Source organism: Danio rerio, chromosome 20 (assembly GCF_052040795.2).
Source record: "Danio rerio strain M-AB ecotype USA chromosome 20, GRCz13ab, whole genome shotgun sequence".
NCBI lineage: Eukaryota > Metazoa > Chordata > Actinopteri > Cypriniformes > Danionidae > Danio > Danio rerio.
In genome coordinates, this window is record NC_141040.1 from 22,282,334 (window position 1) to 22,354,422 (window position 72,089).

Sequence of the window (72,089 nt, forward strand, 5' to 3'; positions counted from 1 at the left end):
CTACTGGGAAGGTTAACTGAACAACAACAGTTTTTTTTAAACTGATGTCAAATGTTTATTTAACCTATTATTTGGATATATGAAATCATACTTTAATTTTGAACAATTTTATTTCACATCAGACAGAATCAACAACTTCAAAGCACTGTGCAACAAGTAAAGAATAATTTATGGCGCCCATTGAAATATTAGAAAATAATGAATAGGACTAAGTTTTTGTTCTCAAACTACTGCTGTGTAAATTGTATTGTATTGTTCTTATCTTATCCTAAACCCTTTGTTTAGTTTTGTTGTGATTTTTGTCTGTTGTAACGGGCTTTGTGTCATTTTGAAAAAAACTGAAATAAAGACCTGTCTAAAACTACGTCATGCATTGAAAATACCTGCCCAATTTAAAATGTTCATCAAAATAATCGAGCTTTCAACAGCTTCATAAACAGTGCAAAAGCAACAACACATTACTTACCATAAAAAGTAACTAATGCAACTAGTTACTTTTTTGAGTAGTAACTTATTATTGTAAAGCATTACTTTCAAAAGTAGCTTTCCCCAACATGATTCACTAGAATCATGAGTTAAACAATTGTCCGTTTTGTATCTTCACTTGAATTGAACACATGCTAAGAGGAATACATGACTTCCGGGGGAATCAGAAAAGCAAGAGCAAAATGCCATGGGTAGCTGGAAAACATAATAAGCAAAGTTAGTTGCCCTGCTGATACACTTTCATAACAAACAATCATTTCAATGTTCTGATATAAAGCACTTCTGTTTCATTTTCCAGCAGGCTTTGCTTTAATAACCAGTGTTGGGGAAAGTTACTTTCAAAAGTATTGCATTAGAATATTGAGGCTTGATGTCTCTCTGAACTTGCAGGTTCTTTTTCCACTTTTTTTTTTTTTTTACAAAGCTCTGCATTTAACAACCACCTATAACATACACCTTAATTTTCCTTTAAAAAAAATAGGATAAAATTATATTTTGAGAACTTTCTGAGCCCAGAGCTGCTATACAGATTAATGAAAGCATGTAATGTATTTGTTTTGTACGTTTTGTGTTATGTACATTCTCTGTCATTGAGATAAAGAGTACAATAAAGCCTTAGAGTACTGGCATGAAATAATTTATATTAAGGCACAACAGATTTTAAACCTTTAAAAAGTTTAATAACAAACTGTATTATATGATTACTGAGAACCGCATGATTAAATGAAGCAAATCCCACAGATACACATATACAGATATTTCTGTTTCGCTTAAAAAAAAAAAAGCTTTTTAAACCTACTGCCTTGATAATTGATAGCCTTTATTGACAATGTCCTTCCTCAGATAGTATAGCTAAATAAAAAAGTTTTAAAAGTTAATCAGAGTGAAACTAGACTGCATTCTTTCCCACAGTCAGAATAATATATCATACAGCTAAAATAACACAAACATTTTCACTTCATTTAGTTCTCCCACTGCTGGTTATTGAATGTTTATAGGTCAGTTCTGTCAAAAAAGTTTGTATCAGACTGCAGCACACAATCATACAACACATTTATGGAAAAATGCTTTGTAAAAAATAAAAGAGAAAGACAAAACAACAACTACTACCTTTTTTATTTATTTTAATCAATGCTTCCAAGTTAAAATGCTAAGAAGAAATCTGGAAAATACCATTAGCTTACAGATTCATGACTATATGGGGCATTTACACAAAAATGTTTATTATTATTATTAATCATAATTGTTATTATTAGCTGAAACAATTAAACCCTAACAGGAAGCAGGCAATCAAGCTGAAATGCGATATTCATCAAACAGCGAACATTAGTAGTCAAAACATGCATATGCTATCTTTCTGTGGGTCTCTCCACTGATCACATGGAAAAGCCGGCTATAAAAAGACAGTGTTGGAACAGGGGGCACAGTCTGACTGAAGGACAAACTCAAGCGAATGCTGAGTCCGCACGGTCCAGACACACTCGGACTACGCTCTGCATTTTAGTATAATGGCCCTTAGAAGAGTAATGGAAGGTAAGCGATCTATAGTATGACATACACTAAATTATTTAGCAAATAATGTGTTTTGATTTTGAATGTAATGGACGTGGATTCAAGCTTTTGTTTGGAGCTATGACTTGGCTATTCTTGAAGTCAGTTGGTAGCTTATTTATACTGATTACAGCCTTATGTAGACTTTTCTGCTATATTTGCATTTCGTGACTTATGCTAAGTCATCGCAAGAGAGAACGCTGCCTGCGGGTTTCCACAAGCTAACGTTGACTAATTAACGGACATTACGATTGTCTGAAATCTTTGTCAGTGCAGTAACGTTAGTCTGTCTAAGGTGAAACTGCGAGGCAGCAATCAAGTTTTGACGATAGTTTTCATGTCATGTGTATTTCGAATATATAATTTTTGTAGTTTGACCAAGTTTAATTTAACGTTACCGCCCTTTTATTCCGTTTTAGAAAACAGCCTATTCTTTCTATACTCAAATCAGCGTTAAAGTTACGTCATGGCATTACGTCTTCGTCGTAATTATCATCTCCTAGCATAACATAACACGACATAAAACAATGATGCGCTTAACAGGGATGTGCTGTAATGGCGCTAATCGACATAAGAACGTTCGGGGTTCGGAACCGCTTGAGCCCGTTATGAGACATTTTGCCTGATAATGGTAAAGTATTGAGGCCGAATATTATAACGTTACTGAACTCGCGTGGCAGAAAATATTCGAAATATTCGTTTTCTCCATCTGGCACGCTGGATACACGTCCAGAGTGTGCGTGGACTGTGCAGGCACCTCCTCTGATATGGGCGGCGTGCGCGGACTCATCTTTCCTTTCAGACTCCTTTCAAAACAAAAACACCATTCGATTGCTTTGAGGTGATTCTGGTGTACCGAAGTCTGACTCCTTTCCCATGAAAAACGACGAGGCTACAATCAAATAATTTAGTAAAATTACTTTACGGAGAACGATTTGACATCAGCGAGGTTTATGTGTGACCTTTTAAACCTGTATTTGCAGGGGAGTACATTTAAATCAGCTGGCACCATTTATAAGACTTGTGTACTTTTGTTGTATAAGAAGTTTAAAAACAAGAAGCTTTTTTGAATGTTCAACACTAAAGGTTCTTATTTTAAACTACAATTTAAAACCTTTAAGAGAATATTTAGTTTACAGATAGAGCTTTATTTTGCTTGTGCTACTAATGTATGTTCCCCATTTCTTTGTCTGTCTTTCTTTCTTTAAATGGCCTTTAAGTTAACTTAACAAATATTTATATTAATTAATTTATAATATTAATATAGAACTAAATACATATTTTTCTTTGGAAATTGAATTTAATTTACATTTAACCTAATAAATGACTAGGTTAAAAAAAGCGGGGGACAATCAAATTCCTCGAAGCAACAAAAGAAGACAAGTCAGTTAAGCAGTACACTATTTTCATATGTAAGAGAGAGAGAGAAGCCCCTTTCACACATACAGACCTTTCCGGAAAATTACCGGCAATTTTCCGGAAAGGTTGTATGTGTGAACAGGCCCTTTTTGAAAATACCGTTAATTTCGTTCTGGCTATTTTCCGGAAAGAGAAGTTGTAACATTACCGGTAATTTGTCGGAATGCTGCGCTGTGTGAATGCAGAAGGAAGATTGCCGGAAAAAGCGCGTGCACGTCTAGAACGTGCTGACGTGAGACACCTGCTTTAGCCAATCAGAACAGTCAGACGCATTCACGTGCGCGCGGTTTATGAAAATAAAAGCCTTTGAATATTTTTCCAGACACCTTTAGCAATTAGATGTTAGTCAGATAACGTTTCTATGTTCCTTCTTAATGCTAACTGTGTAAATAATTATCGATAAAATGTTTATGATAATCCGTTGTTTGTTTACCTTCAAGCTTTGCGTGTGCCCGTGAGCGCCCATAGCACCAGCACACACACATATCATGGAGTATTGGAGTTGTACTCAATACTGATCCATCCAAAGAGTTTGTAATGTAGTCAAATGTTTACAAACACAAGCGCAGCCGTTTAGAGGTCATTTCTGGTTAATGATGTCAGAATTTACCGGCATTTTGCGATGGATGTGTGAATGCTCTTTTCCGGAAAAATTCCGTAACGTCCTTGCCTGTGTGAACAGTGCTTTTTTAAATAAACCGGTAAAGTCGTTCTGTAAATTTTCCGGATATTTACCGGTATCACTGTGTGAAAGGGGCTAGAGAGTGTGTGTTTGTGTGTGTGTGTTGTTGCTCATTCAAATGACCATCAATCACAACCAAGGTTGATGCACCTAATGCTGAGTTTATACTGCATGATTTTCAAAGTAGTCGTGTCACGGATGTTTTCACACTGCATGACTATCTGGGTTAGCATTCTGTAGCTACTGTGTTTACACTGAAGGATGGATCGGCGACAGGGGGATTTACACTGCATGACTTTATATTAGGCAGAATTGCTGCCAACTTTGTCCAAAATACATCTCACAACCAAACAAATGCGAGAAGTGACATGGAAACAACGCAAGGTCATGTAATATCTTTTGCTATTGACTACATAATAAAAAAAAAAAGCTTTAGCTTTAGAAATTGTACTTATTTTGCTCAGCTGGAGAAGAGAATTAGCATTTTCTATTACATTTTTTTTTAACTTTTCGACTCTTTTGTGATATTACTCAGATGATGCGTCAAACAGACACTGTGCTTCTGCCAAATTTACACTAGTTTTTCCTTCATTTCTTGGGTCCAAATAAACGGTAAATGAGTGCTTTTGACTTTTCCTCTAACTAGGGTTGTGTCAATAGACTATGCCATCGTCAATCGCCTATGGCCGATAGACATCACGATGCTGAGCCAGCATCGCAATTTCCCGCCCCCTTTCACAAATATGCTCGCGAAAAATACACACTTAAGGGGGTCACACACCAGAAGCACCGCTCGGCGACGTGCAGCGTCGCGGCATGCATTTCAGAATCCTAATCATAGGTTTCGCCCAGCCACGACTCAGGACACTATTCTTATTTCTGCCGCGCCACAGAACACCATCTGAATAGTTTCATTTTAAATAGCATGTGAAAGTGCGTGTCTAGTGTGCAATACTTTTAACTGTCATGCCCTTTAGGCCTGTTTTCACGAATACGTCTTAGTTTTAAAATGGCATTTTAGAACAAAAATCATCCACATCCACACTGGCGTTTCATCTAGCATTTCTGAACAGTCCTCCGTCCACACTATACGAGTACCACTTGCTGAAAATGCACATCACTTGACCACACAAAGAGACACACACACACACACACTGTCATGCACTAGTCTGAGCTCCAGCTCAGCAAATGCTCTGAGCAGTGCACATCGGAGAGTTTATCAAGAATGTCCCGCTAGATCACGTATCACTTTAGTTGTTGAGCGTGATATTTAATTACTGTTGTCTCCATCTAACGACTCTTTGGTCTTCTGAATCTATCAGCTAACGTGTCACAGCGTCAGTACACTGCTTCAACTTTCGCTTTCACGCTTGTGCTGAGTAATTTTAGTGAAAACCTTAGATACTGTTGGTTGGTTGCTGTTGGTTTTGCACTTTTTTTTCCCAACCAAGTTTGTTGACGCCATTATAACGACACATTTCACTCTGCCTATGTATGCCAGAGTCCTGCGCAAAAGTGATTCACAGTTAGTAATTTGTGTGTAATTTATCATTGTTTATTTATAATTCGGTTAAGCGGTTGTATATGGTTCGTACATATGGTTATGTATGATGCCAAATTGGCCGACATCGCCCAACCCCCCGCTGGCCTGCAGGTACTCATACTAGTGGATGCTGCTCTCTCATTGGCTGTAGGTGATCGCAGATGTTATTTTCAATCAGAACACATTTCACAAGTCATGATTTGTATCGCTGACATGTCCAGATATTTAGCACACCAAATATCTCACGGGTGTCGGCGACTCATCTGCAATTTCTCTCAGATAGTGTCTTTAATAATTTACACTGTGTGATTGTTACTCACATGAACGAGCACAGATTTGCCGGTGATTTCAAGATTTTGTAGCCGATTTCACAAAATCTGTTACGAGTCAAAATCGGGGCTAAAATCATGCAGTCTGAACTCGGCATAACTGAGTTGTTAGTAGAAGTTCAAATAGCATAGTTAAGTTGAAATTGTGTTGAGATGCAATCAGCTATCAAATCAAATCAGGCATTTATTTTACACATACACTTTTGTATAGTGAAATTGAACTATAGTCAGATCATAACATGGTTGCAGTTCAGATCAAGTGATATGGAACACTGATGGCAAAAAGAGGATCCTCATATACTTTACTTCATCTGTTTTAATCTAGTGCTAAATGAATTAATTTAGGAAGAACATGCATTTGGCAAGTTTTGTATGCACATTTGATATGTTAGCCAAATTGCAACTTGGTGGCTTGTATGCTAGCTAACTGACACAAAAATTACTACAACAATAAATAAAAAAAATCCTACCCTAGGCTATATTGTGACATCTGTTTGTTGCTTAAGTAATTAAGATGGTTGACTGGGGCTGGGCGATATGGCAAAAAAAAAAATCTAGGTTTTTCATAAAGTTTGACCGATTTACGATTTCGATTTTTTGTTTTTTATTGTGTAACTACTCAACTTAAAACATTACAACAACATGACTGAATTAACATTCTCTTTATAAGTAACTTGAAAAGCCATCTGGTTAAATAACATTGTATTTTTAATATCCATGCCGTACATAAATTGGTCAACAAGGTGTAAATAAATGTAAAACAAATTCACGGGTTAAATATTGTTGCAGAAGATTTAAAGGGCACCTAGGTTACCCCTTTTTTCAGATTTAATATAAGTGTTTTGCCTCTCCAGAATGTGTATGTAAAGTTTCAGCTCAAAACATCCATCAGATTTTTCATTATACCTTTTACTAGACCCTGTTTTATACATCTGTCCACCAGGTGGTTGTTTTGTCGTACTGTGCCTTTAAGGCGAGTCCTCCCTGCCTACCTTTTCTATGTGTCTTTCTCCATGCCTTAATCTCCTCCCTGCTTCAGACAACAGACAGACTTAAAGGAAGAAGATCTCACATAGTGTTTGTGAGAAATACTCCAGTAAGAACTTTAAAGGGCACCTATGGTAAAAAATCTACTTTTCAAGCTGTTTGGACAGATCTGTGTGTTGGTATAGTGTATAGACCATCATACTGGGGTGATATGAACACACCCAGTCCTTTTTTTTCAATTTAACTACAAAAAAAAGGGTCGGCCAATTGGAGCTGTTTTCAAATCGATCGCACCATTACGTAGGTGTGCGATCCCCCCGCCCACCGAATTGATTGACAGCTGCGCGCATTAACATGTTCCGGTAGTCGCGTGTATATGTCAACAAGACCAGACAGACATACGCAAAGCAACCGGGAATAAAAGGTCTGTTCTGTTCGCTAGGATCAGCAATCATCATCAAATGTGATTAAGAGTAAGTTTCACATGTTTAAAGTGTTTTAAAACAGAGTATGTGTGTAATTAATTACAGCGTTTTACTTCAGCTTTACTTCATCAGCACAGCCGCGTGTCAGAACAATTATAAAAGAAGACGCTTCAATCCCGGTTTGTGGAAGTTAAATCAGGTTTATTTTGTACATTAGCATAACAGATATCCACACAGTACTTGAGGTTAGCCTTAACTAAGCTAAGCGCGCTCTGTCTGTCTGCCTGCCTGTGTGTGTGTCATCTGCGGTGTGTGTGTGTGTGTGTGTGTGTGTGTGTGTGCGCGTGCACGCGCGTTTACTTTGTAACGATATTGTGTGTGACTCATCAATGCAACTTCACAATACTGATTAGTAAAGGTTAGTTCTTACTGTAGTATCTCACAAACGCTACGTGAGACCTCCTTCCTTTAAGTCTGTCTGTTGTCTGAAGCAGCTGAGGGAGGAGGCATGTAGAAGCAGTAAGCGGGAAAAACTCGTCTTAAAGGCGCAGTACAACAAAACCACCCCCTGCTGGAAATCAGTATAAAACAGCATCTTGTAAAAGGTATAATGAAAAATCTGATGGGTATTTAGATCTGAAACTTTATATACACATTCTAGAGATGCAAAAGACTTATATTAAATCTGAAAAAAGGGGTAACCTTGGTGCCCTTTAACACATCTTTATGCACGTCAGATCTTGATGACATGATTATACACGTGACTACCGAGACATGTTAATGTAACAGCTGTCAATCAATTCGGTGGGCGGGGGGACCGCACTCCTCCGTCAAGTTGCGGTCGGTCTGAAAATCACTACAATTGGTCCACCGTTTTTATGTTGTGAAATTGAAAAAAAAAGGACTTTTTGCGTTTATTTCACCCCAATATGAAGGTCTATACACTATATATACACACACATGTCTGTCCAAACAGCTTGAAATTTGGATTTTTCACCATATTTAATAAAATATTAAAGTAAATATTGTGCAATTTGAATCAAACAATAAATACTTCTGTTCTGAATATAGTGAGAAAATACCCATTTTAACTAATGTAAATATTACATCAGTCAACTCAAAAAGTTAAGCAAATTTACAACAGTAAAAATAAATTAATTAATTAATAAACAACACTTTGTTTGCATCAAGCAAACATAAAGCATGTTGTTAATAAGTCACATGTAGCTGTTCTTTACAGGTTTTTGAGAGGAAGACCAGTCTGTCTACTGTTTCAGACTTTAAAGATGGTCTGTGATAGGTTATAATGTTCCCACCTGCACTGAACATCCTCTGAGAAGGGGCACTGGTTGCAGGAATACAGAGCTGGTGCAAATACAACAAATACAAGCATTTAAGTGTCTTCAGTTGTGTATTTTTCTTTTATTAATACCTTTGCATCAAACGCGCTTTGCTCCACTCTCCAGCGCTGACGAGGGTATTTACATTCAGACTAATGCAACAAGTTAAATCCTACATGACTTTATGCTTTACTAAGTCACGTCTGTGTGGATTGTCAAGACATATTCCCTTATCAAGTCGATAAACTCAACATGTATGAAGGACATAAAAACCTGCCATAGAAACACCACGCTGATCTTAGTTTGGTTTGAACATGAGCAGGGGTGAGCAGCTGTAGCAGTGAAAAGTGAAAGTACTCGGCCCCATGACCTCATTAGTAGACCTAGTTGAAACCCAGACAGGCAGTCAGGCAGCATAATACAGAGAGTGGTGCAAAGCGCATCAAATGATCGGTATTTAAAAGGGGGAAATACAAAAATAGAATAATTAAATTATTTTATATTAGACACATATGGTGCTTGTATTTGCTCCTGCTATATGTCCACAACTTCACGCATTGGGTTAAATTAGGCTTTACAGTTTCTGTGTTCAATCCTTTACTTCCACTGTATCTTTTTGAGAAAATAGCAGCAGCATTACAACCTGTCATTCAATCAGAAGAAGACAAAGTCAAAGCCGAGCTGACAGCCAATTTTTCCCAGGCTCAGCAAAACTTGCAAAAAAAACCTCTGCTATGCTCGTCCACAACTTCATGCACTGGGTTAAATTAGGCTGTCCAGTCTTTGTGTTCAGTCCGTCACTACAATGATTGAAACCCAGGCAGTCAGGCAGAGTAACACAGAGACACGGAGCAAAAGCGCATTGGTACAATTATAATGTATCTAATATTTTTATAAAAAAATTGCGATACCTCGATTTAATAAAAATGTTATCGTCTTAAAACGTAAATTTGAAAGAATTGAAAAAATCGCCCAGCCCTATGGTTGACTAAACATGCTAACCTATATTTGGGGTGGTGTTATAGGATAGAAATGATTAACTGGAACTATTTCATCCCAAAGTCCTCATATTGATAGTTGTTTTTACATATTTTCATATTAACATTGCTCTCCGAAGTGTGGACGAGGTCTGGAAGTTTGTTATCCACATATCGCTACAAAGGTATTTCGAAGATCTTTTTACTTTTAATCCAAGAAATAAAAAGAGCTTTACAAAGAGTATATCGGTGTATCATATGACAAAATCACATACTGTCAGGGTTGTCACATCTGTACACAGCTCTGACACTCCTTGTGGTCTTCTCTCGCGTTTTGTGTGAGCAATTGGCTTTGCTATGTTTGTCTGTTGTTTGACACTGCAAATTCTGTTACTGCTTGCACTGCTTGTACTATATCACAAACTCAATTGCTGGAGGGCCGCACAATTTTGTTCCAACCCTAATCAAACACAGCTGATCCAAATTATTGATGTGTTCATGAATCTTTTTAACACCACAATTATTTTGATCAGCTGTGTTTGATTAGGGTCGGAGCAAAACAGTGCAGAGCTGCGGTCTTTCAGGAATTGAGTTTGTGACCTATGCTCGACATTTTATTCTATGGGTGTTTTCAGTTCATTGCCAGATCATGATTGTATTTCCCTTGTGTTTACTGCTTGCAGTCCTGTTGTTCAGTCTTGTCCATGTGCTGTTGTTTTTTCTCAACAGGGAACATTTTGTAAATTTTATTTATCAATAAAAAGTAGTCATCACTGCACTTGTAACCTTGACCTATCCATACAACAAAATCTGACAGAACAAAATGGCAAACGAGAACTAAAATCAGCTAAAATTCCGCATCTTCCTCTTCACATCTCCCAAACCATATGGCTTTGTGAGAAATCAGATGATTTGAAAAGTCTGGCAACGGTTTCTAAATCAGACAAAGGCTGACGTTAGGGATTTGGTCTGTGACTTTCACATGCTGGGTGGATGATCTGAATTATTAGTCACCATGGATCTCAAAAAAGGTTTTACTTGCTGGACATCAGTGTCTGTGACATGGGAAAGCAGGGGAATTTGCCATTCTGGGAACATAACATAGACCTCCTGCAATGACTGCCCTCCAATCAAACTGCAGTCAGTGTCCTCAGAAGGCCCATACATATTGGAAGATGAAGAATAGGTCCACTTCATCTGGCACCCTTAAACAAGTACTTCCTTACATTTATATTGCGTTTTCGAGACACTCAAGGCACTTTACACTTTGGGAGAATCTTCTTATCCACCACCAGTGTACTGCATTCACCTGAATGACACCTGGAGGGACATCCTGGGATTTTTAATGACCATAGAGACTGCAGGTTGAGAGCCCCCTGCTGGTCTCACTAACACCATTTCCGGCAGCAACCTAGCTTTCTCGTGTGGTCTCCTATCTAGGTGCTGACCAGTCGCAGACCTGCTTAGTTTTAGGGGGCGACAATGTGAGAGTTGCAGAGAGCTAGCTGCCAGCCAAATGGCTGCAACCTTTCTGGTAACTCCTGTTATCTCATGATGGGTCTGCTACAGGGAATTTATCTCCACAGTTGCAACCCTCTGAGCACAGCCTAGTGTAAATTCAAACCTCTGAGTGCAACACAGTAATAGATATAGTGCAGTATAGTACCTATTACATTCTCTAAATGCATTCAGCTCCAACTCCACCCATGCACTCTTCTCAGTCAGATTTGCCCAAGTTCCTTCCTCTTGCAGTCATATTTTTCCTGAACCAAGCAGATTCCAACAAAACAGGAACAATCAAGGCATAGCCAGCTGGAGCTTTTTTAATAACTGTGATGGTTTTTAAACATTTTTCTAATGTTTCGATATAAATAAAATACTGGCCACATTAGAAAGGCTGCTTGTGTGATGATATTCTACATTAAAGATTCAAAACTAGTCAGCGCTCAGCAGTATAGTTGCTTATAGCTTTGAAAGTTTTCACTTTTGAAAGTAAAATGTTTCAACTGATCTGTCAGTTGATTGATAATTTCTGCATGGTTCAGTGCCCAATAAAGCACTCAGTGAAGAGCATGAAACAGTGATCATTGTAGACAATTCCAGACATTTCTAATTGGCCAGAAATGGCTGTAAAAATCAGCCCTATTCCTAACATTAGCTGTGTAAAAAGAGAAAAATTCTTTCATCTTATTTCTACCATGCCATACATATACTGTATCCATCCAACCATCCATCTATATTTAGTTGTAGTTGCTCACATTATTCTGGCTGGAGCAGTCTGTTTGTTATTGTTGTTGTTGTCTGCAAGAATGTTCAGCCTATATTATATAGACTAAGATTTCAGCTATATAGTTATAGAGATTTTGTTTATTTGATGATTTTATTTGTGTTTATTTATTTTTTTTAAATTGACTATATCAAAAAATATCGATTGCAATTTAGAAATATATTATGATATCAATTTTGGCCATATCGCCCAGCCCTAAATTAGAGTCAAATTCCAGCAACGACTAACAACTGTTAAACTTAACCTTACCCTAAACAATAACCTCAACCTTATCTCTGATTCCTTTCAGAAAAAGACCTTGGAAAAGGTGAAGAAATCCAAGGTGATGAACACGGAGCTGAAGAAAATCCTGAAGCACAATATGAAAAACAGAACCATAAATTCAAAATCCCAAAAAATATTAAAATGAAAAACCTTATCACAAGCAAAAGGAATTCGAAATCTGAAGCTGTCTTCAGACCGGAAGTTGTAGGTAAATGTATTAGTGGTGTTTTTTATTTTATTATTAATCATATCATGATTTTCCTTTAGCACCCTTATATATGTGACTGTTCTTTTACTCTGTATTTGACATGATTAAATTAGTTGTTTGTTTCATTCGATTTCTGAATTACATTTCAGATGTGGACTTTGAGGCCATTGAATGCATAGCAGACTCCCCTGAAGATCCTGAAGAGAAAAGTCAGAAAAGCAAAATTAAAATAGCCAATAAAATAAAATTGCCCGACTTCATGAAACGCCAGAAGAATTCAAAATACCCCGAAGCTCCCTCAGGTATAGTACACACTTGAGAATTACCAGAAGCTGAAGATTCATTTGGCAGATTAATATAACAGAATAACTTTCTCACATCCAACAGTGAGCCTAGACTTCAATGGCAACCTTGAACAAAACCGTTTGGCTGATGCACAGCAGCTGCTGGTAAAAGCTGAAGAACGTCTCTTCGGTTCAAATAATTTAGGCAGGACAGAAGATGAAGAGGACAAGCTCCTGAGAGACTCAGAGATATTCAGGGAGCGACTAAAGTTTGCCATTCTTGACTCTTTCAATGAGGAAAATCAGGAGACACTTAAGAGTGCGTTGATTTCAATACTTCAAGAGGAGGCACAGGACAGACGTTGGGCAGAAGTTTCTGAAAACCAGCGTCCAATATGGAGGCCCACAGAGTGCAGACAAAAAATCCATGATCCACTGCTTAAGACTTTAGTGGAGACACGATTGAAAAATGCAGATGGACAGGAGAATAAAGCAGACAAGCTGTCCACTTCCTTAAAGAGAGAGGTGTGCCGAACAGGCAAACAAGTACAAAAAGACCTGCTGATTGTGGTCCGAAATCTAAAGGAGTGTTATCCAGCAGACTTTGACATCTGCAGAACATATGCTCAACTTTACCATCAGACCTTCTCCGCCAGACTGCAAGAGCTTACCAGGTCCAGTATTGAGTTTGAGGATTGCGCCTATATACTGAGCTGGATAAAGATCTACTACCCAAAGTAAGATTGATGTCTTAAAAGCACATTCATTTACATGTCAGCTATCTATTTGAGCTGTGGGGATAAATTGTTTGAGAAATCAATTCTGCTTCATAAATTCTGAGATGCTCAAAATGCATCGCTACTCTCTCTCTTTAATTGATGCTTTATCAAAGAGGGTTTTTGATTATGGGTTTTTGAAAATGACCATAAATGCATTGTATATCACAGCTCTAAGTCAGGGGTGCATGGCCTACCCTGTTCCTGGAGAGCCACCTTTCTGCAGATTTCAGTTGCTACCCATATCAAACACACCTGAACCAATTAATTAGGACCTGAACACCAAGTGGTAATTACAGGCAGGTGTGTTTGATATGGGTTGCAACTGAAATCTGCAGAAAGGTGGCTCTCCAGGAACACGGTTGGCCACCCTTGCTCTAAGTAAAGGAAAACATTCAGCTGAGGTTTAAATATGAAAGTGCACAGTGTTTAAAACGATTGACTCTAAACAAAAAATAGACTTGGAGTCGATTATATGATTTTGGTCTTGAGTTTAAGGGCCCTATCATACACCTGGCGCAATACGGTGCAAGATGTGTATGGCGCGATGTGTTGCTATTTTCAGACCAGTGCAACCCTAATTTTCACATTTAATAAAAAATTTTAAATAAAGCTTTTATAAAATTATAAGGAAAAATATTTATATTTAAATATGTAATAACTAAAATACAGATATGAAATCACATGCATGCATCACTCAAAGGCAACTCAAAGAGTAAAAATAAGTCTTTGAAGTTAATTTTAAAGGCATCCAATCATGGAAAAATTCTAATATTCAGAAGGATACTATTCCAGAGCCTTGAGGCCATAACACAGAAAAAGCTTGATCACCTTTTGACTTGCAGCAAGACCGAGGGACAGACAAAATAATCATGGGACCTTAACAGGCCTATAAGCTGTATGTGGCCTAATAAGTTCACAGATATAGACCGGGCAGAATTGTGCAATGCTTTATATGTGAAAGAAGGATATTAAAATCAACTCTGAGTTTTATAGGAAACCAGTGCAATGAGGCAAGGACAGGGGAGATTTGATCTCTAAATTTAATTTCTGTTATTAATCAGGCGGCTGCATTCTGAACCAACTGTAACTGAGACAGCGTTGACTGAAGTAGACCAATCTACAAAAAGTAGCAGTAGTCTAACCAAAAAGAAATTGAAGCATGAGTTACAATTTCTAAATATTTTTTTTTTAGAAAGAAACAGTTTAACTGTTGCCATCACTCTAAGTTGGAAAAAGCTGATCTTCAAAAATGCATTTACATGCTTGTCAACTGCAGAATTGGATCAAAAATAACTCCCAAGAGTATTGGCGTGATTGTGCAGATTGTCGTTTAGGAATCCTAGCTGAGTTGGTCGCAGCAGGACCTATTAAGAGCACTTTAGTTTTATTTTCATTTAGTTGCAGAGAGTTATTGGTCATCCAGGTATTAATGTCAGTTTGGCATAAGAAAAGGTGTTCTAAAGATAAATCTTTTCCTAGTTGGATAAGAAAATGTAGTTGAAGGTCATCGGCATAGCTGTAATAGTTTATGTTATGTTTGAGCTTAAAGGAAGCATATAAAGAGAAAATAAAAGAGGGCCAAGAATAGATCCTTGTGGAACACCACTATGAATGAGTTTAGGTGGTGAAGTGAAGGATCCAATATTTACAGAAATCTCCCCTTTAGATATGAGGAGAACCACTGTAAGGCACGGCCCTGAACCCCAGCAACACACTCAAGTTGTTTCAATTAAATGTCGTGATCTACGGTATCAAAAGAAAGACTTGGGTCTAAAAGTATAATAATTGCAGACCCAGAATCCATGGAGAGTAAACTGTGATTCTGCAACTCAGTAGTGCAGACTCAGTATTGTGTTTTGCTCTAAAACCAGATAAAAATGGGTCTAAAATATAAAAAATATCCAGATATGAAGTCAACTGTGAAACTGCAATTTTTTCTAAAACCTTTGAGATAAATGAGTTGATAAATAGGCCTGTAGAAGTCAGGCACAGCAGGATCAACATGAGGCCTCCTTAATAGGGGCTGTACAACAGCATGTCTAAACACTTCTGAAAAAAACCCTGTTTATTAAAGAGCTGTTTATTACAGCTAAGAGCTGATTGTATATAAAACCTCTCTAAATAGACAGAAAGGCAGTGCATCTAAAGAACAAAAGGTCAGTTTCATCTGGGTAATTATTCTGAGTAGCTGAGAAGAAGATACAGGCTGAAAACTTGTTAAAATGCTGGATGGAGGGACCAAATTAGAGTTATCCATGTCAGCAGGATAGAGGTTTGATGTAATATCTTGTTTTTTTCTGGGCAAAAAAATGTATGGACGTCTCCAGATTGACAACAGGAACTGAGCAAACAATTGGGTTAAGAACTGAATTTATGGTTTTAAAAAGACTTTTGTCTTGATATGCATTTAAGCAATCTTTTAAAATCTGGTAGGAAACCTGAAGTCCTTCCTTTTTCTGTGCTCAGCCCTTCTGCACTCTTGCCTGAGAGTACAGGTAGATGAATTTAACCAGGGCTGAGGATTGGAACTGACCCTTGACCTCTTATATTTAAGAGGAGCAACTTTATTTAAAGCAAAATGACAAGTTAAACATTTCAGCAAGTTTTTAGTAGCCATACAAGATGGCAAAGAAGCATTAGCATTTGAAAGAAATTTGGAATAAGAATTAGAAAACTCAAGAGCATAATTTGCATGGCAACTGTGAGAAAGATTGATTATATGGAATAACAGGTAAAAAAAAAAAAAAAAGGAAAATAATCAGAAATAAGCATCCAAAAATGTCCTGGATATGCACAGAAAAACCATAAGTCAAAACAAGATCTAGAGTATAGCCTTGATTATGATTGGGGCTGGAAACAGTCTGCACTAAATTTTATGAATCTAAAAGGCTCATGAAGTTTTTAACCAATCACCTAAAACCAACATTCTGTCACAACGATACACCAAATCAGACAGGAACTCAGAAAATTCATTAATGAAGGGTGTACTACTTTAGGAGGTCTATAGACCAGTACACAGACAAAGCGCCATTTAGATCAGTCTGTAGTATATGTGCTTCAAAACGAAACAGGCCATCAACATGCTGAAATCTACATTTCAAAGTGCTTTTAAAAACTGTGCCACCACCAAGTCAATTATGCTTTGGAGTACTGAAAAATGAACAGTCAGAAGGAGATAACTTGACAAGAGATGACATTTCTGCGTGTTTCAACCAAGTCTCTGTCAAAAATAAACCTTAAAGTTCATTTTCACAACAGTACCACTTTAACGATTTAAATGCATTTCGGAGTTCACGATTCCCCGGTGTTTGTTGTTGATATGGCCACCATCAACTATTCCTACACAGACGGGAGGTGGTAAATTTTTAAATAATTTAACTTTGCCACTGTGTTGATTAATACTGAAAGTGTGTCGTTGTTATTTCTTATTACTTTAGCAATATACTGGGGTTTAACTGCATTGTTTTAATGCACTCCTGCATTGGGCTCACACATATACTCTGTACTCTAGCTACTTCAACAATGTTTATAAGCTGCGGTGGGCATTTCTTTTTGTCTCATGCGAACACAGTTGACCAATCACAGCAGACTTGGTCATTAGACTAATCATCGCAGATTGACATCATGCAAAGTAGGGGTTTGGAAAAATAAATAGCTGAACAAATAATATACGAGTCAGGATAGTTAATTAAGAATAAATGCATGTTATAAGACAATGAAAGTTTTATTTTTTTTTTTGTCTTGGCTGTTGTTGGAAACCCCCAAAACCAAAATATGACCTTTTATAATGCATAATAGTAGCTTTTTAATGATTATTTTAGGCATGAGGGGTATTTGTAAGGAATTGGATGCAAGCAGAGTACTGCTGTTTCATAAAGCATAAAGCACCATCTGCTGTTAAAAAACTAAACTCAGAATCCATTCAAAAGAGAATAGCAATGCATTTTGATAGAATTGATGTAAATTTCTTAAATGATTTTTTTTCTTAGCTCTATATTATCTTTATTATAAACATTCAGTATTTTCTGACACTGTTTATGAATATTAATGTTCTTTTTTCATCTTAGAGATGTACTGAAGCACAAAGAACTGGAGCAGCACATCAACAGTTCATTACTTGGACCTCTGTTACCTGAGGAACATCTTAAAAGATTAGAGGATCAGTACTTCTCATGCAAGGAGGTAATTTTATCAAAGTCATTACCAAATAGTTTTATCAATAGTCAACCTCATATGCATTTGACACCATAGTGCTCACTTGTGTTGGCATTGTGAGATGATCTTATTATTAGATCTTATCTTCTACAGTGACATGTTGTGGTTTAATGATTATTTGTTCTAATTAGAATGAAGTCAGAAATTGGTTATCCAATGCTTTTGATAAAGAAGTGGATAAATGGAGTGATGGCTTTGAACCTGAGCTCATTGAAGGATGCTACTTTGGTAACCTTGCTGTCGATGTTTTGCCGGTAAGCTATGGGCTCTGTTGACATGCTATGCAGTATGTATTAAAAATATACAGCAGCATTTCATAAAATGTAAATGTTTTTGCTTCCAAGCTTATTGAAGGAACTGTGAAAGAGGTCAATGCACTTTTGGAATGTGAAAGTAAATCCTGGAGTCTTCTATGTCTACTGGATAGCTCTCTACTGAGGTAGGTAATATTTATATTACTAATTTTACAAATTCTTCTTATTTAATTACATTAAAATAGTAAGGCTGATGGTATTTTCCCCATTTTCTCCAATGGCAGCTATGGGACAAGTCTGAAAGAACTTGTCAAAAGAAAACAAGAAAACATTCCTAAAATTCTCAGGGATAGCTTGGTGAATATTTACGTTTTTAAGTGAGTTTCACTGACTTTCTATACTGCAAAAAATATGTTCCTATATATCATATTCATATTATCATCTTATTCACATTATTATTTACTTTAAAACAAGTATAAATGACATGCAGTGCATTGTTGACAATACATTGCTGATTTTTGGATTATGTATAATTGAAATAAATGTTTTGATGTAAACTAGCAATCCTCTATCAGTATTTGGGTAATACTAAATTGTGTCTACAATTATTTTTCTATTTTCTCAGGAATTATGTACAAAAAGTTGAACATTTTTTTTTAGAGGACACTATAACGACTCGGATGTCTATATTAATGGATCTCAGAAACATCTGTCACACATATTTCCTCAGCCGAATTCACAAGGAACTGAAGGTTAGTGAAGAATGCAAATCATTGAAAGCAACTTATTTACCTGCAGATAGTATTTACTACCTCAATTGTATGCTACTTTAAATATCAATGAATGTGTTTAGTTTATCCAGTTATGTAGAGGTCATTATTTGACACTACAGCAAGGTAATAAACTTATTTAAACTATTTAAAGTATTTTCTATATCAACATTCTTTAATCAGTGGTTAGAAAGTTAAACATTTGTTTGAAATGTGTTGACTTGTTTTAGCTTTGCAAGCTCAGATCAACGTGCAACAATAAAATTTGACTCTTCCCATCCTTAACTTAAAAGGTATTAATAATAATAATGATAATACCTTTTATTTTTAGGCGCCTTTCAAAGCACTCAAGGACACCTTACAGCAGATCGCAAGCACATCATAAAAATGCAAGCAGCAAAAATAACAATCAGCATAATATCAAACCAGCGAATCAATAAAAGCTATCCTAAACAAAAACGTTGTAATCTGAGATTTAAAATTGGAAATAGAGTCCATCTGGCGAATGCACAAGGCAAGTAATTCCATAACTTTGGTGCTGTAAAACTAAAAGCCCTGCCACTAAATGACTTCATCTTAAAGTTAGGGACAGATAACAGTTCAGCAGAAGATGATCTCAGTGAGTACAACTGAAGAAGATCAGAAAGATAGTGAGGGGCCAGGTTATGAAGAGATTTGTATGTTAAGAGGAGGATTTTGTATTGTGTACGATAGTGAACAGGGAGCCAGTGCAGGTGAAAGAGAATTGGAGTTATGGGATCAGAAGTATGTGAGCGGGTAACTATCCTAGCCGCTGAATTCTGAATTAACTGTAGTCTATGAAGTTGTTTATCACGAATGCCACGTAGAAGCGAGTTACAGTAATCAATCCGTGATGTAAACAAAATAAAATGTATAAAAATGTTAAGGAGCCGTATGTAAATATATTAATTTGAACAATTCATGTTTACAGTACATTAAGTTACAGAACTAAACTTCACACAGATGAAGAATGTAATCAGTATCCCAGTAAACCACTAAATTGAAACATTTTGTCAATAAACTGTTGAAATATTAAACACCGTAACTAAAACACTATTTCTTTTGGATAGTGCACAACATAGGCCTGTTTTGCTTACAGGCGTTCCTCATAGATGGTTCCCTCGAGGTGAGGAGGGGTATCTTAACTATATCTGACCTCTATGTTAATAGTTGTTTAAAGGATTGTTCAGCCAAAATGACAATTGTCATTATTTACTCACCCTCCCTTTGTCTGGTGAATGCACGGGGAGATATACTGAAGATTTACTTGTCTTCCATAATTTTTTTTGTTCTTACTATGGATGTCAATGGCAAACATTTCTTTTAGAATATCTTGTTTTGTGTCATACAGAAAGAAGGAATTCAGAAGAACATTTAGAACCACTTAAGTCTGAGTAAATTAAAATTTTGGGGGAACTATCACTTTAAGGATCTAATTGACTTTCTAAAATTATGTTCAAAAATGAAAGATAAAAGCAATGGCACGACATAGACTGAATATTTTTCATATTACAAGGAGTTTTTGTTCCAACCGACATCTCGAAATTATATATTAGAAACGGCTACTTGCAGCTGAACAACAGGATAAACTGACAATGTTTACCTCAGGTACACCTCATGTGCTTTATTCAGTGTCAAATGCTAACAATGTGAATTTGAATGTCATTTTAAATGACATTTATTACTACTGAAAGCAGCAGCAGATAGTTCACCACAGATCTCATGGTTTCCGCTACATTTATTCTTCCATGGCGGGGCGCCACGCCAAAATAGATCCCGCCACGGCACATTACAGCTTTTCATTCAAAACATTCAGACATTCAGTCAGGTTTTTTTTTTTTAATAGCAGGTGATAATCGCACCAAAACATATTAAAAGGTAAGCGAATTATAACAGAGCAAACTTTTCTGTAACCGTTGTAGAGCTGTGCATCATTTGTTTAACCCTTTAAGGTTACGTGCTGACTGACTGACTGGCTGACTGACAGGACGGACGTATAGCCGTTTCATTTCCCTTCAAAATGCATTAATACTGCTCTGCAGGTCTATTGGAGACATTCATAAACATTCCTAGCAAATCTAATAAATGTTGGAGATATACTTGTAATATAAAAGCACTAAATCGCACTTCAGCAGCGTTTATTTGAAAGCGCACAAGAAGATCTGCGCTTGAGCAGCGTATATTTGAGGCCGTGCAAGAAGTTTTGTGCACGAGCAGAGGAAATCGGCACGCAAGCTAAGAGATTCGCATGCTGTAGGCTATTACATAGGCTGAATGCGATCTCGACTTGTAATACTTCGCTCATGACATTTGTCATTGAAATAACACCACAGGTAGTTGGTAGATCTGTTTTAAAAAGGCCTAAAAAACACTAGATCTTAAAAATAAAACAAACTGTTTGAAACTGAATTTTGAAACTGTGACTCAAAACCAACACATATCAGAGATACAGCATCTACATTTAATAACGTTAAAGCGGTTTAATATGTATTAATTAGATTACAAATTTGTGAGTGTTGTATTAATGTATTAATTAGATTCATCATTTTGAGAGTGAGTGGGTATTCTTTGCTTCTATATGGATGTATTAAAATTTCTGTCGCGTTTCGTCTGGTACAAACTGCCATTTTGCTCATCACTGCAAATCTCCTCACATAGCATGTTGTTAGGACACAGGGTTACAATGTAACCTGCTCACCTAACTAATTACTAACCTCATGTGGAACTCTGAATCTGTGTCTCATTTCGGAGTCTGCTTCTGTTCACCGGAGGTCGCATTTCAGTCATGGGTGCATGCCTTGATTGCCTTTCTGAATAAATGAATGAAATGCATCATTGGTTTTCATTGAGCCAGTTAAAGTAAACAAAACAAAGACACTTTCCTGCACGTAGCGCACATATTTAAAGCTGAATATAGCATGTTTCTTAAATATCTGCAAACATATTATGGTATTTTTTTATGCTTTAGAAGAATTAAAAACGTACATACATCAGCTTTAAACCATAAATGCCATTTTTATTCATTAATTTTATATCATTATTGCTTTGAGACTTTAATTACCAAACAAGACAGAAAAAATGGTCCATGTTTGTTATGTAATCCCACTGAAGATGACAGGAAATTCTATCTGTAACCTGTGCTCTGAGGATTTCCTGTTACAGTTGTATGTATTGTGTTTCTCAGAAAAGTGCATTGCACATTAAGCATATGTACAAACAAATTATATGATCAAAAAAGAATTATGTTTCAGAACCAACACAAATGTCCTACTGTCATTGGATGAATTACATGATGCACTTTGCTTCCTTATTTATTATATACAAGATAAAAAACACATGTTTTTGTTTCTTCTATACAGCCAGTGTACCGAAAGCTGTGGACTCAAACCTGGTTTGCTGGAAACTCTGAGGTTGTAGAGGAGCTGGTGAAGGCCATTGAAAAAATCAGTAATGATTTCAAAGATCTGAAGCCTGCCTGCAGAGAGGTCAGAATCACTTTTGCAACTGATATTATTTTTCTGACACTTAAAAGGACAATGTATTTGTTGTAATGATTAAGATGAAACCAGGGTGGACATTTCTGCAAGACAATGATCTAAAACACAGCCAAGGAAACTCTCAAATGGTTTCAGAGAAAAAAAATCAAGACGTAGAATGGCCCAGCCAATCACCTGACTTGTGATTTTAATACAAAATAAGATCAGATTTGATAGACGAGACCCACCGAGCATTATGATTTTTACACTCTGTTGAATTCTGTAAAAATAATCCCACCTGAACAATTCATATGAGAGGCGTTTTTAAGCTACCCACCAAAAAAGCCTTTTATATAAAGTATTAAATATGTTTCAGTAGTTCAGTACTTTATCCTTGTGTCATTTCATTGTTACTATTAATATTCTATTTTTTTTTTGTTTTGTTTTATTTATATGTTTGTATAATCTGGTTCAGTTATATGTCAACAGCTCCTTTAGAAATATTATTTCCAGGAAAACATGACGTGTCCAATACTTATTTCCCTTGCTGTATATATGTGTGGTTTATAGAGGCAAGGGTAAATGCTTAGTATAGAAAGCCTTTGTGACTCATGTTAAAAAATGACAATGTTGCAAAAAAAATAATAATTATGAAATAAGGTAAATACATAAATACCATGGTTCTTGCTGTTTTGAAAAATATACACTCTAAAAATGCTGGGTCGTATACCTCAAACACTGGGTCAAATACGGACAAACCCAATAGTTATAACATAAATTTCACTAGGTTCAAAACACTAGATTAAAACAACCCAGCATTTCTTTACAGTTCATGAATTAGCCTTATTTTAAAAGGCTGATTTCAAAATCTCTACTGGCATTTTTATTGTGAATGTCCATAAAAAATATGCCAGCAAACTTGAAACTGTTGTAAATAGGCATATGATCTTACACTGGTCTCTGCAATGCCAATGCTTTTATCACACTGATTTAATAAACAGTTCTGTGTGTGCATGTGATTGTTCAGGAACTGCTGGCTGAGCTGCATGTAGAAGTAATGGTTGAGTATGTGAGGCGAATGATGAAGAGAAAACTGAAACTGAAAGACAAGGAAAAGCAAGAAGCGGCTGCTGAGTTCATGTCCCAAGACAGCAATGAAATATGCTCTGTTTTCATCAAATTGGTGAGATCACATCCAGACCCACACGTTTATGTACAGTAAATGACCAAATACAAACATGCACAATGGTACTTATTCACAGGGGAGATTTAATAAGAGGAAGGAGTAATTCCTGTAAGTCCTGGATAATAGTGAGGTGGCCTGGTGGATGACGCATACTGTTCAATACTTGGCTCTTGCTTACAAACGCAATCCAACACCTTTTTTAGGTTAAGGAAAGCTGCTGGAAAATAATTTTTTGGAACCATCAGTTCTCTAAATTGTTACTTTACATTTCTAAGTGCAGATTTGCTAAAACAGTCAATATTACAAAAGTTAATATCTTCAGTGGTATAGGTAGTAAAAACGTTTGGAAACTTTTGACATTACTGACCACGGTCAAGTTCATCTATTCCCAAAACCAAAATCTTCTCAAAATCTAGAAGATTGTAAAGGCATTCGTGTTCATTAAAATGTATTTGATCAATATAATAAAAAAAGAATATATTCATTAAAGTCAGTGAGTGTTTTTGGTTAGGAGTTGATGTAAAGAGGCTTTGGAGATTTTCTAAATTTAATACAATTCTCTTCTCCAGGGATCTAAAGAGGACTGGCTCTCTAAAATACTGCCCAAATTATCAGAGATTCTGAAACTACAGGATCCTGGAAGTTTGCAAATCGAGATTGCTACTCTGGCAAGGGATTATCCTGACATTAGGTGAGTCTGTTTGTAGTACTAACAGTACATTCACACAACAATGTTGTACTTAAAGTAGTTTTTGCCTCAAATGTTTTAAAAGTTGTGTCAAAGTGATCCGTATTCACATGGATCTAATTTTCTCACAAATGCATTCAGGCAAATTTTCTCACAAATGCATTCAAGCTGATTTTCTCACAAATGCATTCAGACAGATTTTCTCACAAATGCATTCAGACAGATTTTCTCATAAATGCACTTGGGCCACTTTCCTCAAGACAGCTATGTCAATTTACTTTACTCTGCCGGGGAAACCCTGAAACCAGTGCTAACTACAGCTGACAAAAAATAGCATACATTTTTTATTTAATAATTTTTTTACAAATCATAAATTTTAAAAATAACAACAGCACATTTAAATTAAGAATTACTCAAAATTACTTCACAAACAATAGCATTTAAATTTGTCAATATATGATGGGAATGAAATATGGTGTCATTACTTGAAAATATTTTGCATTTTGATACATATATTGTTTTTTATAAAATTGTAACTAAAAGATCCACTTTGACTCAAATTTAAAGAATTAAAAGTTTAATTTCTATTGAGATTTATGTGGATTTTTTTGTATTTAGTTCAGTACTTTTCAGACTAAGTAATTGAAAATAATTTAAATTCACTTGTAACCATGTAATTAGTAATTCATTTATTTTTTGAGGTAACTTAACCAACACTTCCTAAATGCAGCCATGTTTTCCTAAGAGGCAAAAAATTCATAGCTATACATCTTATTTATTTAAACTTTAACTTTTTGTCTTTGTTGTCATACGTTTCTAGTGAGCAGCATGTTCTTGCACTCCTGAACCTGAAGGCCAACATTTCAAGCTCAGATCTGCGTAGGATTAAAGGGTGCTTGACTGACAACAGGAGCCCACAGGAGTCCTCCACTGCTTTCTTCTCTAAAGTACTCGTCAAGCGAAAAATTATCTGAAAAGCACATTACACCTTCAGCTAATGTTATGCAGATGTGATCAGTATTATATTAAGAAAACTCTGAACACTAGAGTCCTAAAATAGCTTCTCTAAAGGACTCGTCAAACAGAGATTCCTCTGAACGTCATGTTACAATCTATAGCTATATTCTAACTATACATATAAATGATCAGTATTGTGTTGTTAGAGAAAACACTAAGATTTAGCTGTTATCAACCACATTTTACAACACATTGGAACATCACAAGTTGTTTAGGTGGATGCGAGCTTTCAGTAAAATCAGTTAGAAAAACCTGTAAAATGTGAAAATGTGTACCTGTAAGGTGCTTTAGCTTTATTTGAGTGCATGTTCAGGCTATGTTTCATGCTTAAAGCAGCTCTACCAATGTATTTAAAAAGCAAAGCAGAAAAATGTTTTAATGATTCGAGTTGAAAACTTGGATTTCACTGTAACTGTCTGGACGATACAGGTTTAAATAAACATTAAATACCAAGTTAAACATATTTTGTTGACAGTGTTTTACTTGAAGGACTAATTTTTGTTATTTTTAAAGTGTCACGAAACACCAAAACACAATTTTTTAGATGTTGACAGTCATATATATGGTCCACCTTGCTAAAAACACTATTAGGACACATAGTGTCAGGGTTCTGCTTCTCTGGTCTTGTAAATTTTTGTTTTGGTGGCAGAGTCCGGACACTAGCTCTGTCTTGTCCTGTCCTGTTGTGCTCTGCTCGATTTTTCTCAGGTCGAGCACTCGTTTTCTGTCATTGTGTGTGTCTCTGTATGGGCGTCATCATGAGCTCCCGCTTGATGCGGGCGTGCGGGGTCTGTGTGTTCGAGGGATATGCGCTCTTGTGCTCGTGTATGTGTTTTGTTCTGTCTGTGTTTGTGTTGATGCTGCATGTACTGAAACTCCCTTTTTCATTCAAACCCTTCCCTCTTTCACCAATTGACACCTCCACCTAAACAAAGCTGGACTCACTGCTGAGACGGGGAGGGTTTCATGGCACTGAAGGACTGAATAAACCAAGAGGATTTGTCTGGAGAATATTTAAGGTCATGCATGGGAACAAATTGTCATATTTTACATTTATTCTCATGTTTAATAAAATCTCAATATACCAGTATAATTTGTTCTGAACTGCAATTTATTAATATTTCTTTGTTCAAAACTGCAACAATGTAACAAAATACACAACTGCAGTATCGCAACAGTTTGTTCACAACAACAATGTTGCTTTACAATAAAACTTTGATCAGAAATGAAACAATTTTACAAAAAAGTTAAAAGTCTTTAATAATCAAAAACTACAAAAACTTTTATTAGATTAGATCCGGTTTTGTTTGTTTTGTATAATATGCTGTTGTGAATAATTGTACTAAACCTGACCTTTGTATATACTATACACAGACAGAATGAAGCTCTATATTTACCTCTGTATTCAAATAGAGAGAGCAAAAATACAACCCATCAAGTTATCTCTTTGGCCTTGCTTACAAACCCACAAGAACTTGTTGTGCAAACCACAGAAATTCCTGAACTATAACAGCAAATATGTTTGTCATTATGTTTTGGATTCTTAGGATTCTTATACTTACCATGCTGTTTCTTATTATGGTCTATAGTTTCATAGCCAGAGAGCAGCACGGTGGCACAGTGGGTAGCACAATCGCCTCACCGCAATTGTTTCTGTGTGGAGTTTGCATGTTCTCCTTGTGTTTGCGCGGGTTTCCTCCGGGTGCTCCGGTTTCCCCCAGAAGTCCAAAGACATGCACTACAGGGGAATTGGGTAAGCGAAATTGTCTGTAGTATATGTATGTGAATGAGAGTGTACGGATGTTTCCCATAGATGGTTTGCAGTTGGAAGGGCATCCGCTGCGTCAAACAATGCTGGATAGATTTGTGGTTCATTCCGCTGTGGCGACCCCAGATTAATAAAGGAACTAAGCTGGAAAAAAATGAATGAATGAATTTTTTAGCCAGAGTGTAGCAGGATTAATTAGTTAAAATTTTCATTTATATTTTTAGATCAGGTCAAACTGAAAAAAAGGTTGTTAAAAAAAATGTTTACAAAACACATTTACAATACTTTCATAGATGTATTTATGATGTTATAATTATGTAATTACAAAGTTATTACATAGTAATTATAATGTAATGACATAGTAACTACATCCAAAATAAAGTTTGTAATTACATATGTACTGCCTATATTTATGTATAAATACACAAATACAGTACATGAAATATACAAAGAAACATTTAGGTTTATAAATATTACATATTGGATGTAACTACAATGTAATAGCAATGTAATTACAATGTTATGGGTATATATAACATTAGGGTTGGGTACTGAAACCTGGTGCCATTATAGCACCAGTACCTTTGTAACCAGTATGTACCGGACCGAATCAGCATATAAATTTTGGTGCCTAATTTCGGTGGCACTGGTGCTGCGACAAGGGCGTAAGAAGCATCAAGGGGTGCATCAAAGACACACATATGTACGCATTGTCACACCATCTCTAAACATTTAATTCTAAACAATTTTGAGGAATATGGACAGGTGATGTCATGCGTTTGTTCCTGTTGCTTAGGGAACAGACGCATGAAACGCACACAGTACAGCGCATTCGGTGAGTGAGAGCGACTCTCTTCAGATCAACACGAATGATCGCGTTCATCAAATTTGCTTAAACTAAGCGTTCTAAAGCGTATTTTACAAGCAAGAATTCTGACACAGCAACGTGAAGCAAATGCTTTACAAAAGTTGTGTGTATGGGAAAGCTCATCAGACATAATGACACATTTGAGGGCTCATGGAATCAACTTACAGGAAGAAGAATGCACTGTCTCTAAAGCTTGCAACATCATCTGGCACTTTCAATGAGTACGTACATGGACACCAATGCTCCGATATTAACATGATTAAGACAATACTCTCATTAAGAGTCTAGACTACCATGTAAACAGTGATTTTTGATTACCTTAAATGACCACAGACACCTGCATCTTTCCATTCAACGTGCGGTATCAAATTCCATTAAAAGAGCACTCTTCCACCAGTCCTTACTTAATGCTCGCATCAAATACCTCATGAAATGAAAGTGAAACAGCAGTTAAAGTCGAAAAATTAAATATGAAACACCTGAAATTGCATGAAACTCTGGTGGAAACATGGATAGTGTGGTGACACAATGACGTTAATCGATCTATGTCTTGATCTATGTGCTATAACATGTAAGACGGGATCATGAAAGGCACATTCAAAAAGCAACTAGTGTAAACACCTTGATCATATTATTGTCTCTTCAGATTAAAGCAAATGATTAGATTACTGATAACCATGTAAACATAGTCACAAGCCCCAACCCCTAGAAAAAAGATCAGCATTTTGTTGACAGCCTTTCCACAGGTTAGTAGAAGGCTAATGTAATTTAATATTTAAATGTATTAATGTAATTTAATATATAAAATATGAATTAATGTTTACTTTAAACTTAAAAATTTTTTTTTTAAAGATTCTTCAAATAAAAGATGTTTCTAGAGTCAGCCCCCATAATTTTGTGGCTCAAAAGTATCGGTTCAGGCACCGTTTTGGCACCAGTACCATTTTTAAAAGTATCGATTTAGCACCGGTATCGAAATTACTCCAAACGATTCCCAACCCCATATGACATGGCAATTAAGTTTGTAATTACATGTGTACTGTGTATATTTGCGTATACAACTATAAATAACCAAATACTGTACATGCAATATACAAAGAAATATTTACATTTATAAATAATATCTTGGATGTAACTACAATGTAATTACAATGTAATGACATAGTAATCACAATGTAACCACAACGTAATTGCACACAAGATAAAAGTTTGTAATTACATATTACATCTCAGATGCAATTGCAATATTGTAAGTGGCTTTGGATAAAAGCGTCTGCTAAATGACTAAATGTAAATGTTATAACAATGTAATGACATGCCGAGTATTTCCATTTATATTCTTAGATCAGATTAAACTGAAAAGTCAGAAACTGGACAAAAAATATTGAAAATAAAAATGTTAAATACTGTACTGTACATGAACATACAAAAACACATTCACAATATTTTTAAAGATGTAGTTACAATGTTGTAATAATGTAATTGCAATGTTATTACATAGTTAATATAATATGATGACATAGTAATTACATTCAAAATAAAAAATTGAAAATACATATGTACTGTGTATTTTCATATAAATACACAAATACTGTACTTGAACTATACAAAAAAGCATGTTTATAAATATCTTGGATGTACTTACAATGTAATAACAATGTAATTACAAATTTAGTAACATAGTAATTACAATGTAACGGCACAATAATTGCACAAAGGATAAAAGTGTAATTACATGTGTACTGTGTATATTTACGCATGCAACTATAAATAACCAAATACTGTACGCCATATACAAAAAAAAATACTTTTATAAATACTGTCATGGATGACATAGTAATTACATCCAAGATAAAAGTTTATAATTACGTATTACATGTGTACCGTGTATATTTATGTATATAACTATGATTTACAAATACTGTTCATGAATAATACAAAAACACATTTACAATACTATTAGATGTAAATAAAATGTTATAACAATGTAATTACAATGTCATTACTTCCAAAATAAAAGTTTGTAATTACATATGCATATACTTAGGTATAAATATACAAATACTGCACATGAAATATACAAATAACCTATACGTTTAAGTTTATAAAGAATATATTGGGTGTAACTACATTGTAATAGCTATGTAATGACATAGTAATTACAATGTGACGACACAGTAAATACTTGCAAAATAAAAGTTTGTAATTACATATTGCATGTGTACTGTGTATATGTATGCAACTATAAATAACCAAATACTGCACATGCAATATACAAAGAAACATTTACACACACATATATATATATATATATATATATATATATATATATATATATATATATATATATATATATATATATATTCTTGGATGTAACTACAGCGTAATTATTCTCCATTTCCACCTGGGGATACTATATATATTATCTTGGATGTAACTACAGCGTAATTACAATGTAACTACAGAGTAGTTACAATGTAATGACATAGTAATTACATCCAAGAAAAAAGTTTGTAATTACATACATGTGTACTGTGTACATTTAAGTATTAACTATAAATACACACTATACATAAAATGTACAAAGAAACACATTAATAAATATTATCTGGGATGTACAATGTAATAACAATGTTAATATGTTCAAGATAATAGTTTGTAATACTAATTACATTACATGTATTGAGTATATTTATGTAAATAACTATACACAAATACTGTACATGCAATATACAAATAAACATTTACAAAAGTGAATATTATCTTGGATGTAACTACAAAATATTTACAATGTAGTTACAGTGTAAGGGCATATGTAAATACAATGTACAATTGTACACATGTACAAACATGTTTATAAATCTAGCTTAAAGTTTATAATAACATATTACTTACATTTTTTATAACTGTTTCTTTTTCAACAGAGTAAAATCGAACATTTCACCTTAATATCAAAAAGTGCTTCTAAATCATCACATTTACACACATCCTTTCAGTTCCAGGTTTCTGCTCAATTTTATGTGGTGCAGCATTATTTAATCGACTCTGTTTTGTGTTTTTTTCCAGTCTTTCCCACTGTTAACAGAGCAGTCCGATGGAATGTCAAAGAAAGCTCATCCTGATTGACCCTCATGCGTGCATTCAAAATGCTAATTGGCTCATAGAAAGAACCCTACAGAGACAAGCTAGAGTTCAGCTTTGTAGATAAAACCTTTTTTTTTTTTTATAAAGTCTTAAAATGAGAACAAAAATATATGAATAACTCACTTTTGACAAAAATGCCAGATAGAACCTTATAACTCTAAAGGGAGATTAGTCAATTTAGAACCCATGTTCAAGAGAGGTTAAAACACATGCTGAGTGTTCCGAGTGGAGGTTGTTGACAATTCTTTCCTCTTCACTGATTACATATCACACGACCATCAGATTTTGTTGTTGTTGTTCGGAGGAAAACCCTGGCTCACATCGTTCCCCTCATCAAGAAAGAAAGACAGTGAGAGGGGTTCGAACACAGTGTCAAGCCCGGCCTCAGAATGCTCCCCCAGCATTGATTACGGTGCAGCGATGCTGCTGGTGGTGGTGGGATGCTGATGACCAAAAGATAATGGGATAAGTGATAAATGAGTATTTATAGGGGTTTGGTCTTGTATTGATTGGATAATGATATAAATGGTTTGACGAGAATCCTCATGTGCTTCTCTCAAAATTAGTTTATCATTAATGGCTAAGTGAAATACAAATTGTCATGAGTTCAATAAAGCACATTAGAATGTACATGGAGACAAATAAACTGTTTAAATTAATACACATTTCCTTATTTATAAATAGTTCACACCTAAACTCTAAATATTTTATATTCTTTATTTATTTGTATACTATTATTGACATTTCACAAATTTCAATATTTTATTCAGTATAGAACATAGATAGCATGCCAAATGTTTAAACTGTGAAAATGTATCATTTTAAGTCATTTCATATCAATTTAAATAAGTTGATTTTATATAAGGCCATGTTTACCACTGTGAGGCATCACCTCTTCGTTTTACAACAGTCTGCAAACAAACGTCTGAGGCACTAAGGAGACAAGTTGCTCTAGTTTGGCAATAGGAATGTTCTCTCATACTCGTCTAATGAAGGTTTCTAGCTGCTCAACTGTCTTAAATCTTCTTTGTCGTATCTTTCTCTTTATGATTTACAATGACATGGCGTCCCAGTTTTCCAAAAAGAACTTCAAATTTTGATTCATTAGACCACAGAGCAGTTTTTCACTTTGCCACATTTTAAATGAGCTTTGGTCCAGAGAAAATGCCTGTGCTTCTGGATTTTGTTTAAATACGGCTTTTTTTTAACCTACAGACTTTTAGCCGGCAATGTTGATTGCGGATTGTGTTCAACAATGTTTTCTGGAAGTAGCCTTGAGCCCATACTGTGATTTCAATTACAGTAGAATTCCTGTTTGTAAAGCAGTGCTGTCTTAAGGGCCCCAAAGTTTTTCCAGCCTTGACCCTTACACACGAGATTGTTCCAGATTCTCTGAATATTTGGATGATATTATGCACTGTAGATAACTTTAAACTCTTGCAATATTTTGCTGAGAAACTCCTTCCTGATATTGCTACACTATTTTTTGGTGCAGGACTGGGGAAATTTGTGATCTTCTGCCTGTCTTGACCTGCCACTCTGAGAGGCTCTTTTTATACCCAATCATGTTGGAAATGGGAAAATTGGTCCTCCAGCTGTTCCTTATATGTGCATTTGACTTTTCTAGCCTCTTATTGTACCTGTCCCAACTTTTTTTGGAATGTGTGGCTGTCTTGAAATCAAAAATAAGCTAATATTTGGCCTGAAATTTTTAAATGTCTCACTTTTAGCATATGATATGCTATTATATATTATATTGTTAATAAAATATAAGTTTATGAGATTTGTAAATTATTGCATTTCTGTTTTATTTACAATTTGTACAGTGTCCCAACCTTTATGGAATCAGGTTTGTATATAATATTAATGTAAACATTACTGTTACAAATATTATAAGTATTATTTATTGCAAATATATGAAATGTCAAGACATCACCCTCATTTAATGCATGGAATACAAACATAATAATCTTAAAAATAAAACTGTTGTATAAAAAGTTGTTGCCCATGTTTATAACTGAGTTTTGTTGGTATTGACGCAACAAATGTTTTCAATATTGAGAAATAATAGATTTTTAGTGGCAAATAAGCATTAGACTTATTTCTAAGAGATCAAGCGACATTAAAGACAAAGTAATGATGCTTAAGATGTGTTTTTTCACAAATCATTTGCTAATTTGCAAAGATAAATAAATGAATAACATTTGGTGATAGTACGACTTTAAAAAGCTTTCTGATCACTGACCTTGAATGGTACTTGAATCACACTGCTAGGCTAAAGAATATGAACAAATACAGTAGAAGTCATATTATTAAAGTCCCTGAATTATTACGCCCCCCTGTTTATTGTTTCCACCAATTTCTGTTTAACGACGATAGTTTTTTTCAGCACATTTCTAAACATAATGGTAGAAAAATAAAATAGATGACAGTACATAATATTTGACTAGATATTTTTCAAGACACTTCTATACAGCTTAAAGTGACATTTAAAGGCTTAGCTAGGTTAATTAGGTTAACTAGGCAGGTATTTAGGCAAGTTGTTGTATAATGATGGTTTGTTCTGTAGACTATCGGAAAAAAATATAGCTTAAAGGGGCTAATAATTTTGACCTTAAAATGACATTTTAAAAATTAAAAACTGCTTTCATTCTAGCCGAAATAAACCAAATAAGACTTTCTCCAGAAGAAAAAATATTATCAGACATACTGTGAAAAATTCCTTGCTCTGTTAAACATAATTTGGGAAATATTTAAAAAAGGAGGCTAATAATTTTGACTTCAACTGTACATGATGTGTGTGCAATAGTTCAATTAAATTCAGCTTTATTTGTATAGCGCGTTTACAATGTAGATTGTGTCAAAGCAGCTTCACATAAATGGTCATAGTAACTGGATCAGGGTAGTTCAGTTTTTAGTGTTTAAGTTCAGTTCAGTTTAGCTCAGTTCAGTGTGGTTTGAAATCATTACTGAGAGTCCAAACACTGAAGAGCAAATTCATCGATGCGTAGCTTTACAGATCCTGAAACATGCAAGCCAGTGGCGACAGCGGCAAGGGAAAAAAAAACTTGACCAATAGGAGAGTGAAGAAAATCATCTCGTCGCTGGTCTGAGGTCCAATCAGTGACTGCGCATAATCTGAGGACCTCGGGATAAGTAGCCTCAGGTGTAAATGGAGAATAAAGAGAATAATTAGCAAAGCTGCTGTTCATAGTGTATATAAACAAGATGTAGAAACTTGCATGGAAACCCACTAAGTGATGCATTGAGTGTATGCTTTACTATACAGCTAGGTCTTTAATCTAGTTTTGAACTGAGAGACTGTGTCTGACCCTCAGACATTATCAGGAAGGCTATTCCAGAGTTTAGGAGCCATAAAGCTGAAGGCAATAGTGACTCTTTACCTTATGTGGGAGTTGAACAAGATATTCTATTGTAAAGGTGATCTAATTGAAAATGTAAACAAAAAGTCATTTCTCAGATGAGTCAGTATTACTGTAAATCCTCATCTTGATGACTGTGCTTGATACGTTATGGAGTTTTTCCTTCTTTTTCAGTGTCATCAGTCTTGATGACGTTCTGCTCTAGCTCTGAACAATGTCAGCTTGTTACCGTGTCAACAGAGCTGCCTTCATTAAGCGCAGAAGAAAGGAATCTTTATTCAATTATAGTGGGAGGGTTTGTCTTTCGCTGACTGGCTTCCCCACCACCAGTTATGAGCTAACACATAGAGTGTGAATACTGCAACAAGCTTAAATATCCAACGTGTGCACAAGCAAATCTGCTTTGTGCTTTTGCAAACAAGTACAGTTTATATAAAAAATGCTTTGCTGTCAGCACATTTAGCTCCATTTCTTCCCTTATATAGTGCCTTGTCGCTTATGGGTTGGTGGAAAGGCTTGTGGAAACATTTGCAAGTCTTAGTTTCATTTTCACTTTTTATTTTAGTACCAGCTGAGTGAAAAGCCTTCATTTAGAGAGATCTGTTTTTTTAGGGGTTTTCCCTCAAATTGATAGGCTGAAGTGTTTCAAATGTCTCTGGACCACAACACCAGTCATAAGTCTTTGTTTTAGTTTTTAGTTGAAATACATTTTACAGTTTTCTTGTTATTGATGTTTTTTTTATCATGGTATACGGTATTATTATAAAACTGACCTAAGCTGCAATAAAAGGTTCAAACTATTGCTTTAATGTTAATACATGTTTAGAGTAAACTAATGTTTTAAACTAATTAAATTGCAAAAGCGGAATAAAGTATAGCAGGTAACACTAAAGGTATAATAAAGGTAATATACAGTTGAAGTCAGAATTATTAGCCCCCCTTTGATTTTTTTCTTTTTTTAAATGTTTCCAAAATGATGTTTAACAGAGCAAGGAAATTTTCACAGTATGTCTGTTAATATTTTTTTCTTCTGGAGATTTTTTTGTTGTATTTCAGCTAGAATAAAAGCAGTTTTAATTTTTTTTTTTACATTTTAAGGTCAAAATTATTAGCCCCTTTAAGCTATTTTTTTCCTGATAGCCTAAAGAACAAATCATCGTCATAAAATAACTTGCCTAATTACCCTTACCTGCCTAGTTAACCTAATTAACCTAGTTAAGTCTTTAAATGTCACTTTAAGCTGTGTAGAAGTGTTTTGAAAAAATATCTAGTCAAATATTATTTACTGTCATCATGGTGAAGATAAATAAATAAGTTATTAGAGATGAGTTACTAAAACTATTATGTTTAGAAATGAGAAAAATGTTCTCTCTGGGGAAAAATAAACGGGGGCGCTAATAATTGAGGGGGCTAAAATTTCTGACTTCTTGTATGTCTAAACACCATTCAAAGGTTGAATAAATAAACTTTCCATTGGTAAATGATTTGTTATAGGACAATATTCTAAATGAAAATCTAAATGCAGAGAATTCAACTTTAAAGTTGATTAAATTTTAGTTTAAAGTTTTTAGTGACGCATATGATAAAAAGTAACTTTTGTTTGGAAGCCCATTCCTATGGAAGCCCGTTCCCGCCACTGAATAATTAAAATATATATTTTTTAATATTTAAAAAAAAAAAAATAATATATATTTTTTTTAATTATAAAGTCAGAATTCTGAGTTATTAAGTCGCAATTCGGAGTTATAAAGTCAGAATTCCGAGTTATTAAGTCAGAATTCTGACTTTAAAATTCATATATATATATATATATATATATATATATATATATATATATATATATATATATATATATATATATATATATATATATATAAACTCTTTATTTTTTTATCATTCAGTGGCGGGAACGGGCTTCCATACTTTTAATATATTTACAGTTATAAATTTACAAAATATCTTTGTGAAAAACTATACTTTTGACCCATACAATATATTTTTTGACACAATGAGACAATTAACACTATTACAGTAAGGGTCATACAAAAGGTCAAAATAAGGATTATTTCACCAAGTTTTAATTTTGAAACGCTTCTGAAGTTAAAGTATGTGCACAGTGTCATCTATGAATGTGAAAATGTCAGAATAATTTGACAATTTTTGTTATTTTGACCTATTGTCATTTTCTGCTCTAAATAGATTTTTATTAAATATGTTTAGAGCTAAAAAGATTGAATAAAAATAACATTTTATTTTAAACCCAGGAGAAATGTCATCGGTTTGAGACCAAAGGAAAAAATGTAAGAGAAAATAGTTGGGGTTTTTAACTTTAAATTTTTTTAAAGCTTTGCTCTCCTTCAGGTACAAATAAGCACAGTTATTGCTGCATTTAATCCCTTATGTGGTATTTACTAAAACATTTTTTTTTGTCTAAAAATGAATATGAATTTGGTTATTTTGGCCTTTTGTCATTGTATGGCCTAAATGACAACATTTTATTTAAAAGAAAGAAAGAAAGAAAGAAAGAACCCTTTTTAAATTGGCATATTTATTGTATCTCTCCTATGATTCCCCAGAAAAGCTTGTAAAAACAACCAACTCAGTTGTTTACAAATCAGCACATGTGGTGCAGCTCAATGAGGTTTATGCACAGACTTTTAATTTCAGCCAGCAGGCCTCATCACCTGATAGATATTCGATATTAAGTGGGGGTTGTCTCAGAATGGACAAAAATCACTGCATTAAATTTCATTTTCCCCTGCCATGCCTATAACATATGACAGTTTTAGCGCTTTGGGTTTTAGAAAAGCACATTTTAAATAAAATGTAGTATTATTAGTTTATCTCGTTTTACGATTGAACAAATAAATGCTTCAGTTTATTGTGATTACATTACAGCACCAAAGCTGTAAAAGAAACCTTATGAAATTGAAAATAGTCACATTAAGCTTTCATCAGAAGTTTATCATTAGCTGAAAAAAGCTGTACATAAAGCCCATTTCTTCCTTTATATGGCACTTTACTGTTTATCATTTCCTGGAAACGCATATGGAAGCACTTTCGAGTTTCAGTTTCGTTTTCACTTTTAATTTTAGTCTCATGTCAGCTGAATGTCAAGCCTTCATTCAGAGTGGTGCTGTTGGTCCTCTTTAGGGGTTTTCCCCGACAGTGAGCACAGTCATTACAGTTTAGTTGATGCTATACTGCCATCTGCAGTGCATTTGGCAAGCTGCTAATTTTCAGGTTTGGATTTAGGAGTGTTTTAGTCTTGAAGTGTCCTTTATTGTGCCTCCATGATCAGGGCAGAGAAACACTGATTTAGTTAAAATCCGGTGAGTAATAACATATGCTGGATAAGTTGGTGGTTCATTTTGCTGTGGCTACCCCAGATTAATTAAGGGACTAAGCCGAAAAGAAAATGAATAAATAAATGTTTATGAAGACTGCAGAGTGATGCATAAAAATGACTGAATAATTGTTTATATAGTTTGTGATGTATGTTAAAGTGTGCCCTCTAAAAGTAGAAGTGGCCCCTGTGTGGTAACCCTACCCGTCAAAGTGACGTCACTACCTCCATTTTTGTGCATTGTGTTTGACATTGCATCGCCGAGTGATGCAATCTTAGCTTGCATCATAAAGGCTGCATCCAGATACTATTGGAGATGTCACAACTCTGTTCTCCACTACATAGCGCCATCTTGCAACTCAATAATGTAGTAACATGTAAGTTAGTGACTGCGTTTTGCATCTATTTAAGAACAAAAATAGTTTCTGCAAGCTTTGTGTTTAATTATTAGAGCTCAGAACAATGATTTGTGTCTAGAGGTTTAGTTTTGTGGCAAGTGTCCGTCTAATAAGATATACATCCAGCTGGTTGTATTTACAAGACAGTAACGGCAGGTTTTAATGTGCCAAAAAAAGCCAGTTTGATGTACATTGTCATTTAATGAATCATTTGCTTTCTTTTTGTCCAGACTAGACCTAAGAACTATGATTGCTTTATAGGTACAGAAATAGGTTAGTAGGCCTATCTAGGTCACAGACTTCAATTCTATTGAAAATCTGTAATAAAACCTGGAGGAGAAATCAGATGTTCTCCACATGGTTTGGCAGAGGTAAAGCACTGAAGTATTCACTAAAGAATGTACAAAAAAAGTACAAATATGGCTATTATCTATTGTATTGAAATGAAGATTTTTTTTTATTCATTTTGTATTCTGCATTTTGTGCATTGCATTATCGCCCCAAAATAAAAGTTCTGTCTTCATTTACTCACTTGTTCCAAATCAGCTTTAGTTTTTTTTTATTCTGTTGAACACAAAACTAAGATATACTAAATAATTTTGTAATCCAGTAAGCATTGATTTCCATATTTTTTTCTACTATGAATGTTTGAATATAAAGTATTCCTATGAATATAAAGTATTCCAACATTTTTTTAGAATATCTTCTTTTGTGTTCGACAAAACAAAAAAATCTAACTTTTTTAGAAAAAGTCAAGGTGAGTAAATGATGTCAGAATTTTTATTTTTTGGTGAACTCTCCCTTAAAGTTATTCAGGTTATTAAAACAAGAAGTTTAACAAAGTTATTTTTATTATTTCAAAAATGGTCAACTGAGCCACTTTTTGACACTAAAAACTTTGACAAATATGTGGTGGTTAGCACTGTCACTTCACAGCAAGTAGGTCGCTGGTTCAAGTCCTGACTGGGCCAGTTGGCCCAGAGTTTGCATGTACACCTGTGTTGGCGTGGGTTTCCGCTTGGTGCTTCAGTTTCCCCCACAGTCCAAAGACATACGCTATAAGTGAATTGGGTGAACAATTGGGCCGTAGTTTATGAGTGTGTGTGAACGAGTGTGTATGGGTGTTTTCCAGTAAAAACATAAGCTGAAATACCTTATGATTCATTCTGCTGTGGCGACCTCTGATAAATATAAGTCGAAGGAAAATGAATGAATATACTTTGACATCATTTTGGTTGTTTGTTAACATTAAACTGCGTTTTGGGGCCTGAAAATGGGTCTTAAAATGCAAATAAAAGACAGAATGTTCCTGTTTGGGTGGATTTAGGACATCCTGAATTTCATACAGGCCATGTTATAATGTCAAAGGTTTAATTCTAAGGGAATGCTTGTATAATAGAATTACAGTAATATTCTTTAAACTCATGGTGGATGAAAACATCTGCCAAGTGAATGATGTAAATAACCAAGTGGACCATGTGTTAACACCTGCTTTTACCCAACACAAGAATTATATTTTCTCTTTAAAGCAATGGAACTGGCAGGGAATTCTTGCAGGGATGCATCTGACTATTTGATGGTGTGAAAATATTCCTAACAATTTAAGGTTCTAAAATCAGTCCCTAAACATTCTCATTAAGTTTTATAACAATATTTCTGAATGTTTTTGACTGTTCAAAACTTCCCGTTTTAACTACACTTGAGAAATTATATCTGTTAATGATATTGTTTGATTCACAAGTGTTTTTCGTTTATTTGTGGATGTGTATTGCATTATATGTAGATCTATGCTGTGTTGACTTTTGATGTTAAAAATTTAAACTCTACAGTTTAATAAAGTGACTTTTATTGACATTTTAGTAGTTTTAATTAATCATACGATAAATAAGAAACAATATAAATAAGTCTGTAAAAGAACAGAAAATGTACTGGCAGTTTATTACAAGGTTTTTGAACCATCATTTATAACCCAGACAAAATATGTTTGTTTGTTTGTTTGTTTACACTTTATTGTCCCCAATGGGGAAATTTGTCTTGGACTCTAGGCCCACATTCTCATACACTGAACAAAAAACTCACAACATATCAATATATCACTTTAAACTCTTCTGTACAAGGTTTAAAAGTTGTTAGAAGAAAGATTCCACAATTCAATTAAAAACAACATAAATAAAACATAAACAATAAATGGGAAAAAATCAATCACAAAATACAGAAAACCTCTAATTTACAGAGATTTTTTTTTTTACAGTGTATGTATTCATGTTTGGATTATGAAAACGCTAATCAAATGTTTTCATAATGTTTCACTCTCGTTATATTAATGTTCTCAGAACGTTATTAGAAGATTCCATTCACATTATATGAAGTAGTTTATTCTACAACATTATGAGAAGATCCATACCCAACAACTGAGCTCCTAAAGCCCTTCCAGAATGTTGTTCTAAGAATGCTTTTCTATCAATGTATGTTCCAGATACAGTATACAGTACAGTATAAATGTTCTGAGAGTGTTCCCTGTTAGCGGGCTATAACCCTGGCCATACTTGATGCTAAAACATGAAATACAACATTCACGTATCTATAATGACACTGAAAAATGCTTTTGTTTCCTATAATGTTCCTAAAACTTTCCTTTGTTTGAAAGATAAAGGCTTTTGTCATTGGCCCTCACAACAGTAAACCCTTTGAACCCTGAAAATGCCACAGGTAATCCTGTCGACCCACTCCGGCTGTTTGTCCACTGCATTCCTCTCCACCGGTCTCCATCATGATGTGCTCAGCCAGGAATCTTTTGTTCCAGTAATTTGTAAACACATCCAGAGAATTCACCCAGTGTGTCATCCACTGTCCCAGGCTATAGGGAATCATTTCTCTTGTTTCCTAAAAGCTGAAAACTTTGAAAATCCAAACAGTAGAGCATTTTAGATGAAACCGTGATCCTTGGTGACTCATAAAATGTAGCTGAACAGGCCTTAAGAGTAAACAAATATATACAGGTAACTAAATGAATACCTGTGGCTCCTTATGGATTATAAATTGAGGTCTTATAAAGTGAAATGATTGGTCTGTGCGAGAAAATTTTTAATTATGCATGACTGTCTTGAACACGCTCAAAACATTTACTGAGTCTTTTGATCAAAGGTAATAATAAATATTGTTGCACAAATTGAGAGTTTCTCCCCATAAGACATCAAACGATTGTGAAGAGCCACTTGTATTATTCATTCGTTCATTCTCTTTTCGGCTTAGTCGGAATGAACCGCCAACTTATCCAGCATATGTTTCACGCAGCGGATGCCCTTCCAGGGCAACCCATCACAGAAACATCCATACACACTCATACAGACAATTTTATCATACCCAATTCACCTGTTCCACATGTCTTTGGACTTGTGGGGGAAACCGGAGCACCTGGAGGAAACCCAGGAGAGCACAGGGAGAACATGCAAACTCCACACAGAAATGCCAACTGACCCAGCTGAGGCTCGAACCAGCAACTTTCTGGCTGTGTGAGGCGATCGTGCTTATCACTGCACCACTGTGACACTCCACTTCTATTATTATTTTTCATAAAATGCTTGGTTTATGATTTTTGCTAAAATTATATTGCAAAATCAGCTGCATCTGCTCAAGCCAAAGCAGAATGTAAGTTGCTTAACTGTGACAGGCCACTGCAATTAAAATGGGTATCATTATTTGGGATTCTTAACAGCAATGAAAGAAAAGGACTGATATGATCTTTATGAAGACAATTTGTCATATATTGACCTTATATTCATATAATGAAATATATGTAAGTATATGAAATATATAAGTCAAATATAAATTAGCTAATGCTAGGTGAAATATATAATCATTCAAAAGGTTAGGGGTTTATTTAGCATGAAAGCAATTCTCTTTCTTGATAAATTGTCAGTTTCCTCTTGAAAAACGAACCTGGCTTTAATAATAAACTGACGGTATTTTCAGTAAATCTTAACTTGTTTAAAACCACAAAATTGTTTTGCAATAATAGTTCAACTATGGCATTCATAGTAAAACTGTACAAAAGAAAATACAAATGAAAATCAATACGCTAAAATACCTATTTTAAAATATATTTATCCCTTTAACTGGCCCACCTAGAAATTTTTTGGATTACATTTCTTAACTCCTAAAGTTTCTTGATTTCTTAACTCTAATTATCTTAATTTAAATTTCTTAATCTTAATTGTTTTAATTCTAACTTAATTTATTAACTCCTAATGTTGCTAAGTAACACATTAAATGCATTTTTTTCAACACGTCCCCTAATTTCTAAAATATCAACCTCTACCAAATGATTAATATATCAGTTTATGTCAAAGTACTGGCATTAATACATACACTAAGAAAAATCTAAAATATTAAATGTAAGAACAATTTATTTAAAAGATTATTTAAAATAAAACGTTTCTGAATACTAAATCATCTTTATTTTGTGAAGAATGCCATATAATATTTCAGATTCTCATTAAACACATTTTCTTGTTTGTTTGTTTGTTTGTTTGTTTGTTTGTTTGTTTGTTTGTTTGTTTGTTTGTTTGAAACAATAAAACCAAAAGTGTAGTAGTGCAACAGAATTATGTTTGATTTTTTTTGTAAACCAACAATGCTGTGTGTGTGAACAATTATTTAAAACATCAATTAAACGACTGTAACAGTCATTATTTAAAACAGTCACATATGGTCAACCATTTGGTAGAGCAGGCAGTTTAGTGTAATAAAATACATGAAACTAGGGTTAAACTTATCTGAATTCATATATACTTATATAAAAACTAAAAACGTATATTCACCATGAAAAAAAAATTCCCCAATCAGCAAGTAAAACGTGCCAAATAACGCCAAATATCCAGTATGATTGATAGCGAAATTTGACAAATAACAGAGAATCCAGCGAGGCGTGGGCCAATCAGAACAGTCGTCAGGGGACGGGGCGGTGCTAGTTTGTAGCCGAGTTAAGATTGGAAGTCACGAGGTCTTATTCGCTCATTGTGGTTTAGCATACGAGCAGAAACGTACGATAGGTGAGTAAAACTTCTCCACATCTACATTCATCTGTAGTTGATAAACTCATTTTGAATACGTAGTTATTTGTTTATGTCGTGTTTGATAAGTATATTCGGACTTTGACTTGACGACGTACTGCGTGTTAGCTTCTAGCAGCGCTGCCATATGTTAGCTGACTAGCTCAAACACGTCAGTCCTGTTATTACACAACAGTGTTATTATGTCGCTATTTGTATGGTTTTGCTCATGAACGCTGTTTTGTTTCAGGTTCCCTGTATTAAGGGCGTCGTGAGTTTTCTCTCCGGGGTTTATCACTCTGCTCCGCAAGGTGTAACCCAGTCAGACACCGTCGTGTCGAGCCCTAACTAGCTTCTCAAACTAAACGGACTATCTCAAACTAGTAGTTCACCTCTTCTCAGGGCGACCAGCGGTGTGTTTATGTCTTTGTTTTGCGAAAACGGTGATTACCTGGACGACAGGAGCTACGGATGGGAAAGGTATGTTGATTTTTGTTATTTTTCTACTCTATATTTCTCTCATGTGTGCTCGTATAGTCTCGCGATAACTGGTTTGATTAATCAGATCTCTGCTCGAGCATCAATCTTGATGTGTTGCATGCTGCACTAAATAAAATGGCGTCCTCCTATGGTGTGACGCACTCTGCAGCATGGGCTTGCTCAACTGAGGCCTGATTTGAGTTTCAGACGATCTAATGCTGCTAAAGGGCTTTGCAAACCTGACTGTGCCGTTGTTTACAGTCCAATCAACTTACTTCAGTATTGAGTTATTTGTGAGTTGTTAAACATGACACACAGACCTCAATATCACCATGTCAGGTGGTTCTTGTAGATAAGTAGCCAGTCTTACATAGAATGGGCACACCTTAATTTTTATGTCTGCTGTTGGTGATATCAGGGTCGTAATGGTATGATGTTTTCTGTTCCTAATGCTCAGTTTCTGTTTGTTTCCCCATTTGCAGTGCTATAGTGCAGTTGCCGGAACCTGTTTGGGGGGAACTTAGTCAACGAGCTCGAAGCCTGGAGCCTCAGTGGCCGTACCCTTTTCATGTCAGAGACAAAGTATTCTTGCAGTCGTTTATGTCATCCCCTCTTCTCCAAACAGAAGATACTAAAAATTGCCAGTTCAAGATCTTCTCGTCTTGCTGATAAACCATACGGGAAGCCAAAATGTCCATCAATGTCAACCGCAGCGTGTCAGACCAGTTCTACCGCTATAAAATGCCCCGTCTCATCGCTAAGGTGGGTTTTTTGTATGTTGCAGTACATAGTAGGTCCATCTTTTTTTTTTATATGAGAATTTCAAATTATAGGGGATCCATGGGGTCTTAAAGTATAAAAATGTCTGAAGTTTAAAAAAAAAAAACTTAATTTTTGGCCGTAAAGTCTTGTAGGTCCTAAATCATTTAAAACAAGTCTTCATTTTTCTGTCCACGTCTCCAATCACCAAACAAGCCATATAATAAAAAATAAACTTTAAACCAAACTCTATTTACAAAGATATGTTAAAAAATGTGCACATACAACTAGGGTTTGCATCTTTGGACGCATTAAGATATGTGGCAAAGAAATGACTAGTAGAATTTTTTTTTTTGGATGAGGCAAGTAAACTTTTCTGTACGACCAACCGGGCTATTAGATAAAAAACAACAACTTTGTATTAACCTAGTATGCGTCTGAAATTTTATTCACAACGATCTTAAAAAGTCTAACATTTGACTTTGTGAAAACTGCAGAAACCCCAAAATAACTAAAATCTTGTAAATATTAATAAACGAAAGTGGTTTAATTGAATTGTTTGCTCAGGTTAACAGTTCAGGCATTTGTCATAAAATAGAAGTTCACAACTGTGAGAATCAATGCACGTCCACTATCTCATCCTTTACATGTTGCTACTCTGTATTTTTATGTTCCATAAAATGTGTTTTTATTGCATTATGGCTAGTGCAATGATTAGGCTTGAGTCTGTATAAGATTTTGACGGTATGACAACCTTGGATAAAAACATCACGGTTTCACTGTATTGTGGTTATTGCTCTAAAATGTTCTTTTTAAATATCTGGAGGAAAAAAAAAATCAAATTTGAACACTACATTTTTATTTTAAGGAAACATTTAAAATATTTTGGAACAGTTGACATGTCAGTCTAAATAATTAAAATAAATCATTGACTGTCTTTATTAGTTTCTAAAACACTGATTTTACAATTGAAAGCAAATGTTTTCCGCTGGAGACACTGTTGTCCTGAAAAACAATAAAAAAAAAAAGTAAATAAAAATCTTACATAAACCATAGAAACAGTTTAGCAGAAAATATTGGTGATTTTTTTTTAAAACCTTGACTTTTTTTCCAAGCTGCCTTGAAAACTGTTATTGTCCCATGCCTAGACATGATAGCCTAAATCACCTCATCACTGAAATTTAGTAAATTTTAATACACCTTGTACAGTATAAATTTTTTTAAATATATATATATATATATATATATATATATATATATATATATATATATATATATATATATATATATATATATAAGATGTGACAACCCCACTCAGTATTTGTACTGTCCTCTTAATGTGAAACCTATTATACTGAACATTCTTACATTTTAATAATTCCAGAATAATTCCTTTTATGAAATTATCTCCTTTTTAAAGTGACACTTGGACTTTTTTTTTTTGTTTGTCATGCATTAATGCTAAGATCTTATTTGATAATTTTTTTTGTATTTAATTGTATATTTGTTATTGAAATTTTCTTGCCTTGTAAATAGTCTTGGTTGCTGTCATGGCATTATATTGAAAACACAGTCTGATAAAGAGCCGTGTGGCTCGAAACATAACATGCTCTGTCAGCTTTTTTTTTTATTTAATAAGTTTGTATTTTTGTAGCTTTGGTGCTGCCGCCTTTGAATATTTCATTTGCACCTTTTTGCTTTTTTTTTTGGCTGAGCACCCAGTTAAAAGGGATGTGCATGCTTTTTGTACAGTTTTTCACACCTTTACCCTTTATAATTTTTATAACAGTATGTTAATGTAAGAAATGGCAGCAACATGAGACAAATTTTGTTTGGCTAAAATAACTAATAACATTTTGTTAGAAATGAGGTAGATAAATGGATAATTAATGCTTGTAACTGTTTTGATCATCATTTATCTATATCTGTCAAAAAATTAACCATTTTGTATTTCTCCCAGGTGGAAGGCAAAGGGAATGGAATTAAGACCGTCATAGTCAACATGGTTGATGTTGCCAAGGCTCTAAATAGGCCTCCGACATGTGAGTATTAAATTAAGAATATTTTACTTAAATTTTTATAAATGCACATTTTTCATGTGTTATTAAAAAAAAAAACCCTAATCTGTGTTAAGATCCCACCAAATTCTTTGGTTGTGAGTTGGGAGCCCAAACTCAGTTCGATTCCAAGAATGACCGCTACATCGTCAATGGATCTCATGAGGCAAACAAACTGCAAGACATGCTGGATGGATTCATTCGCAAGTTTGTGCTGTGTCCCGAGTGTGACAATCCTGAAACTGATTTGGTAAATACACCCTCTAGTTTCATTTTTTTCCATACGCGTTTAGATTTTTACACAAAGACACAGTCAGAGTGAGACTATTGATTTAAATGGTGCATTCGGGGCAAAAATGTTGAACTGTGTACCCTTGATGCACTGTTGAACTGGCTGCCCTTTATGTTTGTGTTGGTGCTGCTGAGTGTGCAGGTCTCTATGGGTCACACCTGTAGCTTCTATGAGTTCAGATTGTTTTACAGGTGTAAATAGGAAAGTAGCTGTGTCATTAGCTGTATACAGGCCATCTCCAGTCGCTCTCTTACATTATTTAGTCTCTCAGCAGGATGACTTTGTATTGCAGGGATAGTTTACTCAAATTAAACATTTTGATTATAAAGAAACGCATTTACTTGTCATTCCAAACACAGTCATTATGTACACACCAAAATCATTATTTTTGTTTAGGGATAGTTTGAAATCCCAATGCTGTTCACAGTTAAATAAGTGTGTGTTGCGTACTTGAAGAACTGAAATTAAATCAGTGGTTAAACCATATGGTAGCAGTCCATAAAGCAATCCAGTCCATGAAGTTATATTAAATAAATTTTCCTAGAGCATTTTATATAGTAGGTTGGCTAAAAGAAAGCAGCTATTTAAAATCAATTCTTTTAAAAATTGTCAACACCACTCCTGCAGAGCAAAATAAATATAAACAGAAGCTCAAATGTCTGTTGCAAGAACTGCAGTTGAGCCTCTTTGCCCAGTATATAACGGGCTCTATAGCATGGACGTATTGGGTTTTATTTTTCCCTGTTGGTTTTCCTCTGCATTGCAGTACTTTTTTTTTGAGATTTTGCGTGATCTCAGCGGTCTTGGTTTCTACTTTATCATTTAGTCTTCTATCCACTCCAAGGTCATAAATATGAGAAAACGTACAGGCATATACCAGTATAAAGGCCGAATCATAGGTGTTTTTCAGCAACAACAAAAATAATGTCATGTTTCAAGTATAGAAAGCCCATAGTTTTATAAGTTTGTGTTTGTTATCTAAATACATATTAAACTAACTTCATATTTTCATTGTAGCACATTAATCCCAAGAAGCAGACCATTGGAAACTCCTGCAAGGCTTGTGGGTACAGAGGCATGTTGGACACCAGACACAAACTCTGCACCTTCATTCTCAAGAATCCACCTGGTAAATACAGACTACATGGAGACAGATTTGATATTGAGTAAATGATTACACGGTGTCCTAACTACACACAAATGCAGCAACATGTCTTTGAAAAGTATTTTTTCCATGTTAAAAAAAAAGAGGTTTTGTCCTAAGCATCCACGACTGCAATGTGCAATTTTCCTATTTTGAGAGGTTTTCCATTTCTACAATTTTGCAGCAGGACAACGCCATAAATTACAATTAAGTGATCATTTCAGGTACAAATTGTGTGCTTTATTCAGTGTTAAATGCTGCCAGTGTGAGTTTGAACACCGTCATATTTATTGCCATACTAAAAGCAGAAGCCAGTGATGGTTCGCTTCAGAGCTTATAAGTAGTTCAACATGCAGACGGTTTGAAAGAAATGAAAGTCAGAACTTTGACTCTGTAAAACAACAACATCTATCAGCCAAGTTGCTTGTCGCATCGCGTGTAGTTAGGACAGGGTCTTATCGTCATCTTCACATTGCATTTAATTCTCATTTCCTTGCTTTAACGTTTGAAAAATTTTTAGTTGAACATACAGGAAGTCCTGTCAGTTTCTGAATATTTGGGAAACCCTGATGTTTCTCAATATGTCAAACTTGGGATGTGTATGTTGTGTTCATGAGCTACACTCCATTGCTCTTTTGTTAACTTCCTCCCTCCCATCCTCCTGGGGCAGAGAATGAGAGTGGATCTGTAAAAAAAGAGAAGGAAAAGAAGAACCGAAAGAAGGACAAAGAAAATGGCTCAAATGGTGGAGAGGCTGGGAACCATAATGACATTGATGCTCCTGATGCTGTTGTGAGTTTTTTTGGTTTAATTTCTTGTAAAAAAAATAAATAAAAAATCTTCCAGCCTAATTAGTGTGGAAACTGATGTTACATGTGATTACCATGGCAGGATAGGGATGATGACGATGAAGACTGGGCTGAGGAAACCACCGAAGAGGCTCAGCGCCGCAGGATGGAGGAGATCAGCGAGCACGCCAAGGGTCTCACACTTACTGAAGACCTGGAGAAATCCCTGGAGGAAAGGGTCAACATATTTTACAACTTTGTCAAGGTAATGCTGGCGTTTAGGGGGCAATTGTGTTTCTGTGTTTGTTTGTTTTTCACTCTGCTATAATCGTTTTGCTTCTGCTCTTCAGGAAAAGAAGGACAGTGGCACGATTGACTCTGCAGATAAAGACATTTTGGCTGAGGCTGAAAGGCTTGATGTGAAGGCCATGGGTCCTTTGATACTGAGTGAGCTGCTCTTTGATGAGAACATCCGCGACCAGATTAAGAAGTACAAGCGTCATTTCCTCAGGGTACGACCTTGCGTCTGTTAGCATTTGTTTTGTTTTCAAATTGTAGATCACTTTTTTTTTTTTTTTTTTTTTTTTTTTTTTTTTAGCCGTCTGCCATTTTGAAATCTCTTCATGCTTCACAATATTTGAAAGGCTAAAACTGTCAGTTTAATTTTATTTATAAAATCTGAATAATTTTCTAATTTAATAAGTTTCTCAGTTTTTAATCAATGAAATTATAAGACTTTATAGTTTTCTGTTGATTTCTAACATTGCCATGGAATGGAAGGTGTTAGCTCACCCTGAAGTTAAAGTAATTATTTACTCGTCCTTTTAGAGAATTATGTTCTTTTAATGAAGGTTTGGTCTCGCTTTATATTAGGTGGCCTTCACTATGTACCTGCATCAAAAAATAAATACAATGTACTTTATGTAATAATAAATTGCAGAACACTTATAGTGCTCTTGAATTGGTGGTGTGGGTTAAGGTGTAAGTGATGGTCAAACGTGTAATTGCAGAAATTAACTGGATGTAATAACATACAAGTATTTTAATCATAAGTACGATGTAAAACATGTTTGTTTGTTTTTTACAATAAGTACATTGTAACATGAATTTTAGTGTAAGTACATTATACAGTAGTAGTTAAGGCCACATAATATAAAGAGGGACTGAAAGTTTATTCACCCAAAACTAAGACATGAAAACATTTGTGAAGAGATGAGGAGGAAAAAAGATCCGTATGAGTTGAGTGGTTTAAGCCTTCAAAAGTGATGCGATAACTTTACATCAAGAGTTCTCAAACTTTTCACTTCTTTCTCCGATCAATTTTTGAAGGCCCACCTGTCTGACATTTTCTCTAAAATGTTTGTATGAAATGCTCATTTAAACGTAAATATTTATCATTTTATATATTAAAAAAACATTGATTCAAAGAGAACCAGTTCAATGGGGAGACTGCAAAATACCAGCTTCTGCTTTAAACTGGACTGACTAAATATCTACTATTACTTTTCTACTATTAAAAACTGCTCTAAATACACTAACTCACTAAAACACCCTAAATCTGTTGGAATGTGTTGATCTGATGTTGAGTTTGCAGCTGGATATTATTGGGAGATCGCTGACAGGAACCAGAGTGTGGCCAGAGTGCGCCCAAAGCTCACATGCAGGCTTATTTTACATTCTATGGCAGAAACCCCATTGAGCCTCGCTAAATCCTCCTGTATGGGCGGGAATCCATTATAAAACACTCACACGACATTTATTTGGACAACTATGTTGATATATCAAATAGTTCACACAAAAATTCACAAAGAGAGATTTTCACTTCTCGCATAGTTTGTGACTGAACAGACTTATAGCCCCGGTCAGATCACTTGACTTTTATTGTCGGTTACGAAAGTCGCTACTGTATATCAGATTATGATAATTTTTCTCGATAAAATATTGAACTTGTCGTATCAAGTGTGCCAGACTACACGTTCCTTCACGATCTATCATCCTGTGACGTCTATGATGAGCAATATTCCCAAAGCAGTCTTATTTCATTTTGTGTACCAGTTGCAGACATGATCGTGAGGCTGTTTTTTTGCGCTGAGTTTGAAGTAATTAATCAGAGAATGGGGAAAGTGTGTTGATTTTTTTTTATCATTTTAATATAGAATATTAATAATGAAATCCAAAAATTACAGCATAATATTGAGAGAGAAATTTAATCTCGCGGCCCACCTGTAGGATCGCTGAGGCCCACTATTGGGCTGTGGCCCACCAGTTGAGAATCCCTGCTTTGCATGAACTGAGGCATACGCTATAAGGGCAAAACCCTCCTTTGAAAAGTGGGTGGGGAACAACATCTCATTTACCTTGCGTCACACAAAAACTGCTTTTTTTCCCCACCCAAAAGTCTTTAGAACATGGAAATGATGATCTTTACATTCTGTGGACACCTGAGAGTTATAATGAATGTAGCATTGAAGAAAAGCCATGACCACTTAAAAATTTTCCCCTTGTTGTTTTTTTTTTTTTTACAAACACTACTGTTGATGCACTATAGTAAACTTAGAAACTTTCCCTTTCTGCTTCCAGTTCTGCCACAACAATAAGAAAGCTCAGAAGTATCTGCTTGGAGGCTTTGAGTGTCTGGTGAAGCTGCACCAGACCCAGCTCTTACCCAGAGTCCCCATCATACTCAAAGATCTGTATGATGGAGACCTGGTGGAGGAAGATGTCATACTCGCATGGGCTGAAAAGGTAATATCCTGACACACAATCTAGACCTGACCTTCTTCTAGTATCTGTCATAAAACAATCATACAGGCTGGAGTTGAGGGGGGCACCGAATAAATGAGTTCACATGCATGAAAACAAATCTGATCTGTGACTGATCCCTGTGGAAAGTGCGTAGCTGTAGATATAGGCATGATGAGCCTTGTTGCTAGGCAACTCTTGAAGGCTCTTTTGTCATTTTAGCCTGAGCATCTTGAGGGGGTTGTAATGTGATGTCTGTGACCTGCAGGCTGCTGGAGAGCTCCGGCTCTGATAACAGCAGGCATACTTGACTGAACTAGCCCTCCAACACTTGTTGAGCTTGACCACATTCAGGCTGTCAAATGCATATGGTCAGCTTGCTGTTGTAGTGTTACATGCTCATGTGGCTGAATGTATTTAAATGACCTCTATAGACCTGATACTCTCTGCCTATAGACTCATTTTTGGGTTTCCCGGTAGCAGACGGCGTCATAGCTGGAAAAACTTATGGCGCGGTGAATTGGAGAGTACAACTAATACATTTTTACAACCCTATTTGCTGAAATAATAAAAAAAATTCCACGATAGTGTTACACAGACTTTGAGAAAAAGGGGGAAAATATCAAATTTACTCAGCCCCATTGACACTACATTAGAAATGCATCGCATAAGTGGTAATTTGTTTTTGTAATTTGATGCAAATATGATGTAATACATGAATATAAATGTACAAACTTAAAGTATTAAACTTTCAAAGATTTATGATTGATGACCATTAAACGCGTCATAACAGTCTTGTAAAAAGGGTCCATTTATCTTTTATTTATTTTTATTATTTAACTGGTCAAACCATAAATGTTCTCTAGTCCTGATTTTAACACCATCACAGCATTTAGTGGAGAAATCAGCTTAAATGAAAGCTTATCTTTGTATTGTTTTTCATTGTCTCAATGTTCATAAACTCCAAAAAACGGTACTTAAAGAGATTAATAAATATTTTGGAGCTTCATATATAGCAAGATAATAATAACAATCTCTGAATATCACTAAAGTAAGACCAGGAAAGTTCAATTTTTGCTTCCTGCAAAGGTTTGCTTATAATAGAAAGCTACAGCTTTTTTTTATTATGTCTTATATATTTATATATATGTTAATAACTTATTTATTTTCAAAGTATAATACTGTAACTTGCATTATGTAAGAGTTTAAAATACCATTTTCGGAGGACAAAAAATAAGTATAAATATTGAAAAAAAAACTGCAGGGTAAAGAACATTGTAAGAGTGGTCTTGCATGGTTAGACAATATACACACGCATACATCAGCACTGATTAATCTTGGAGTCCAAAAGTTCTTTCCAGTTGTCCATAAAATAGCCCCTTTCTGTTTTTTTTTTTTCCATCTTCCATATTTCTACTACAATTGCGTTACATTTTTTAATAATAATAAAATAGTCTTGATAAAGTGCACTAAAGAGAAACAAAAAATGTAAAGACATAAATGTTTAATTTAATCTAAAATATCATCTAAACGGTTACACATTTAAGCTTTTCTTTCACAAAGCTAAGTTGGTTTTTGACCTTTTTTTCTTTTTTTTTATTATTATTTTTTTTTAAAAATGCAGCAGTTTTTGATCTCTTTTTTTTTATATATAATTTTTAAAACTTCTCTCTTTGTTGTTATTCGTTTTGAATGATCAAGAAAAAGCTGGAAGATGCACCACTCCAAAAAACTAACTCTTGATTAATCTGTGCACCAAAGAGACTGATCTTAATGCTCTCTGTGTTTGGCAATGTGAGATCACATCTTGATGCCAGCTGTAAACAGAGCCTAAGCCTGTTTCTGTTTTAGGTGTCCAAGAAGTATGTCTCCAAAGAGCTGGCTAAAGAGATTCATGCCAAGGCCGAGCCCTTCATCAAATGGCTGAAAGAGGCAGAGGAGGAGAGTGAGGGCAGTGAGGAAGAGGAAGATCAGGACGAGGACAACGTTGAGGTAAAAGCCGCAGTATACATTCATTTAATGCGTCTTAAAATTTTCAGCTTTTTGATTTCAAAAGTAGCTCACACTATTATTAATATTTTTTTAATGCTTTTGTTAATCAATAATTAAAGGTGAAAGAACCCAAAACCTTCTTTTGACATTTCTCTGAGGTGGACTGTTGTTGTCACACTGATCAAGTCAAGTTCAATGCTATTGATTACTATTGGTTTTTGGTTTGCTGCTTATTGTAAGAAGTCACAAAGCATGAAAATTTCATTGATTTCATTAGACCATTAATCACATGGACATTAATCAGCTGCCAGTGAACACATCAGACGAGACCACAGATTTTAGCCCAAGATTATAGGAATCTGTTAGAATTTCCAAAATTTGAAACTGACCAAATTGTGGCCATAATCAGAATAAGGTAAATGACCAGTTTACTGTGATGGCCATGTTAATTGACTCTTGTGTGTTTTCCTGTAGGTGGTTTACTCCTCATCTGCCCGCGAGCTGAAAATGGAGACCACAAAACCCGCTAAAGCAGAGCACGAGGAGGAGGACATTGACATTGATGCCATTTAAAGATGAAACCAAAAAGCTTCCGTTGCCTCTTGACAATGCTGAGCTTGTGTTTTCCAGACGCATGCCTTTTCACCTCCGTGGGCCTTGTTTCAGCTGTAGGCCTGGGTTCCGCTCTGCTCAAAGCCTCTTCTTTTAGTCTTCTCACCACCAGCTCCGTTGATCAATCGTTGCTGTTGTTTGTATGCATGAGTTTCTTAGATTGTAGATCATAAAGTGCACATGAGTTTCCCCCCTGTATTTTTGCAACTATTAAAGATTTGCCTGTGAATTCCATCTGGTGTCTGTCTTGTGGTTTCACACAATGCTAATGAGGATGAGATGAAGAGTTGTCCTCTTTTTGTGTTCAGCAGCAAAAGTGATTTTATTAACTACAAAAAAAACTAGAATGCAAGGTAAGTATTTCCTTTAATTTTTTACAAATGGAAAAAAAAAAGTCAGGGTGGCAATAATTGCCATTTAACATGCTACATTTTTGTAAAGAAATTGTACATTCTGATATCAAAGTGATTAATTTGTTCTGTTTTAAGATTAATGAATTGGCAAAACCTTGGTTTTATCAAAGTTGCATTTAAAACGTGTACATGTTTTGCAATGTATAAGTAGTCATTTTAAATGTCCTCAAATGATTCTTGTTGTGTATGGATTGTTGACGTGGCATTGCATTTTCACTTTCATGCAATTAATGTAATTAGCATTGACATTTAAAATGCAGCGAATTGTTTAACATTTCTTTGTCCTCCATTGATCTCTTATAAAAAAAAAAAACTGCTGTTTTTGAGAAATCTCAGGCCTGTGATGTGACTCAAGCATCATTCATTTACAACTTGTAAATGTAAAATGATATAATTCATAAATGTCTTGGATCTTATTTTATAAGTGGCCATGTAGGTAAATCACAAACATTTATTTCATCTGTTATAAAACATACCGTCTGCAGGGTCTTGATGTCTTCAATTAAAAAAAAACTAAATTTCAGGCCTTAAGTCTTTAATCTACTGAAATAATGTGTCGTTTGTCATAACTTTTTAACAGGTTTTAATTTTTCTTTGTTCATGTATAGGTACACAATCTACCCATTAACACCCATACAACCACCAGCAATCCACCTTAATTAAACTTTTATTTGAACTTTGAACAATGTAACTTTGTTTACCACAATGGCTGAATTACTTTCCTTACAGGAATGTTTGTTTAAAAGTTCATGTTTTTGCTGATGGTACTGAGCTGACCTATGTTTTGTTTTAATAAATTTTATTTATTTTCTTTGTCCTACAAATGGAGAATTTTATTTTCACCATTTCAAATAAAATAAATCATTATATGAAGATAAGCTTTGGCGAGATTTTTGTCACATCACAATGTTTTTAATGTAAAATTCAGTAAAAAAATATTTATGAAAAACTGATAGTGACCCCATTCATTTTCAAACATCAGACCTCAGACTACATAAATATAATTCCTTTCTTCAAAAATGGTGCTTTACAAAAAAGCTTTTATATAAGCATTCTTACACGAGTAGTAGTGCGATGAGGCTTTATATCAGCAGCATTAGTGGGAGGCATGCTTTGGTGTTCCACCAGTGATAATATACAGCCACATCGCACTGCTACAAGTAGGATATTGCGTTTATAAAACAGTTCGATGACAATCACGGGTGATTGTCAACAAGGAACCACTATTTACATCTGTAGCTGACGTCAGAACAACAGAAATCGTTGCTACTTCACTAGGCTCGTTTGAGGTGCGCCTCGCCTTGGCTGCATTGTAAACGAGAGCAGGCGTGCGCAGTAAGAGGAGGGCTCAAAAATTACATCAGAAGTCGGACACCTGCTGAATCTCGCGGTTTAGCCACCTGGAAACGTCACCAGTGGCGGAGATCTCGTTCGCGTTTTTTTTATCGCAGACGAAGGACCTCATGAAAAAATACTATGGTGATTTATAGTAAATATTATTGCATTTTGAACATGTTTTTTCAGTATTGGGTTGTGTTTATAGTTGTTGTGATACCAGCAACTATAAAATTTAAATAGGCTATTTTATAACATGGTTCAAAAGCACTACAGTATACATTACTATAGTATTTTTAATGTGGGAGTGGATGCAATAGAAATATCACAGTTTTTACAAAAAAAAGATGAACAGCTCATTAACTAAAAGGGTGTATTTAAAATATAATTCTGTATATTCAACAAACGTTAAAAGAATAACAAAATAAACAGCTTATACAGCAAGAAAACTTCCAAGAAACCTAATTTGGCTACATTATAAATGAAGTAGCCATAGCAAGATGCTTTTGAGTGACGGGTCATGACAAATGTTTGTTTGACAAATAAATTCTTAGGGGGTTAATTATTTTGACATGCTTATTAGGTCTATATAAACTGATATTACTCCAGCCAGACTAAAATAAACAGCCCAAGACTTTCTCCAGAATAAAAACTATTAGACTGTAGGAAAAACTGAAAATATTCTTGGTCTATTAAACATGACTTTTGACTTCACATACATATATATATATATATATATATATATATATATATATATATATATATATATATATATATATATATATATATATATGTGTGTGTGTGTGTCTTGTTTACTACACCCTTTTCACTTCTTATATGAAACCACACAAAGATGAGGCATAATGACAAAACAGTCTGATTACCTTTGTATTTCTGAATATATGTATAAATTGTATTGACTTTAATGGAATAATGCTGCATAAAAATTACAATACAAAATTCACACAAACATACAAACAGTGAAAATGACAACAAACAGGACTTATGACTGAGAGAGAAATAAAATACAGCACACACACATCCTTATGATTTATTAATAACATTTAGTTATATTGGATAGGTCACGTTATGTTTTACAAAGATGTGTTTTGTTTTTGTTTGCGTGTAAATCTAAATAAATAACCATATTTAATGCTCTTTATGACTTTTTTTAAATTATCAACGAAAATACAAAAAAAGGTATTCAACAAATCCAGGTATAAACCTTAGTAAAACAAGATAATAAAGTGTAATGTGTCAGTCTCATCCAATCAGCATTCAGCTGTGTCGTCAGCCAGTCGTTTCCCATCATGCTTTTGGTAACGCAGTCTTTTGAGAGCAACTGCGGCCGACTGCTCTATCCGAGGTGCCCGCCTCGCGATCGCGAGAGTTTTTTGGCGCACGTCAGCGTGACATCAGAGCGAGGCGAAGGCAAGGCGGACACATTTCTAACCGGCATGCATCTTGCGGTGATCACCGGTGATCGATTCTGCGCAGATTTCGGCCAAGTCAAACGAGCCTACTGTCACTTTAAGGCTCCAACACACCAGGACGCTTTTCGTTTGCTTTTATCGTCAGCGGTTTTCAAGACACTTTTCCAGATATAAACCCAAGCGATGTTCACTGACGTCAAGCAGAAGAGTATGCAAAATCACTCCCTGACATTAGATGGCGCTACACAACTTTAAGCTTCTGACATCCGCTTGTTAACAGTAGACAAAGCTGACGCTTGTTGCTATGGATGGTTCATATCGCCATATCGCCTCCTGCCGTCTTCAGTGTGTGCTCGCATTGATAGTTTTGCGCTTAAGCGGCTCCAAGTGCTGTTTACAGTAACTTCAGCAGCTCCATGCACATGAACAAAAGTGGCAATCTGATTGGTGGAGAAAGCTTTGACGCAAGGCGTCAAAAAAAAAAAAGCATGAGCCATTTTTTTTTTAAAAATGACGCTTTTGCGCCTGGCGTTTTGCTCGTTGGCGTGCACGATCACATTGACCACCTTTATTTAGTCACGAGGCGTTAAACGTCGACGGAAAACGCGAGCAAATAACGTCTTGGTGTGCACGAGCCTTTACGCTAGAGAATCATTCAAATACTAGCTCTAATGTCTAAATCGATGACAAAACAGGTGATTTTGCTCACATTTTAGCATTATAAAGGCCTGTGCACATGAGACGTTTTTTGCCAGCATTTTCCGTCAACGTTTACCGCCTCGTGACTAAATAAATGGTGTCAATGTGATCGTGCACACCAACGCGCAAAATGGCAGACGAAAAAGCGTCATTTAAAAAAAAAAAAAAACGCCTCATGCTTGTTTTTTGTTTTGACGCACCGCGTCTACTTGAACCATCCACGCTTGTTTGAGTCACCAGTAACTTTAACAACAAGCTTGTGAACTTCCTTTCTTCCTATTCTTCTGTGTTATAAATAGGGTGTCAGAAGCTTAAAGTTGTGTAGCGCCATCTAACCTCAAGGAGTAATTATGCATACTCTTTTGCTTGACGGCAGTTAAAATCGCTTGGGTTTGAATGCGGAAAAACGTCTCGTAAAACGCAAACGAACGCGTCTCGGTGTGTAAGAGCCTGAAGGCTGAACAGCATGAAATGCCATCAGTCTACAGAGATATCCCAGTACAATCGGGAGATCACAATATTACTATGGAATAAATACAGCACTACAACATACAAAAGAGAGAGATCTACTCAAAGTCATTTAAACCTGTTTATTGTATCAGCTGTAGTTTGAAATGACGCTGTTTTTCTATTAGGGCTTATTATGCGGTCTCTGTCACCATCGTGTGGATGAACATTGTCTCCCGATTTTATATATATATATTTATACAACACTTCTGTCTGGTTCTCGAATCTGATTGGCTGATAGCCGTGATGTATTTAAATAATATCAGCACAATTCAAGAGTTTTGGAAAAATGTTAAAAAAGAAATAGATAATATATTAGATAGGGAGATACCCCTCGATCCAGTTGTGTTTACTGGGAGCACTGCCCAAAGAGATGTTTGATAAGGAAGCAAGATTTGTCCTAAGGATATTATTACTGGTTGCAAAAAAAATGATAACAGTACATTGGATGGAAGAAAGTTCTCCAAAAGTGTCTCAGTGGATTCAGAGACTTAAACAGGTCTATATAATGGAAAAAATGACTGCATGTCTACAGATGAAAACTGATATTTTTCTAAGGAGGTGGAAAAGTATTACGACATATTTGGATATGTATATTTAGAAATTGCTTAACCTCACCTTAACATGACTGTTATTTGATGTAACTATGCAATACAATGTAACTTGATGTACAGATGTATCCCCTGGAAAGTAATTATGATGGCAACACCTTTTATTTTAATTTTTTTTATTTTCTTCTTTATTTTTTATTATTATTATAATTTCATTATTTATTTTTATTTATTTTTTTTTAGGTACCCCCTCGTGTGTAAGGGGTAAAAAATTTTGGGGAAGGGGTTGTTCTGTAAAATAAATATATAGAAAAATCTTAAATAAAAAGTTTCAAAAAAAAATAATATCAGCACCTGTACAGCCTCTTTACCCTTTGTGTATTACTCCGCCCACATAGAGCCAGCTTATGATTTCAATCCAACGCAGAAGAAAGTAGTACCTCATACAAAAGGGTTTTTGAGACTCTCCATGTTTGATTTTGTTTTTGTATAAACAATTATGCCATAAAACTGTTGTATAAACGCAATATCACACGAGTAGCAATGCGATATGGCTGTATATCGGCACAGGTGGGGGCACTAACAACGCACGCCTCCCACCAGTGCCAATATACAGCCATATCGCATTGCTATATATATATACACACACATACATACATACATGCATACATACATACACACATACAGTAATTTCAGTCAATAACCCCCCCCCCAACAAAGTACCACAACAAACTGGAGTTTCCAAATCAGGCATTTATTCACCTTGAACGTAGCACATGTAAAGTAATGTTTCATCTTATGGGACAGGTCAAAAATCAGACATTAATACATAAAATCCAAAACATGTTAGACAAATCTAGTAAATGAGAGGAAATACTTAACACAAACACAACAGTCCTCAGCACACGTCCATATAGAAAGTCATCGTTTCCTCCTTAATAACACAAAACGATCCTAACACTCTGCAAGCAGCTACCTACCACTATTTCAGCGACATTTATATCAAAGAGCGTAAATATTTATTTTCCCTTTAGTCTTTGCACCAGTAGAAGACGGATCACAGTGTTTTGCCCTGCACAGGGCTTTTTGTTAAATGCTATTTTCAAAAAGTACAAAATACAAGAACTCAGGACCTACTGTTTACTACTTAATATCAATCTTAAATCATTTTGGCACCCACTCCTTTTTTTATATAGAAATTTTGAATGCTGTTACATTGTGCAAAACGCAGATAAGCTAAAATATTCAACTAGTCTAATAAATCATCTCTCTCTCTATCCTGATTAGCTTACATTGATCTTAGTGCAACACGAAGGTAGTCCGACAACTACCAGCTTCTTTTCATTTATAACACTTATTAACGTTACTCGGCCAACTTAAACAACTGCGTTTAACTAATAACAAACAAAAATATGATGAGTATCAGAATAAACAACAAATTCAAAATAACAATTGCTACTAATGTCCCTTTTGATCACGACCCTAAATATGCGTAATGCTGAGTCAGTGGAGTATTCTGGGTTCAATACAATATCAACAGCAGCATTTGGGGCGTAAGATGATCAAGAGGAACACTGATTTTAATGGATTTTCTCATTTTAAAAGAAACAAATTTAGTTTTTTAATTATACATTTACAAACTGAACGGGTTCTTCTTGAGGTTTTTTTTGGGACAACTTAATTGTTTTATGTTCAATTCACTTAAATTTCTAAAAACCAATCATTTAGGTTAATGCAGTTGTGTGGAACCCAGCATTTTTTAACAGTGCAGTCAAAAAAAAAAAAAAAACTTGTTCAAACTTGTTTGAAATGAGCTAAAATTAGTCATTTTTGAGTTTTTTTTGGACAAATTATCTGTTTTAAGTTTAATCCACTTAAATTTATTAAAAAAAAAACTAATAAGTAAACTTAATTCCTTCATATTGTCCTAACACAAATCGACTGTTTGGAACCCAGCACTTTTTACAGTGTATATTATTGACTGTCAAACTGTAAAAAAAATGCTGGGTTCCACACAATCCCTTCATGTTGTCGCAACGCAAATTGATTAAGTTAACTTATTGGTTTTTACAATTTTAAGTTGATTAAACATAAAAGAGTTTAGTTGTCTTAAAAAAATATCTAGAAATATGTTGTTTCAGGTCAATTTAAATAAGCAGTTTGAACAAGCAGCTAAATTGTTTGTTTTTTAAGTGAAATGCTGGGATCCACACTACTGAATTAAGTTCAAATTTAAGTAAGTTAAACATAAAACAACTAAGTTAACCACCCCCCAAAAACTAAAAAAAAATGTGTTGTTCCAGCTCGTTTTAAATAAGTAGTTTGAACAAGCAGCAAAAATGTTATTTATTTATTTTTTACAGCAAATAATATTGACTGCAAAAAGTGCTGGGTTTCAAATAAGCGATTTGAGTTGGGAAAACATGAAGTAATAAAGTTAACATTAGTTTTTATACATTTAAGTGGATTGAACTTAAAACTATTAAGTTGTCCCAAAAAACAGCAAAATAGTTTTTTTTAGTGCACTGTAAATAATGCTGGGTTCCACATCATTTAATTAGGTTAACTTTTTTTTTCTTTTTTTTTCAAATATAAGTGGATTGAACATAAAACAATTAAGTTATCCCTGAAAAAAAAAACTCAAGAATTGTTTTGTTTCAACTCATTTTTATATATGTAGTGTGAACAAACAGCAAACATATTTCTTTGAGTGAGATTTACAATATTACAATAAATTTCTGGTTTGAATAAATTCTGGATAAATGTAGAACTTTCTGTTTATTAAAATGCATATGGTTTAAAATCAGAAATGTTATGCTACCTCCTAAGATCTGTCTCCCCTGAAAAGTTGTTTGTGATGTTTTGTGTATGGTCTGGGGGGTCCAATTTTCGCTATACGAAAGTGTAGTGACAAATAAAGGCTTGATTGATTGATTGATTGATTGAAGCTGAAATGTCCATATTTGAGTGGTCTATTTTTAGTTTTCTCACCCATCGTCATGAGAACAAATTTATAAAATGTACAAATCAGACCAAAAACTAGTTTATAATATAAACTGTTTGGTTTATTTTTCTTTCATTTGATTATAGATTTCCTATTATTGTGTTTACTTGCATTGTAGGAGTTTCCTAGATCTTTTTCATGAACAATATTTTGTGATAACATTACGCCGCAAACGCTGTTGATGTGAACTCAGAATATTCCTGCAATGAATGCAGATTCATGAGAATAGGGCAAATCTTACTCTTGCGAAATAAATATTAGATTCAAATTGAAAGGAAAAGCATGGGGATGCTAACGTCTCTTTAAATACTCGATTTCAGATGACAAGCATAAAGGTATCACTGACGGTTTTACCAGAAGAGGGCACTATTGGCTTAGTCAGTTTTGATCTTAAAGGGAAAGTTCAACCAAAAATGAAATTTTGCTGTTAATTTACTTCATCTATAAGGCCATGATGTACTTTTTCATGTCTTCAGTTCAACATTAAAGTACATTTTAAGATGAAACTGGTCCTTGCTTATTTATAAAATGTAAGCCAGTGTTTACCAGCACTTTAAGTGTCAAAAAGATGTACAGTTAAAACTAAAGTGTGTGTGAAATCAAAATTTACAATGTTTGTTTTTTAGCGCACATTGTTATTATTTCGGTGAACAATTAATTCGTGCAAGCAATTTGCTTCAGCTTTTGGAGTGGCGGTCCTTCTGTTGACATCAGTTTCACACCACGTTCTTAACCACGCCCCTCGTATTGTTTGAGCGAATGACGAGCTAAAAGAAAGCCCGCCCCTTACTCAGTGTTCAGTCTCAGCAATTTCCGGTTCACACAGACTTTAATATAGTACTTATTTGTACACATGGCTAGTGATAGGAGAAAATAAGCTTTTAATAGCTTTGAAACAACTGAACAAACTACTTTACAAATTGATTTATTGTTTTGAAATGTAAAAAAAAACTGCTGGTCAAAACCACGTAAATACAACAGAAACAGCTTAAGTATGCTTTAAAAAGGGCTTTTTCAAACATATTGTAGTCGTTAAATTGAAAGTATAACCTATGAAAGCACTTAGATTAACAGCTTTACATCTAATATCACTAAACATTTGGTGTATGTTTTATCAGTTTGGTGTATGTTTTATCAGCTTACGCTTGTTCCATTGTGAGCTCAGCAAATCAGGCCAACAAGAGACTATTAATTGATATTATTTTTATTTTCATTCATTTAACGGTCACATTAAATCTTTTTTTATTTTATAAATGCTTTATTAAAACGTCTACAAACTCGGAAAACTAATCCGAGATAAGGTAAAAACTATTATCTTAGTAATACCTCAAAGAAACTTTTTTGAAACATTTGGAAAAAGTCATGATATGACAAAGCCCCGTTTACTGAAATCACATGACCTTGATCACATGATTATTTGATATGCGATCCGAACCACTGATCCGAAAAAAAGAAAAAGATTTGTAAATATTTCATAGCTTCATAAAGCAGTGTTATGAAACTCTTGTGGCTCCAGGCGATACACTGAGGTCTTATAAAAACAAATGCCATTTAGCTTTTCCTATATATATAATTTGTTTTGTTTTGTTTTTGACTCTTAAAGTGTCGGTAAACTAACTAGAACAGTGTTTCTCATCATAACTATGCCGGAGGACCACCAGCTCTGCACATTTTCCATGTCTCCTTAACCAAACACGCCTAATTCAGATCAACAGCTTGTAAGCTGACCTGAAATGAGTGTGACAGACCAAGGAGACATCCAGAACATCAGTACTGGTGCTCCTCCAGGAACATGGTTGAGAAACACTGAACTAGAATCACCAAGGACCACAGTTTCAACCAAAAACCTTCTTCCATGTTCTACCTTAATCTTAAAAGCCCTGATGGTGCATAAATTACATCCAATTTTCATTTATGGGTGAACTAACTTTATATATATATATATATATATATATATATATATATATATATATATATATATATATATATATATATATATAATTGCACAGCCTTTCTCCACTGTAGCATTGTTCCCCATATTGCTTTTGGTATATTCGACTTTGGCATGGTACCATGGACACTGATCGCTTCTGACTTCAAGCGACCATGCTTTTCTTCTTAAAAAGTGTCATCAGAATGATTTTAGACTCAAAAAAGGTCTGTATCACTGGAGAAAAGCTCAGTGCTACATACCGGAGAACCTGGCGTGAGTAAAGTGAGCTTACAGTAAGGGCTGCGTGATCTCACTATTGGACAAATACAATGGCGGAAGCTGCCTTTGTGTCACCTGCTTAACGAAGATGAAGAGGAACCCGATGACCAGGCCAGCACCCAGAATGCATCCCACAGCCCAGGCGTAGGAAGGCTCTCTGGGAACTGGCGGTACCATTGGCCCTCTGGGAACTGGCGTTACTGTTGGCTTTGGGGTGGAGGTTTCCACTAACAGATCCTGAACGCTGGACAAAGAGCCATTGTTGGGCAAGGGCTTGAGAGCGAGAATGCTGCACATGAGAGGATAGAGGTCGACCGAGCGCATGGAGGTTTTGGTGTAGTCGCGGCGGAAAGCAGGTCCGCGGGCGACAAACACTGGGTGCATGTTGGGAAGGCTGTTGTTGTAACCATGGTTTCCCACTGCCAAGCAAAAATATCATCTATATACAGCTGCAAACATGTTTTACATTGATCAGTAGATGCAATATTAACAACAAAGGGACGATTCACTCAAAATAAATTTATTCTGTCATTTATTCACCATCTGCTTGTTTCTGATTTGTTTATAATAATGTTTTATTTGCCACTATGGATATCAAGCATTCTTCGGTGTACTTTTTTTGTGTACAACAGAAAAATAGGGACCACTTAAAGACGAGTAAATAATGACAGAGTTTTCATTTTAGGGTGAACTATCCCTTTAATCTATTTGTGTACTGTTTGTATGTAAAAACGAAGTCAAATCTATCATTTCAACCCAATCTAATTCTTCATTAACACAGGGATTAAAGGGATAGTTCACCCAAAAAATGTTACTCACCCACAAGTTGTTAGTAAAATTTACAAGTTTCTTTTGTTGTTGTTCGTATTTTAAAGAAGTTAAAAAACCATTGACTTCCATTGAAGGAAAAACAAACAACATGGAAGTCAATGATTACAGGTTTCCAGCTTTCTTCCCAATATCTTCTCTAACATCTTTGGCTTATGTGAAGGCTGAGTAAATGATGAGTTTTATTTTTGAGTGAGTTATCCCTTTAACAGACGTTCATTGGTTTATATCCACACAAGTGTAAACCACAATAATATCCAGTTGAAGACCTGCAGACCCACAGACATTTCAGCAGGCAGGGGTGAACGTCTAGGCAGAGGCTAACATATATGGTTAAGACGGATGTTAAAGTTAATAACATCTTCTCGGACCTTGTCATCAATATATTTATATGTATTGTTAATAAATAGTGTACACAATAGACAATAGTGTATACTATCTCACAAATATGGCGATCGAGACGGGCGAATGGAGAACATTGTTTCCAATTGCCATTTATTTTAATTGACTGAACCGTTTTCTATCAGTCATCATAAAGATGATCAGTCAGTAAATGTAAAACACTATATTAATATTTTATTTCAACGACTGAATAGTATTTATTTGCTTAAATATCTAATAATTTTATTGAATGTTTTCCCACATGAAATACAATAGTAATTTATAGTAAGTTATATATTATTTTTAAACCGTAATGTACTGGTAAATATAGTTGCAACAAATATAGTAATACTAACAAATGAAATGTTAATTATATATATATATATATATATATATATATATATATATATATATATATATATATATATATATATATATATTACTAACAGTTGCTACAGTTTGATAAAATATAAAGTAGTTTATCAGTATATAACTATTATAGATATATACTTTATATTATATACTATATTATATACTTTATATAGTTACTATATATTATATCAACTATTATCAGTATTTTACATTATTAACTATTTTATTTATTTATTTTTTTATTTATTTTTTTATTTGACATGGACATCACAATTACACTGGACAACCAAATGCAAACTTGCAAACTTGCAGGAGGCTTGACAAAATGGAAATATAACAAATAAATATACACAACATTATAATTCTTTACAGAAAAATACTGAAGGTAAAAGCAAAGGCGACATGATCCAACAAACCAATAGTAAACTATTTGTGCAAACACTACTTGTTTGTTTTTAACCACATTTTAAGAACACTATTCAAAATATTTATACTACTTTGATTTTAGGCTAACAGGTAAATCAACTATAGCAATTGATTTTAATGTGTCGCATTATTGTTTGTTTTTTATATTTTACTACAAAACGATTTTAACTAAGACAACATTAAGATCCTAAATTAGTTTATTACACTTATCCTAGAATTACAATTCCTACAATTGTTTTCCTTGTGTATGTGGATGCGTGAATAAAGTTAAAAGTGCTTTAACTAATTATTTTTATTTACATAACTTTAAAAGTGCACTGATGTTAAAATGATTGTTATGATATAATATTGAAATAATGACTGAAATGGGAAACCCTAAACTGTTCAGAGTCTAATGATTGGCAATCGTAGCACGGACGGTCTCGATTGCCATATTTGTGAAATTCAGTAGGTGGCGATAATGCTCCTCAAGAGTTGGTTGTCGTTAAACAAGAAAAAATTGAAGAAGACTGATCCTTCATTATCCATATATGGCTGCGTCCAAAACCGCATACTTCTATACTATATAGTACACTAAAATCAGTATGCAAGGTGAGTAGTATGTCCGAATTCATAGAAGTTGAAAAATAGTATTTGAAAAATCCCCGGATGACCTACTACTTTTGAGAAGAGATTCTGAAGTGTGCATCCCATGCACGCTGCGCTATCCCATGATGCCCCGTGAGAGAATTCATGAATGGGAGTGAAGCGCCGCGACTGACGTGGTTAGGTCCCGTGACCATTACAAAATGGTGGATGTAGTATGTCCGAATTTCATTCATACTCCTCACATTCATCCTGTATCGAACGCTTTTTTCTAACGGCCGAGCAGTACATTTAAATTTAAAAGCAGTACCTGCTAAGGCAAGGCAAGGCAAGGCTATTAATATAGCACATTTCATACACAGTGGCAATTAGCTAAGTAATTAGCTAAGTAGTAGGCGGTTTCGGACGCAGCCATGGTTAGCGACTGTCTAGATTGTGTGAGCTGGATTGTGTATACTAAAACGTGTGTGCGTCTGCAGCTGAATAAATCTTGTGTAAACACTGATTAGACATGAGTTGACTGACAAAATCTATCAATCACTTCCCAGCTTGAAGAATAGGAGGAGATTGGGGCGTGGCTACTATAACATCCAGAAGTTGTTTAGTTTGTGTTGCAGCAAGGCTGATGCATTACTTTGAAAAAAGACTTGCGTATAGACAGATGGCAACAATTTTCTAACTGAAATTGCCAATTAAATATACACCTACAGGAAAGAGATGACTGATTTGCTATTAAGTGTCAGATACACCCCTTACCACTGGTAAGGGAGTAATGAAAATCAGGCTACTGCTCTCTCTACCAGAACATCTAAAATAATATATAAAATAGTAAAACATCGTAAGGATAAGATTAATCCTAAGAAAAAAAAACAGTGAGTGTAAGTGTTTTTGTAAAATATTGCTTATTTTTTGTTATTCTGCAAGATGATACTAGAATTGCAGAATCTATATGCTTTACCTTTAAATGATGTATATAAACATTAATACTCACACATAAAAGATCCGTTCCTGTTCTGCATGACGGTCCATCCCTCTTTGACCTCTATGATGAGAGGCATGATTCTGGCGTTGTGTCTGTAGTGGTAATGATCTGGGATTTCCTCCTTTTTGTACACGACCATGTTAGGGTTTGCATTCTTCAATAAACCGTAGACCTCTTCGAGTTTGCCTGTGTTAAGAGGAGAATAGCGCTCAAAAACTATAAAGCATCGGTCACCAATTTTAACAAAATATAACACTGATGATTGGCTATTCTTCACTGTAATTTTTATGTGCACCGTGCACGAACAATTTTTTTTTGCACGCTCTTATTTAAATCTGCTAATGTCTAATAGTGCAGTATGAGTTTTGCTGTTTTTTTTCTTTTCTTTTCAACAATAGTAATTAATATTATACTATATTTTACATGACCATTTATGTGAAGCTGCTTTGACACAATCTACATTGTAAAAGCACTATACAAATAAAGCTGAATTGAATTGAATGTTCACAGCTAGCCAAAATTTTATGCAGCTTGAACAGCTGATGGTGACCACTGACTCCCATAGCATTTCTTACAAAAATCACACAAGTTTGAGAAAGGTTGAAGGTGATAAAAGGATGTCAAAATTTGCATTTATGGGGGAATTATCCCTTTAAAGATTTAATCAAGCACATAATTGCTTGGTACCACAATGAGGACAATCCTTTTTGCTAAGTAAAGGTGAATAAAATGAAAAAAAAATTATATTAATACTTCACACTATCGGTCAAATGTTTGGGTTCAGTAAGATTTTGAAATGTTTAAAAAAAAAGCTTCTTCTACTCACCAAGGCTGCATTTATTTTATCAAAAATACAATACAAATTGTAAAATTATAAATTGTTATTGCACTAAAATAACTGTTCAAAAATAGTTTATAATTTAATTTAATAATTTATTCTAGTAACTTTAAAGATTAGAGTTTTCAGCTTCATTACTCCAATCTCTTTAGTGTCACATGATCCTTCAGAAATCACTCTAATATTTATTATTATTGTTATTATTATTAGTAGTATTAATGGTAATAGTAATAAAAAACAATGACTGGAGTAATAATTTAATTTGAAACCACATACAGTAAGCAATAAATAAATATTTAATAACTAAGTATTTAACAATTTACCCTTTCTTAAAAAAAAAAAAAAAAAAAAAACAGGAAAAAAAAACTGACCCCAAACTTACGGTAATGTATATCTGGTGTCACACATCATTTATTTTACTAGATATTTTTTAAGACACTTCTACACAGCTTAAAGTGACATTTAAAGGCTTAACTAAAAGTAGGTTAGCGTAGGGTAATTAGGCAAGTTATTGTATAACGATGTAGCTTAAAGGGGTTATTAATTTTGACCTTAAAATGGTTAGTAAAAAAATTAAAACTGCTTTTATTCCAGCTTAAATAAAATAAATAAGACTTTCTCTAGATGAAAAAAAATATTATCAGACATACTGTGAAAATTTCCTTGCTCTGTTAAACATCATTTGGGAAAGATTTGAAAAAAGAAAACAAAATCAAAAGGGATGTAATAATTCTCATTTCAACTGTGTGTGTTTATATATTTACAGTTCAAGTCAGAATTATTAGCCTCCTTCAAATTTTTTTCTTCTTTTTTAAATATTTTCCGAATTATGTTTAACAGAGCAAGGAAATTTTCAGTGTATGTCTTATTTGTTTTACTTTGGCTATAATAAAAGCAGTTTTTAATTTTTCAAACACCATTTTAAAGACAAAATGATTTGCCCCTTTAAGTTATATTTTTTCTCAATAGTCTATAGAATAAACCATCGATATACAATAACTTATCTAATTACCATAACCTGCCTAGTTAACCTAATTAACCTAGTTAAGCCTTTAAATGTCATTTTAAGCTGTTTAGAAGTGTCTTGAAAAATGTCTGCTAAAATATTATGTACTGTCATCATGGCAAAGATAAAATAATTCAGGTATTAGAAATGACTCTTATGTTTAGAAGTGTATTTAAAAAATCTCTCCGTTAAACACAAATTGGGGAAAAAAATAAACAGGGGCGCTAATTATTTAGGGAGCTAATAATTCTTACTTCAACTATATATATATATATATATATATATATATATATATATATATATATATATATATATATATATATATATATATATATATATATAACCATTTAACTTGTCCATGTCAGTGATTAAATTAATTATTAGTGTTTTTTTTCACAAATCAATTTCACGAACACTCTTCAGGAAAATCCTAGTCAAATATTGTGGGTTTGAAAGTCACAGGAAAAAGTTTGGAAAAGAGTGAAACAAAAATGTACACATAAAAAGTACAAAAAAGAAAAATGTAGTAAAAAACATCATTATAAAACAGGATTGTTGAGGGAGTTTGGGTACCTTTCAAATTGTTTCGGGAAAATGTGGTGGAGTGGGAAATGTGTTGATTGGTGAATAAAAGAGGTCATAAATTGATTACTTCTGTATGATCTGAGTGTAATGCTGAAATGCAATAAAGATATTTATATAAAAACATCATTACATAATATGGATATGAATATATATGAATAAAAAATTCCATGACAACCAATTACATTTCTAATGAGTTTACTATAAACTCTCACATCTTCCTAGACTTCAGCCATTATTCCAAAGGCGCGCGCGCTCTAACCGAAAGCAGGAGACACGTGTCTATAGCAACCTCACAACCCTTTCTAATGCGCGCTTCACTATATTTGTAAACAAGTCATATGAATCATATTTATTATCACTTGGCAGCAACGGAGGAACACCGCCAAATGTAGCAAAGTAAGAGTACTGATTTTTCTCTAATAATTTACTTAAGTAAGAGTAAAAGTACACATCTTTTAGTGAACGCAAAAAGTGCACGTTACCCAATAATTTTACTCAAGTAAATGTAACTCGTTACTACCCACCTCTGGTTTACATTGTCATTCTTACCTTCTTTGGGTAAAATGCCAACCACCGGGCTCTTGTCGATCCACGTGTAAAGATCTCGGCTAACGTACGTGTCCAGCTCAATAATCTTATCATGAGATAACTGCGTCATTCCATGATCACTCGTCACTATCAGATTGACTTTGTCATAAAGTCCAGCACTTTTGAGCTTCTCCCTGAGGAATCCCAGCTTCTCGTCAATGTCTGCGAGGACCACATCCATGAGCGGGCTCTCAGGCCCCAAATTATGCCCACTCTCATCTGGCTCCTCCCAATATAAGACACCGAAATTGATAGCCTCCGGTCCTGAAAACCAATCAATGAGTTTCTGGACTCGGGTCTCGAAGAGCATTGATGCGTTATACCTCAAGTAATGCGTTGGGAATGTTCCACCAATGGCTACATCCGATCCAGGCCACATGGCAGCTCCACTCTTCCGTCCCGCTTTTTGATTGGTCACCCACAACGGCTCTGCCTCCTCCCACCACCACGCATCATACACTTCAGGACCCTCAATGGAAAATGAACGGTTGTGAATGGGGTCGTACATTTCGTTTGCAACCACGCCATGGCTTTCAGCGTGTAAACCTGTCACTAACGTGTAGTGGTTGGGGTAGGTCTTGGTGATGTAGGTGTTCTCCACTTTCTCCACCAGCACACCCTCATCCATAAGGGCGTGGAAATTGGGTGTAGGTACTCGGTTGATATAGTCCCAGCGGAAACCATCAAAAGACACCAGGAGCAGCTGGTTCTGCTCCTCCTGCTGGGAGCCTGATGTTTGGAGAAGCGCTAATAAGCAACTCAGGAAGCAGCTCCGAATCACTGAGAAGTCTGGCATGGTGAAAGATGTACTATGAAAGGGAGACCTGTTAAAAATAAGAATATTTTAAGCACTGAACAAATTAAATGCACAAATTTTCTGATTAAGGTCAATATTCTGGTTAAAATGTTATCATTATCCTTATACATGCAGTGCTCAGTGTAATTGAGTACAGATAATTTTGATGATGAATATTTTTATGCATTTCTCAGTGAATAGGTGATGTATGTTGGTGCATTTAAACAAAACAGATTTATTAAACAAATATATATATATATATTAAAATAACATTTTAGTCACCAAACATATTTAGAAATTGAAAGATAACACAATTAAATTCAAGCAAAATATTGCAAAAAAAATACAACCTACAAAATTTCAACTAAATTTTTCCATTTCTCTGCTTCTCTTGATTTGTCCTCTTTTTAAAATTTGTATTTATTGTTTTTCTATAACCTAAATTTGGGTGTACTAGTTTTTGGACCGTTACTGCAAGTTATTTTGTTAGATAAGCTCCAGATGTAATGTATGCTCAATAGCTTCCTTTTAAAAAC

The 72,089-nt window shown here is 34.7% G+C and overlaps 3 protein-coding genes and 1 long non-coding RNA gene across 10 annotated transcripts in view; 2 read left to right on the top strand and 2 right to left on the bottom strand.

Annotated features, from left to right (window-relative positions):
• Window positions 1–1,909: 1,909 nt before the first annotated feature.
• tnfaip2a (tumor necrosis factor, alpha-induced protein 2a) lies at window positions 1,910–25,651 on the top strand. Of its 3 annotated transcripts, XM_087297639.1 has the most exons (14): window positions 1,910–2,019; window positions 9,880–9,924; window positions 12,316–12,498; window positions 12,648–12,800; window positions 12,886–13,519; window positions 17,629–17,743; window positions 17,908–18,030; window positions 18,121–18,215; window positions 18,315–18,407; window positions 18,656–18,782; window positions 22,181–22,306; window positions 23,325–23,480; window positions 24,053–24,174; window positions 24,992–25,651. In XM_087297639.1, the coding sequence occupies exons 1-14, from the start codon at window positions 1,995–1,997 to the stop codon at window positions 25,143–25,145; spliced, it is 2,151 nt and encodes a 716-aa protein (XP_087153765.1). In that variant the 5' UTR covers window positions 1,910–1,994; the 3' UTR covers window positions 25,146–25,651.
• Window positions 25,652–43,102: 17,451 nt separating this feature from the next.
• eif5 (eukaryotic translation initiation factor 5) lies at window positions 43,103–54,246 on the top strand. 2 transcript variants are annotated; one of them, XM_087296367.2, is made up of 12 exons: window positions 43,103–43,146; window positions 43,397–43,626; window positions 44,109–44,388; window positions 46,346–46,427; window positions 46,520–46,692; window positions 47,752–47,863; window positions 48,549–48,670; window positions 48,770–48,931; window positions 49,017–49,178; window positions 51,247–51,411; window positions 53,260–53,400; window positions 53,875–54,246. In XM_087296367.2, the coding sequence occupies exons 3-12, from the start codon at window positions 44,317–44,319 to the stop codon at window positions 53,971–53,973; spliced, it is 1,290 nt and encodes a 429-aa protein (XP_087152493.1). In that variant the 5' UTR covers window positions 43,103–43,146; window positions 43,397–43,626; window positions 44,109–44,316; the 3' UTR covers window positions 53,974–54,246. The 2 variants fall into 2 exon arrangements, with proteins under 2 accessions (XP_087152493.1, NP_955885.1); NM_199591.2 differs by lacking the exon at window positions 43,103–43,146 and having other exon boundaries at window positions 43,415–43,626.
• Window positions 54,018–59,029, bottom strand: LOC147839134 (uncharacterized). Its single transcript, XR_015518361.1, has 2 exons — window positions 57,284–59,029; window positions 54,018–55,699 (listed from the first exon to the last, which is right to left on the bottom strand). It is a non-coding gene; the product is annotated as an uncharacterized LOC147839134 (long non-coding RNA).
• A 2,826-nt stretch (window positions 59,030–61,855) lies between these two features.
• Window positions 61,856–72,089, bottom strand: part of enpp5 (ectonucleotide pyrophosphatase/phosphodiesterase 5) — a 14,652-nt gene continuing 4,418 nt past the window's right edge. The window contains exons 2-4 of one of the 4 annotated variants that reach the window (XM_087297450.1): window positions 70,719–71,581; window positions 67,750–67,926; window positions 61,856–64,585 (exon numbers count right to left, since the gene is read on the bottom strand). In XM_087297450.1, the coding sequence (XP_087153576.1) occupies window positions 64,176–64,585; window positions 67,750–67,926; window positions 70,719–71,553 (1,422 nt within the window). In that variant the 5' untranslated portion in view covers window positions 71,554–71,581 and the 3' untranslated portion in view covers window positions 61,856–64,175. 4 annotated transcript variants of the gene reach the window in all.

Bases quoted from the DNA above. Each gene is read 5' to 3' on its own strand.
- eif5 (XM_087296367.2), top strand. From the start codon at position 44,317: ATGTCCATCAATGTCAACCGCAGCGTGTCAGACCAGTTCTACCGCTAT. The intron at 46,428-46,519 runs GTGAGTATTAAA...ATCTGTGTTAAG, and splicing joins TCTAAATAGGCCTCCGACAT to ATCCCACCAAATTCTTTGGT. The intron at 48,932-49,016 runs GTAATGCTGGCG...TCTGCTCTTCAG, and splicing joins TATTTTACAACTTTGTCAAG to GAAAAGAAGGACAGTGGCAC.
- tnfaip2a (XM_087297639.1), top strand. From the start codon at position 1,995: ATGGCCCTTAGAAGAGTAATGGAAG. The intron at 17,744-17,907 runs GTAATTTTATCA...TGTTCTAATTAG, and splicing joins AGTACTTCTCATGCAAGGAG to AATGAAGTCAGAAATTGGTT. The intron at 23,481-24,052 runs GTGAGATCACAT...TCTCTTCTCCAG, and splicing joins GCTCTGTTTTCATCAAATTG to GGATCTAAAGAGGACTGGCT.